The sequence below is a fragment of the Pristiophorus japonicus genome, chromosome 26 (assembly GCF_044704955.1).
Source record: "Pristiophorus japonicus isolate sPriJap1 chromosome 26, sPriJap1.hap1, whole genome shotgun sequence".
Classification (NCBI taxonomy): domain Eukaryota; kingdom Metazoa; phylum Chordata; class Chondrichthyes; family Pristiophoridae; genus Pristiophorus; species Pristiophorus japonicus.
In genome coordinates, this window is record NC_092002.1 from 9993862 (window position 1) to 10065113 (window position 71252).

General features: G+C 53.1%; 1 protein-coding gene across 1 annotated transcript; it reads right to left on the reverse strand.

The window, feature by feature from the left end:
• Window positions 1-20319: 20319 nt before the first annotated feature.
• Window positions 20320-50328, reverse strand: LOC139239171 (bromo adjacent homology domain-containing 1 protein-like). The gene is made up of 7 exons (XM_070867781.1): window positions 50272-50328; window positions 41134-41743; window positions 37431-37720; window positions 33068-33227; window positions 30774-30853; window positions 27001-27092; window positions 20320-23428 (listed from the first exon to the last, which is right to left on the reverse strand). Exons 2-7 carry the CDS (start codon window positions 41720-41722, stop codon window positions 23245-23247), a joined length of 1395 nt encoding a protein of 464 aa, XP_070723882.1. The 5' UTR covers window positions 41723-41743; window positions 50272-50328; the 3' UTR covers window positions 20320-23244.
• Window positions 50329-71252: the final 20924 nt, after the last annotated feature.

Here is a 71252-nt window from a genome sequence, read left to right on the forward strand (position 1 = left end):
CCAGCTGCAGCCTAACCAGTGTTTTATACAGGTCAAGCATAAGCTCTCGGCTCTTGTATTCTATGTCTCGGCTAATAAAGGCAAGTATCTTTAGGGGAGACCTTATTGAGGTGTGTAAGTTTATGAGGGGCCTGGATAGAGTGGATATGAAGGACCTGTGATTGTGTGTACATAAGTCTCTAATGCATCAGTCTCAAATTACAAGGTTTGAATCCACAACCTTCTGACTCAGAGGCTAACACAGGAAAGGCCGAGAACAACAACAACAACTGGTATTTATATAGCGCCTTTAATGCAGTGAAACGTCCCAGGGCGCTTCACAGGAGTATTATGTGATAAAAAGAATTTGACACCAAAGCCGCATAAGTAGAAATTAGTGCAGGTGAAAGAGGTCGGTTTTAAGGAGCGTCTTGAAGGAGGAAAGAGAGGTAGAGAGGCGGAGAGGTTTAGGGAGGGAGTTCCAGAGCTTGGGGCCCAGGCAACAGAAGGCACGGCCACCGATGGTGGAGCGATTATAATCAGGGATGCTCAAGAGGGCAGAATTAGAGGAGCGCAGACATTTCGGGGGGGGGGGTTGTGGGGCTGGAGGAGTTTACAGAGATAGGGAGGGGGGGCGAGGGCCATGGAGGGGTTTGTAAGCAAGGATGGGAATTTTGAAATCGCGAACAGGAGAATGCTTGCACGCGGAGCCTTCCGCAGTCGAATAGCTGCCTCGACTTGTGCCTCGGGTGTGGTGGCAGGCTGGTGGATCTCCGCCCGAGTAAGAGGCAGAAGAAAGAAGCGGAGGAAATTGGAAGGAAATTATTTTGTGTAACTTTGTTGAATGGAAGAATTAGGAAAATACATTTTCCTTCACCGACGTAGTTCAAACAAAAGGGGCAAACAGCAGTAATTGCGGTGTCTAATGCATTTCAAACAACCACAGCTTTATCTCCATTCTTTTCCATTTCGCTTCCGAAAGTGAGAAGAAGAATCAATGATGAAAGCTGCCGTAAATTATCACCTACTTTGTGACTGAGCTACAGGGACAGCTTTTGTCCACAGTCGCAACCTGAAGCAGTGTTGTATTAAAAATATGACAGCGAGGGACAATGTCCAAATTCTAATTTTCAAACAATCCCACACAATAATGTGGCCATCACCATTGAGCATCTCACTGAGAGAGGATAGTACGGGGGCGGGGGGGGGGGGTGGGGGGGAAGAGAGAGAGAGGGGGAGAGAGAGAGAGAGAGGGAGAGAGAGAGAGAGGGAGACAGAGAGAGAGAGGGAGAGAGAGAGACAGAGAGAGGGAGACAGAGAGAGAGAGGGAGAGAGGGAGAGAGAGAGAGACAGAGAGCGAGAAAGAGAGAGAGAGAGAGAGACAGGGAGAGGCAGAGAGAGAGAGAGGGAGAGAGACAGAGAGAGAGAGAGAGAGAGAGACAGGGAGAGACAGAGAGAGAGAGGGAGAGAGACAGAGAGAGAGAGAGAGAGAGACAGGGAGAGAGAGAGCGAGGGAGAGACAGGGGGAGAGAGACACAGAGAGAGAGAGAGACAGAGAGAGAGACAGACAGAGAGAGGCAGAGAGACAGAGAGAGAGAGAGAGACAGAGAGAGAGAGAGACAGAGAGAGAGTGAGAGACAGAGAGAGCGAGAGAGAGAGAGAGAGAGAGAGAGAGATAGAGAGAGAGAGAAAGAGAGACAGAGAGAGAGAGAGAGATGGGGAGAGAGAGAGAGCGAGAGAGAGGGGGGGAGAGAGAGAGAGAGAGAGAAAGAAAGAGAGAGAAAAAGAGAGAGAGAAAGAGAGAGAAAGAAAGAGAGAGAGAGAAAGAGAAAGAAAGGAAGGAAGAAAGAAAGAAAGGATGAAAGAAAGAAGGAATATGGATAGAAAGAGAGAGGAAAGAAAGAAATGAAGGAAAAAAGAGAAATAAAGAGACAGACAAAAAGGAAAGGAGAAAGTTATAAAGAAAGAGATGAAGAAAGAGGGAAAAAAGAAAGAAAGAGAGAAAGAACGTATATCTATATAGTGTCTTTCATTTATCCATCCAAAGCGTTTCACAGTCAATGAATTACATTTGAAGTGTAGTCGCTCTTGGTCTTTATGCAAATGTGGCACACAATTTGTACACAGCACGATCCCACAGACAGACCTGTGATAAATGACCAGTTGATCGATGATGGTGGTGTTGGCCAGGTCACTGCGAGAACTTTCCATTTTTCTTCCAATGGTGCCACGGGGTCCTTTGTGTTCACCGCAACAGGGAGACGGGACTTCGGTTTAACGTCTCATCTGAAAGACGGCACCTACGACAGTGTAGCACTCCCTCAGCGCTGTACTGGGAGTGTCGGCCCTGATTACATGCTCAGGTCTCTGGAGCGGGGCTTGAACCTTTAATTCTGTCTGTTTGTGATGTAGGAACGCAACTGTGGGAATGTAAACCAGACCAAGGTACATAAGTGCCAGGCAATGACTACCTCCAACAAGCAAGAATCTGCCACCGCCCCTTGACATTGAACAACATTACCATCACCGAATCCCCCACCATCAACATCCTGGGGGTCACCATTGACCAGATATTTAACTGGACCAGTCACATAAATACTGTGGCAACAAGAGCGGGTCAGAGGCTGGGTATTCTGTGTCGAGTGTCTCACCTCCTGACTCCCCAAAGCCTTTCCACCATCTACAAGGCACAAGTCAGGAGTGTGATGGAACACTCTCCACTTGCCTGGATGAGTTGCAGCTCCAACAACACTCGAGAAGCTCGACACCATCCAGGACAAAGCAGGCCGTTTGATCGGCACGCTACCCACCACCTTCAACACTCACTCCCTCCACCACCGGCGCACCGTGGCTGCAGTGTGCACCATCTACAAGATGCACTGCAGCAACTCGCCAAGGCTTCTTCAGTGACACCTCCCAAACCCGCGACCTCTACCCCCTAGAAGGACAAGGGCAGCGGGCGCATGGGAACACCACCACCTCCACGTTCCCCTCCCAGTCACACACCATCCTGACTTGGAAATATATCGGCCGTTCCTTCATCGTCGCTGGGTCACAATCCTGGAACTCCCTCCCTAACAGCACTGTGGGAGCACCTTCACCACACGGACTGCAGCGGTTCAAGAAGGCGGCTCACCACCACCTTCTCAAGGGGCAATTAGGGACGGGCAATAAATGCCGGTCTTGCCAGCGACGCCCACATCCCGCGAATGAATTAAAAAATACTCTCAGAGAAGATATTCTTCATTTATGGCTCCAAAGTGCCTGCTTCCCAAACCATAGCTTCTTCCAGCTCACCTTTCAGAGGATTACCTCGAGTCTCCAGCTCAGAAACAGGCCATTCGGCCCAACAGGGCAGTGCCGGTGTTTATGCACCACACCAGCCTCCTCCCACCCTCCTCACCTCACCCCATCAACACATCCTTCTAATCCTTTCTCCTCCAGGCGCATATCTAACTTCCCCTTTAAAGCTATGCTGATCGCCTCAACCACTCCCTGTGAAAAGCGCGACAAAAAGATGGAAAGAACTTGCATTTATATAGCGCCTTTCACGTCCTCGGGACGTCCCAAAGCGCTTTGCAGCCAATGGAGTATCTTTTGGAAGCGGGGTCACGGTTGCAATGTGGGAAACGCGGCAGCCAATTTGCGCACAGCAAGCTCCCACAGACAGCACTGTGAGATAACCTAGTGGTCGCGAGTTGCACATTTTGGCTAAATTCTCCTGAATTCCCGGGTGGATTTATCAGTCACTATCTGATATTCAGGACCGGCTAGCTTTGGACACCTCCAGAAGTGGAACAAATCGTGTTGACAGAGTTGCACAATGAGTCACACATTGACTACGCAATTGACACATTTGGGAGTTGTGTGTGTGTGCTGCCTGCTGATTTTACACTCATTTAATTCTTTCAGACTCACGATCTCTTGCTGTTCCTTCGAGGTGGTAAACAAGTTATAGATGAAGTGACTGCAACAGGCTCGCTCCAACCGTCTTGCCTCGCGAAACGCAATTTCCTTCCTGATTTCCGAAGACCAACACACCGGGGGCCAGCGATTTCATGTAATTGTTGCAGGTGCTTATTTTCATTTTTGTCGAAAAACTCGGGGGAAGGGTCAAGGTTCATCGTGAGTGGCATCGGCTCGACTGGAAAGAGTAGGGGAGGCGATGAGAGAAATCGGAAATGAAAGACTTTAAGGCTGGGGTTTTTCAAGGTTGTGGGACAAACTGAGGAAAAGGGGAAGTATGAGGTTCTACAATTTTGAGGACCTTGGCTAGAAAGAAAGACTTGCATTAATATGGCGCCTTTAACGACCTTCATCATCATCGTAGGCAGTCCCTCGAAATCGAGGAAGACTTGCTTCCACTCTAAAAGTGAGTTCTCAGGTGACTGAACAGTCCAATACGGGAATTACTGTCTCTGTCACAGGTGGGACAGGCAGTGGTTGAGGGAAGGGGAGGGTGGGACTGGTTTTCCGCACGCTCCTTCCGCTACCTGCGCTTGGTTTCTGCATGCTATCGGCGACGAGACTCGAGGTGCTCAGCGCCCTCCCGGATGCACTTCCTCCACTTAGGGCGGTCTTTGGCCAGGGACTCCCAGGTGTCGGTGGGGATGTTGCACTTTATCAGGGAGGCTTTGAGGGTGTCGCTGTAACGTTTCCTCAGCCCACCTGGGGTTCGCTTGCCATGTAGGAGTTCCGAGTAGAGCGCTGGCTCTGGGAGTCTCGTGTCGGGCATGCGGATAATGTGACCCGCCCAGCGGAGCTGGTCGAGTGTGTGGTCAGTGCTTCGATGCTGGGGATATCGGCCTGAGCGAGAACACTGACGTCAGTGCGTCTGTCCTCCCAGGGGATCTGCAGGATCTTGCGGAGGCAGCGCTGGTGGTATTTCTCCAGCGTTTTGAGATGTCTGCTGTATATGGTCCATGTCACTGAGCCATACAGGAGGGCGGGTATCACCACTGCCCTGTAGACCATGAGTTTGGTGCCGGGTTTGAGGTCCTGATCTTCAAACATTCTCTTCCTCAGGCGGTCGACTGGAGGCGGTGTTGGATCTCGTCATCGATGTCTACTCTTGCTGACAATAAGCTCCAGCGGTATGGAAAATGGTCCACATTGTCCAAGGCCTCACCGTGGATTTTGATAACCGAGGGCCAGTGCTGTGTGGCGGGATCAGGTTGTTAGAGGACGTTTGTCTTTCAGGTGTTTAGTGTAAGGCCCATGCTCTCGTACGCCTCAGTGAAGGTGTTGACGAGGGCCTGGAATTTGGCCTCCTTGTGTGCGCAGACACAAGTGTCGTCCTCGTACTGTAATTCAATGACGGAGGATCACCGGATGTCTCAAAGCACTTTGCAGCCAATTAAAGTACTTTTGGAGTGCAGTCACTGTTGTAACGTGGGAAATGCGGCAGCAAATTTGCGCACAGCAAGCTCCCACAAACAGCAATGTGACAATGGCCAGATCACCTGTTTTTGTTATGTTGATTGAGGGATAAATATTGGCCCCAGGACACCCGGTTTAACGACTTATCGGTAAGGCGACACCTCCGACAGTGCAGTGCACCGGGAGTGTCAGCCTAGATTTCTGTGCTCAGGTTCCTGGAGTAGGACTTGAACCCACAACCTTCTGACTCAGAGGCGAGAGTGCTGACTCACTGAGCCACAGCTACTCACTGAATAAGGGAAGTAAGAGTGTACACAGATTTTGAGGTTCTGAGATAGAGGAGTTAGAATCGCAGGTGGTTCAATCGGTTTAGATTCAACACAGCGAGGATACAGGAATGAGGAAGAACTTATAGGACTGTTCACTTGGAGTTTGAAACTATTTGAAGAAGCACAGGGAGGTGCATAGTTACTCATAATTACATCAAGTTTTCAGGCCAGAAACAGGCCATTCGGTCCAACAGGTCCGTGCCGGGGTTTATGCTCCACACAAGCTTCCTCCCACCCCTCTTCATCTCACTCCTTCACCATATCCTTCTATTCCTTTCTCCCTCATCTAACTATCCCGTAAATACATCGATACTATTCGCCTCAACCACTCCCTGTGGCAGCGATTCCACATTCTCACCACTCTCTGAGTAAAGAAGCTTCTCCTGAATTCCCGGTTAGATTTATTGGTGACTATCTTATATTGATGGCCTCTAGTTATGCTCTTCCCAACAAGTGGAAACGTATTCTCTATATCTAACCTATCGAACCCTTCATAATTTTAAAGTCCTCTCTCAGATCAACCCTCAGCCTTCTCTTTAAAGGGAAAAGAATCCCAATCTGTTAGGCCTTTCCCGATAATTATCTCCTCTCAGTTCTGGTATCATTCTTGTGAGGGGATCTCATAGAAACGTGTAAGATTCTGACGGGACGGGACAGGTTAGATGCTGGAAGAATGTTCCCGATGTTGGGGAAGTCCAGAACCAGGGCTCACAGTCTAAGGATAAGGGATAGGCCATTTAGGACTGAGATGAGGAGAAACTTCTTCAGAGAGTTGTTAACCTGTGGAATTCTCTACCGCAGAGAGTTGTTGAGGCCAGTTTGTTGGATATATTCAAGAGGGAGTTAGATACGGCCCTTACGGCTAAAGGGATCAAGGGGTATGGGGAGAAAGCAGGAAAGGGGTACTGAGGTGAATGATCAGCCATGATCTTAGTGAATGGTGATGCAGGCTCGAAGGGCTGAATGGCCTACTCCTGCACCTATTTTCTATGTTTCTATGTAATATATTTACCATTTTCTCCAGTGCCTCTACATCTTTTTTATAATATGGAGACCAGAACTGTGCACAGTGCTCCCAGTGTGGTCTAACCCAGGTATATGGAGACCAGAACTGTGCACAGTGCTCCCAGTGTGGTCTAACCCAGGTATATGGAGACCAGAACTGTGCACAGTGCTCCCAGTGTGGTCTAACCCAGGTATATGGAGACCAGAACTGTGCACAGTGCTCCCAGTGTGGTCTAACCCAGGTATATGGAGACCAGAACTGTGCACAGTGCTCCCAGTGTGGTCTAACCCAGGTATATGGAGACCAGAACTGTGCACAGTGCTCCCAGTGTGGTCTAACCCAGGTATATGGAGACCAGAACTGTGCACAGTGCTCCCAGTGTGGTCTAACCCAGGTATATGGAGACCAGAACTGTGCACAGTACTCCCAGTGTGGTCTAACCCAGGTATATGGAGACCAGAACTGTGCACAGTGCTCCCAGTGTGGTCTAACCCAGGTATATGGAGACCAGAACTGTGCACAGTGCTCCCAGTGTGGTCTAACCCAGGTATATGGAGACCAGAACTGTGCACAGTGCTCCCAGTGTGGTCTAACCCAGGTATATGGAGACCAGAACTGTGCACAGTGCTCCCAGTGTGGTCTAACCCAGGTATATGGAGACCAGAACTGTGCACAGTGCTCCCAGTGTGGTCTAACCCAGGTATATGGAGACCAGTATTGTGCACAGTACTCCCAGTGTGGTCTAACCCAGGTATATGGAGACCAGAACTGTGCACAGTGCTCCCAGTGTGGTCTAACCCAGCTATATGGAGACCAGAACTGTGCACAGTGCTCCCAGTGTGGTCTAACCCAGGTATATGGAGACCAGAAATGTGCACAGTGCTCCCAGTGTGGTCTAACCCAGGTATATGGAGACCAGAACTGTGCACAGTGCTCCCAGTGTGGTCTAACCCAGGTATATGGAGACCAGAACTGTGCACAGTGCTCCCAGTGTGGTCTAACCCAGGTATATGGAGACCAGAACTGTGCACAGTGCTCCCAGTGTGGTCTAACCCAGGTATATGGAGACCAGAACTGTGCACAGTGCTCCCAGTGTGGTCTAACCCAGGTATATGGAGACCAGAACTGTGCACAGTGCTCCCAGTGTGGTCTAACCCAGGTATATGGAGACCAGAACTGTGCACAGTGCTCCCAGTGTGGTCTAACCCAGGTATATGGAGACCAAAGCTGATTGGACTTTACCTATTTTAAATCGCCATTGACAGTTCGTAGTTTCATGGTCAATATCCCTCCCTCAACCTTCAGGAACAGGATATCTATTCATTCATCCCATTGCCATCTGTGGGATCTTACTGTGTGCAAAATGGCTGCTCTTTTTGTCAACATAGCAACAGTAATTGCACTTCTAAGATTTTTTTCAATTAATGCTCGGAATGTGGGTGTCCCTAGGAAGGTTGGCATTTATTACCCGTCGCTGGTTGCCCCGTGAGAACGTGGTGCTGGCCCAGCTGTGGCTCAGTGGGCAGCACTCTCACCTCTGAGTCAGAAGGTCGTGGGTTCAAGTCCCACTCCAGGGACTTGAGCACAAAAATCCAGGCCGACACTCCCAGTGCAGTGCTGAGGGAGTGCCGCACTGTCGGAGGTGTCGTCTTTCGGATGAGACGTTAAACCGAGGCCCCGTCTGCCCCCTCAGGTGGACGTAAAAGATCCCGTGGCACTATTTCGAAGAAGAGCAGATGTCCCGGGGCCAATATTTATCCCTCAATCAACATCACTAAAAACATGATCTGGGTCATTATCACATTGCTCTGTTTGTGGGAGCTTGCTGTGCCCAAATTGGCTGCCGCGTTTCCCACATTACAACAGTGACTACACTCCAAAATGACTTCATTGGCTGTAAAGCTCGTTGGGACGTCCGGTGGTTGTGGAAGTCGCTATATAAATGCAAGTCTTTCTTTCTTTCCTGAACCTCTGCAGTCCGGGTGGTGAAGGAACTCCCACAGTGTTGTTCGCTCGGGAGGGCCAGGATTTAATGTCCGAGTCAGGAAGCTGTACGCTTCGAGTTCAGTAAGGAGCTCAAAATCGGGATGTACATTGAGGGCGACTCCGACTCAGCATGAGATTTTCCTTGATCCTTCTGCACTTACGTTGAGCGTGCTTAATCTCAAATGTGCCCTCCCGCACTGCCATCTTTCTTTACGTTACTGACCTTTACGTTGTTTAAGGCTGATTGTGAAACCATTCCCATGGTGTGCTGAAGCACCCAATGAGGACCCATGTTGCGTGCAGGTTGTCCGGGAACACCATCAAAAAAAAAAACTTATGCCCACTTCCTTAAAGTGACAGCGCCCAGACTTTGCCGACTGCTCTCGGATCCTGGGGACGATCGTCAGACACTCTCACACTCCCGGACACGAGACAAGAGAAAAGCGCGTTGTCGGGTAAGATGTCATCTTTAGAAATTGCCCCTCTCAGGAGGCCCGTTAATACCTCCCGGGAGGCGTTAACTGGGGGCGTTAAAGGGTTTGCGTCCGGGGGGCGGGTGGCGGAAGCAGCCCGCCCGGAATTGCCCACCGGGTGGCCGATGATGTCATGACCCCTTACCGCACCCCCCGCTGACCCCCTTTGCGCCCCGCGAGTGCGGGGGGAAATCGCCCCGCCCCCCCCACCCCGGGGGAGCGAGGGTTGGCACGGGGTGATGCCACCGACAGTGTGGCGGATCGCAGAGCTGTGGTACCTGGGGGCGGGCCACCGCCCTTAAAGGGGAGGGCCACACGCCGCGACCGCCATCTTTGGTTTTTTTTGTCGTCGGCACGGCAATGGCGTCTGCTGATCCAGTCGGGCCACCAATATGCAGTTCGGCGCCCCCCCCCTCCCGCCCCCCCGCCCTGGGGTTGGCCCGATCGAAACCCTCCCCGGGTCGGGGTCTAATGGACGTCACTAGCGTGACTGCAGAGCGCGCTGCGGCCTGCCCCTTTAACTGAAGGGAAGGGACGCTGTGATGCGTCAGCGCGGCGTTGATGAACTGAACCATGCGTCCCGTGAGGGCCCCCAACAATTTCTTTGAAAAAAAAGCCAATTCCGGGAGATTTAGCTGCCCATCTCGCCGGGCCTTATATTTGTGGATTATTCAAACTGCTCGCCCCAATACCGGGCTTGGGGCAATTCCCGCCCCTTAGTTTCGTCATAGCAACCCTTCTTACTGCTATTTACACGGGATATACGGCAGAGGAACAGGCCATTCGGCTCAACCAGTCCGTGCCAGCGTTTATGCTCCACTCGAGCCTCCTCCCGTCTTTCCTCATCTAAATCTATCAGCATAACCCTCTATTCCCTTCTCCCCCATATACTTGTCCGGCCTCCCCTTAAATGCATCGATACTATTCACCTCAACCCCTCCCTGTGGCAGCGAGTTCCACATTCTCACCGCTCTCTGGGTAAAGAAGTTTCTCCTGAATTCCCCATTGGATTTCTCGGTGACGATCTTATATTGATGGCTTCTAGTTATGCTCTTCCCCACAAGTGGAAACACTCTCTCTGTATCCACTCCATCAAAACCTTTCATCAGTTTAAAGACCTCTATTAGGTCACCTCTCAGCCTTCTTTTTTCAAGAGAAAAGAGACCCAGCCTGTTGATCTTTTCCTGATTATGTATACCCTCGCATTTCTGGTATCACCCTTGTAAATCTTCTCTGCACCCTCTCCAGTGCCTCTATATCCTTTTTATCGAGCCTATTATAGGTAGCTGTCCTCTGACCTTTCCCCTCTTGTTCCCTCAGCTCCAAATCATCATCATCGTAGGCAGTCCCTCGAAATCGAGGAAGACTTGCTTCCACTCTAAAAGTGAGTTCTCAGGTGACTGAACAGTCCAATACGGGAATTACAGTCTCTGTCACAGGTGGGTCAGACAGTGGTTGAGGGAAAGGGTGGGACTGGTTTGCCGCACGCTCCTTCCGCTGCCTGCGCTTGGTTTCTGCGCGCTCTCGGCAACGAGACTCGAGGTGCTCAGCGCCCTCCCGGATGCACTTCCTCCACTTAGGGCGGTCTTTGACCAGGGACTCCCAGGTGTCGGTGGGGATGTTGCACTTTATCAGGGAGGCTTTGAGGGTGGTCCCTTGAAACGTTTCCTCTGCCCACCTGGGGCTCGCTTGCCGTGTAGGAGTTCCGAGTAGAGCGCTTGCTTTGGGAGTCTCGTGTCTGGCATGCTTCATTGTCTGCAAAGCTCTTTGGGACGTGAAGGGCGCAATATAAATGCAAGTTCTTTGTTTTTTTCTTCTTTACGGTTCTGCCTTCCAACAGTCGCTGATTCTTGCTGAGGGGGACACGAGTTCCCCATTGTTTGTGTACGGGCATCGGCAATGGGCGTATTTAACCGTGAGGGACATCACAGCCTCGGCCGATCCCGTGCTCACTGAATTCCCTCAGACATTTTCCAGCGAGGCCTCGCTTGACAACCTTGGAACGGGAACCCTAAATGATTTCGATTTTTTGCCGCTGCACCTTCGTTCAAAATGATAACTCCCCTGCTGTTCAACTGTTCCCGCAAACAGCAATGCGAAAACGACGAGATAATCTGCTTTCGTGACGTTGATTAACTCTCCCTTTTTCAAAATAGTGCCCTGGGATCTTTTATATCCACCTGAGAGAGCAGACGGGGCCTCGGTTTAACGCCTCGTCCAAAAGACGGCACCTCCGACAGTGCCCACTACAGCGTATTCCTACATTACTAATGTGACCACACTTAGGCATATTTAATTCACTGAGATGCTCTTTGAGGATCCCCTCCCTGCTCCTTGAACCTCGACCCTCTCTCCTGAACATTGTCAACACTCGCCGAGAGCATGCAGAAACCAAGCGCAGGCAGCGGAAGGAGCGTGCGGCAAACCAGTCCCACCCTCCCTTTCCCTCAACCACTGTCTGTCCCACCTGCGACAGGGACTGTAATTCCCGTATTGGACTGTTCAGCCACCTGAGAACTCACTTTTAGAGCGGAAGCAAGTCTCCCTCAATTCCGAGGGACTGCCGATGTTGATGGCACTTTGAAGTTAATCTCAATGTTGAACTCGAGAGTATTCGGAGACGATTTTGGCAATGCTAGCCTCCTCTTTTAACTCCTGCAACACAGGGAACCATCCTGGGGGATCAAACGGATGTGCAACGAGCTAAAGGTTGACAGGATCGGGGGGAGTTGCACAGCTGGGCTGTCTCAACCTCCCCTCGGGTTGAATTGTTCCAGGGGAGGAGGAGGGAATGCAGGAAGAATCCCAAACATCTTTGGCCGGGGCACTCTTCTGCTCTCAACTCTGCGAGGGTAGCTCCTGGAAAAATTCCGGCAGGAGGAATTTTGATCTCGCGAAATTAGCTGAAATTTCGCGTCGACTGATGTCAGCCACCGACCCCACTGCCGCCCCCATTGCCGACGCCTTGCCAACACGTGGTCCCCTGGATGAGGTACAGTCGCCCGCCAGTGCTTCACCGGCAAGCGTCAGTCGGCTGTTCGACTACGAGAGGCCTCACAACCGAGCCAGGCTCCGTCATTACACAATGATCCATCAGCCCAGCCGAGCCCACGAGCCATTGGCCGTGAAGCGCTTTGGGACGTCCGGTAGTCGTGAGAGGCGCAACATAAATGCACGTCTTTATTTCTTATCTGTTCATCGGGAGTCGCCTGATGGTGACCGAGGAAAGACGTGCCTTTCTATAGCGCCTTTCACGACCATCGGACTGTCCCAAAGCGCTTCACAGCCAATGAAGTACTTTTCGAAGTGCAGTCACTGTTGTAATGTACATAACCCGGCAGCCGCTACGCGCACAGCAAGCTCCCACAAACAGCAATGTGATACCAGGCGGGGCCTCGGTTTAACGTCTCATCCGAAAGAAAACTTGCATTTCTATAGCACCTGTTAACATAGGAATGTATCCCAAGGGTCTTCACAGAGGCGTATTCAGACAAAACATTTGACACCAAGCTGCAAAAGAAGATATTAGGATTTAAGAGCATCTGAAACAACAACAACAACAACAACTTATATTTATATAGCCCCTTTAACGTACTGAAACGTCCCAAGGCGCTTCACAGGAGTGTTACGCAATAAAAAGTCTGACTCCGGGCCGCATAAGTAGAAATTAGGGCAGGTGACCAAAAGATTGGTCAAAGAGGAACGTCTTGAAGGAGGAGAGAGAGGTAGAGAGGTGGAGAGGTTTAGGGAGGGAGTTCCAGAGCTTGGGGCCCAGGCAACAGAAGGCACGGCCACCGATGGTGGAGCGATTATAATCAGGGATGCTCAGGAGGGCAGAATTAGAGGAGTGCAGACATCTCGGGTGGGTTGTGGGGCTGGAGGAGATTACAGAGATAGGGAGAGGGTCGAGGGCCATGGAGGGATTTGAAAACAGGGATGAGGATTTTGAAATCGAGGCGCTGCTTAACCGGCAGCCAATGTGGGTCAGCGAGCACAGGGGGTGATGGGTGAGCGGGACTCGGTGCGAGTTAGAACCCGGGGCAGTGAGCACAGGGGGTGATGGGTGAGCGGGACTTGGTGCGAGTTAGGACACGGGGCAGCGAGCACAGGGGGTGAAGGGTGAGCGGGACTCGGTGCGAGTTAGGACACGGGGCAGCGAGCACAGGGGGTGATGGGTGAGCGGGACTCGGTGCGAGTTAGAACCCGGGGCAGTGAGCACAGGGGGTGATGGGTGAGCGGGACTTGGTGCGAGTTAGGACACGGGGCAGCGAGCACAGGGGGTGAAGGGTGAGCGGGACTCGGTGCGAGTTAGGACACGGGGCAGCGAGCACAGGGGGTGATGGGTGAGCGGGACTCGGTGCGAGTTAGGACACGGGGCAGCGAGCACAGGGGGTGAAGGGTGAGCGGGACTCGGTGCGAGTTAGGACACGGGGCAGCGAGCACAGGGGGTGATGGGTGAGCGGGACTCGGTGCGAGTTAGGACACGGGGCAGCGAGCACAGTGGGTGATGGGTGAGCGGGACGCGGTGCGAGTTAGGACACGGGGCAGCGAGCACAGAGGGTGATGGGTGAGCGGGACTCGGTGCGAGTTAGGACACGGGGACAGCGAGCACAGTGGGTGATGGGTGAGCGGGACTCGGTGCGAGTTAGGACACGGGGCAGCGAGCACAGGGGGTGATGGGTGAGCGGGACTCGGTGCGAGTTAGGACACGGGGCAGCGAGCACAGTGGGTGATGGGTGAGCGGGACTCGGTGCGAGTTAGGACACGGGGCAGCGAGCACAGGGGGTGATGGGTGAGCGGGACTCGGTGCGAGTTAGGACACGGGGCAGCGAGCACAGGGGGTGATGGGTGAGCGGGACTTGGTGCGAGTTGGAACACGGGGCAGCCGAGTTTTGTATGTCCTCAAGTTTACGTCGGGTAGAACGTGGGAGGCCGGCCAGGAGTGCGTTGGGATAGTCAAGTCTGGAGGCACGGTTGAGGGCTTCAGCAGCGGATGAGCTGAGGCAGGGACGGAGAGAGACGAAGAGAATTAGGGTGGGAGTTCCAAAAGCCTGCGGCCTAGATGGCTGAAGACACGGCCAGCAATGGTGGGGAGGGGAAGTTGGGGAGCGATGGGATGAAGGGGAGGCCAGAATTGGAGGAGCGCAGAGATCTCGGGGGGGTTTGTGGGGCTGGAGGAGATTACAGAGACAGGGAGGGGGTTTGAACACGGGGATGAGGATTTTAAAATCGAGGTGGGTGGGTGGGTGATTGCGGAAACCCGTGGTTTAAAGCGGCTCCCGCCAGCCTGCTCCTTCCAATCACGTCCCTCGGTGATAAACGAGAGGGGTCCAAATAAACTCTGCACTTAACATTACTCACTGACCAACGCCTGCCTGCATCTCGGGTCCCTCTAATGTAACACAGATGCAGTCTATAGGGAAGAAAAACAATTATTCCGAACAGCAGAAGATAATGAGTAAAGATTATAGCGTGCCGTCCATTGCCACGGCAACCACTCCAGCTTTTCTCTTGTCGCCGCTGCCTCTCCCTTCACCGCGTTCGCTGCACTTTCTGCCTCTCGGTCCAACTGCAAATGCCCAGGGCAGCGCGACGACGCGTCCCGGTGGCCCACGGGATGCCGGTGCGGCAGCGGGAAAGGCTGCCGTGGTTGGGAACGACGGGCCGAAAATTGCGGGCGTGGGTTTACTTCGGACGGGCGCCCTCCCACCCGGGGAAAAAAAAAATCACCGGAAATACCCGGCGGGGCCCCGGGAGGAGCGCGGGGCCGCTGTCGGAGGCCTCCATTCGCGGCGCAGCGCACGGGGGGAGCGCACTTCCACGTACGGACACGTGCGCTGGAATCACTTGGGCCTGGACCGCCAATCACCACCATTGATAATAGTGGGAGCTCCCTTTGTACGAGTTCACTTTACTATCAATGAGAATAACCCCTTAAAACAGCACAATAAATACAAAAAAAAAACCACCTCGCATATTTAAAATTAATTGAGAAAAGAAAATGTACTTTGAAATGATTTTGTGTTTTGATAGGGTTGCAAATAAACTTTCCTTAATGGGCAAGGCTTTTATTATCAAAATGAGTGGATACATTTCATTTTTCTATGTTTTAAAACTCTTACGCTGGTAAAGGTAAGCTACGTGCCTACTTTCACTAGGCCGAAGAGTTCAAAGGGCATTCGCTGGGCAGGAGTTGGCCAAGTAGCTCAATCCCTGCCCCGCCGATGTCCTTTTCCGTCGGATCTGTCGAAAGACCTTTGAACAGGTCGGAAAAGGGCGGTCCTCGGCGCGTGTGCATGGCGGCCTGAGAAGCCTGTTCCGTGTGCGCACGTGGTACGCGCCAGGCCCCGGCGCAATTTCCGTCCCAATATCTTGCGTTTGTGTGGCGCCGGGTTGTGAAATTCGTTACACCCCCTCCCCGCGACGGCAGTGCAAACTGGGCAGTGGGTCAACAATCACGGCGACCTCAAGGGAAAAGAAAACCGGGGCGGGCTGTTGCCAATCCCCTCCCACCCACCCCCCCTCCCCCGCTGTCCGCAGTCGGATTTCAGCCCCGCCTCGCGGCCCAGTCAGCCCCTTTCGGTTGCGGGGTGAACAATGTTCCGGGACGCCGTGGGAGAACTCCTCTCCTCTGGGCTTTTGAAACATCCCATGTACAGCAGACGCCTCAAGTCGCTGGAGAGATACCACCAACGATGTCGCCGCAAGATCCTGCCAATCCCCCGGGAGGGCAGACGCACCAACGTTAGCGTCCTCGACCAGGCCAACATCCCCAGCGTCCAAGCACTGACCACACTCGACCGGCTCCGCTGGGCGGGGCCACATTGTCCGCATGCCCCCGACACCGGACTCCCAAAGCAAGCGCTCTACTCGGAACTCCTTCACGGCAAGCGGGCCCCAGGTGGGCAGAGGAAACGTTACAAGGGACCACCCTCCAAGCCTCCCTGATAAAATGCAACATCCCCACCGACACCTGGGAGTCCCTGGGCCAAAGACCAGTCCGCCCTAAGTGAAGGAAGAGCATCCGGGAGGGCGCTGAGCACCTCGAGTCTCGTCGCCGAGAGCGTGCAGAAACCAAGCGCGGGCAGCGGAAGGAGCGTGCGGCAAACCAGACTCCCCACCCACCCTTTCCCTCAACCACTGTCTGTCCCACCTGTGACAGAGACTGTAATTCCTGTATTGGACTGTTCAGTCACCTGAGAACTCACTGTGAGAGTGGAAGCAAGTCTTCCTCGATTCCGAGGGACTGCCTATGATGATGATGATGGTATCCTCGCGTCCCAACAAAGATCCAGCTTAATTTGTAGAGCCTCCTCAAAGGCCCGCAAACGAGTGCAATTAGTGGAAACTCCCGATGGGCATTGATGGGCCAAATGGCCTCCTTCTGTGCTGTGACCATCCTGTGATCCTAGTGATATTATGCCCAGATGATGGACACCACATTGCTTCAAAAAAAAAAGAAAGACTTGCATTTCTATAGCGCCTTTCACGAACCGGACGTCTCAAAGCGCTTTACAGCCAATGAAGTACTTTTTGGAGTGTAGTCGCTGTTGTAATGCGGGAAACACGGCAGCCAACTTGCGCACAGCAAGCTCCCACAAATAACAATGTGATAATGACCGAATAATCTGTGTTTTTGTTATGTTGATTGAGGGATAAATATTGGCCCCAGGACACCGGGGATATCTCCCCCTGCTCTTCTTCTGTTCTGTTCGGTACTGTTTAACTGAACAAGGTATAACCTTGGCTCTGCTTTATTTTGGCCCAAAGTGCCTGACTCACAAAATGGCTGGCCTTTTATACCAGAGCAGCACCAAGTGCGCGCTGCTCAGTGGCCTCCGACAATGACGCCATCTGGTGGCTACAAACAGCATGTACACACGTGACATCTTCAAAATGAGTTCCTGCTAGGCGCTCTCTCAAAGTCTCTGCAGGAAGCTTGCAGAAAACTCCGGGCCAGATTGAGGGTTGATCGATTGCTTATCCTTGCATAAAATCTCCGTTTCTTGAGGGCTCTGGTCTTTTCCGACGCCGGTAATGTATCTCGCAGACCAGATCTCCTGCGAGACACGGTGCGATTGATTCTGGTTGCTCAGGGACAGGAAATTGACAAGTGCGATCATTTCAGCCGCTAACCAGTTTCCCCGTAAACGCTAAAATAGTTCATCGGTATCCTGTCCGCAGGTAAGGGATTATAAAAAGATTTACAGTAATATAGCGCCTTCATCTCAGGACGTCTCAAAGCTCTTTACAGCCAGTGAAGTAATTTTGGAATGTAGTCACTGTTGTAATGTAGGGAACGCGGCCAATTTGCGCACAGCAAGCTCCCACAAACAGCGATGTGATAATGACCAGATAATCTGTGTTTTAGTGATTGTTGATTGAGCGCTAAATATTGGCCCCCAGGATAACTCCCCTGCTCTTCTTTGAAATAGTGGCTGTGGGATCTTTTACGTCCACCTGAGAGGGCAGACAGGGCCTCGGTTTAATGCCTCATCCGAAAGACAGCCCCTCCGACAGTGCGGCGCTCCCTCAGCACTGCACTGGGAGTGTCAGCCTGGATTTACGTGCTCAAGTCTCAGGAGTGGGACTTGAACCCACAACCTTTCCGACTCAGAGACGAGAGTGCTGCCCACTGAGCCAAGGCTGATCTGGCAAATCAAGTTAAAATGATGTTCATGTTTATTAATATACCGACCATTGCGTATAGCGGATTGATCTCGTTCACACGAACACGCCTGCTATAAGCGGTGGGGACTGTAAGTGTTAAAAAGCTGTGAGGGGAAGGTGTTTGCATCACCCCCTGTGCTCGCTGACCCCGTGTCCTAACTCGCACCGAGTCCCGCTCACCCATCACCCCCGGTGCTCGCTGTCCCGTGTCCTAACTCGCACCGAGTCCCGCTCACCCATCACCCCCTGTGCTCGCTGCCCCTTGTCCTAACTCGCACCGAGTCCCGCTCACCCATCACCCCCTGTGCTCGCTGCCCCGTGTCCTAACTCGCACCGGGTCCCGCTCACCCATCACCCCCTGTGCTCGCTGTCCCGTGTCCTAACTCGCACCGAGTCCCGCTCACCCATCACCCCCTGTGCTCGCTGTCCCGTGTCCTAACTCGCACCGAGTCCCGCTCACCCATCACCCCCTGTGCTCGCTGCCCCTTGTCCTAACTCGCACCGAGTCCCGCTCACCCATCACCCCCTGTGCTCGCTGCCCCGTGTCCTAACTCGCACCGGGTCCCGCTCACCCATCACCCCCTGTGCTCGCTGTCCCGTGTCCTAACTCGCACCGAGTCCCGCTCACCCATCACCCCCTGTGCTCACTGTCCCGTGTCCTAACTCGCACCGAGTCCCACTCACCCATCACCCCCAGTGCTCGCTGACCCGTGTCCTAACTCGCACCGAGTCCCGCTCACCCATCACCCCCTGTGCGCGCTGACCGACATTGGCTCCCGGTTAAGCAACATCCTGATTTCAAAATTCTCATCCTTGTTTACAAATCCCTCCATGGCCCTCGCCCCCTCCCTATCTCTGTAATCTCCTCCAGCCCCACAACCCCCCGAGATGTCTGCGCTCCTTTGATTCAAGTGGCCGTTGTGGGGAGTAGTTGAGGCACGGATGCATTTCAGGGGAAGTTGAATAAGTGCGTGAGGGAGAAAGGAATAGAAGGAGACGGCGATTGGGCGAGCATACGAATTAGGAGCAGGAGTCGGCCATTCGGCCCCTCGAGCCTGCTCCGCCATCCAATGAGATCGTCTTTGACCTCAGTCCCACTTTCCTGCACTGTCCCTGTATCCCTCGATTCCCTCAGAGCCCAAGGATTTATTGATCTCTGATCTGAAGATGAAGTAGGATGGGAGGAGTCCTTGTGTGGAGCATAAACACCGGTTGGGCCAAGGGGCCTGTCCCTGCGCGGGACACTCTGTGCGTGCAATATTCTGATTCCCCTTAGCAGACGGGTCAACAACCAGGGGGCATAGATTTAAAGTAATTGGGGGGAGGTTTAGAGGGGATTTGAGGGGAAATTTCTTCACCTGGAGGATCTGGGGCGGAACTCGCTGCCTGAAAGGGTGGGTAGAGGCAGAAACCCTCACCACATTTAAAAGGTACTTGGATGTGCACCTGAAGTGCCGTAACCCACAGGGCTACGGAGCGAGAGCGGGAAAGCGGGATTAGGCTGGAGCGAGGATGACTTGCTTCCACGCCAAAAAGGGATGAGCTCACAGACGTTTCAATGAAGGACCTAATATTCCGGATCCCGAACTACATCCTGAAGGGTGGAAGATGCCTGTGGGTGGATTTTTTTAACGTGGGGTGACCGTTGCACACCAGCCACCACACGGGGCTCGACAGAGCGAGGTCTGGGTCCAGTGGCAAGGGTTAACCAGGACGACTGGAGACCAGCTCTGCTGCACGGACCCAGTGCGCGCCCATATCGCACAGTGTGGGCTGGGCCCGTGCTGCCCCCTGGGCCCCGGTCACTTCCCTCTACAAACTCTCGCCGCTCCTTCGCCCCTCCTGCTGTGCCTGCCCGCACTGCGATCAGCGACCTGCCTTCATAGCCGTCGCCCTCCTGCATTAGCACACACTGCTCCCTCCAATGGCCCCGGCCTGCTGATGGTCTTGCAGGCTAGGACCGTGCCGATAGCCTCTTGTCGGTCACGATGGGCCGGAATAGCCCCCTTCCGTGCTGTAAACTTCGATGCTTCAATGCTAGTCCTTCTCTGCTAGCTTTGCGTCCCTTGGATCCAGCTGTCACAACCTCTGGCAAAAGCACGGCCACGACAAGCCCCCACAGGGACACCGATCCCCTTTTCCTTAAGCTCCCTTCCACTTTGCGCATGCGTGGCTGAACCTCAGTCGCGAATAAGTGACACCGGACTCCCGCTGCATAATGACAAACTTCTTTTATTTTAAACCATCACCAAAAGCTTTTTTTAACGACCGCCTTGCGGCACTGCACACCGCAGTGTCCCCGCGACAAGGAGCTGGCCTTACCTTCCCCTTCCCTCCCCTCCCCTCCCCTCCCGTACGCTGGTGGTGCTCTATCAGGAGCCCCCCCCCCTGCGGAATTGGGGGAGGTGGGGGGGGGGGGGGCTTACAATTACTGCAGCAACTTTTGTTGCTCTCCCCCCCCCACCCCCCCCCCGCCCCCGACCCTCCCCCTCCACTCCCTGACATCCCACCGAGCCTTGCGCACCGCTGCACGGGCAACTGGTCGGCTTGAGCCCGCGATCGCGGTTCCTTTTCGCCCGCGGGCCTTCTCTCCGCTCCCGGAGGCGCCGCGAAGCAGTTCCACCTGCGTGCCGCCCAGCCCCCGCCCCCCCCCGCCCGACGTGGCCGCTCGCCAGGGTGGGGCATCATCGCAGCCGACACCAATCCTGCCCCCGCCCAGGGTCCGCGACGCGCACACTTTCCCGCGGGGTGGGAGGGGAGGAGAGTGGTCAGTGATTAGCAGTTCCTGTGGGGCGGGGAATAACCACACAACGAGAAGGTGCTGGGATATTCGACTATGTAGTGCTTCACAGCCGACACCAATCCTGCCCCCGCCCAGGGTCCGCGACGCGCACACTTTCCCGCGGGGTGGGAGGGGAGGAGAGTGGTCAGTGATTAGCAGTTCCTGTGGGGCGGGGAATAACCACACAACGAGAAGGTGCTGGGATATTCGACTATGTCGGGCTTCACAGCCGACACCAAGGGTCCATGCGCGTGGGGTGTGGATTACTGCGCAGGGAGAAGGTGCCGAGATTCCCGCCTCATTATCCTCCCTCGGTCCAAAGCCATTGAGGCTAAACGTCGCAAAACGCAACAGTCAACGAACTCAGTGCAGACTGGGCTCCGAAACATTAGCGTGGGGCCCACACTGGGTGTGGCACTGGAGCGAGCGCCCCCTTTAACCGCTTGGCATTGCCCAGTTGGACTTAGTCTATACACTGCAACACAACCTCAAAACAGTACAACATAATTGGCAAGCACATCAATTCTCCCCCTCCACCCTCCACTCCCTCGGTTCTAGTCCCCCCCCACCCCAGAGCCCTCTCCTGCAGGAAGGGGGCAGTGGGGGAGTCGGGAGATGTCTGGTGGGAGGGCGAACCGTACAGAGGAAACGCAGACTCCTCGGAACACAACAGGCCTGTCGGTGGCCAACACTGACACCTGGAGGCAACACTCTGCCACTGCAACAACCTTTATTTTTCCACGTTAAAGAATCAAAGTTTGAAGACTTGACATTGGCCTTTGCACACAGCGACCCAAGCCACAAATTGTCTGCTGGCTGCACGGATGCGAGGTGAATTACGTTTTGCCAGCCTTCCCCTCCAGCGGGGACATTCGAGTATTTGAACTTTTGTTGGGTAAGGGTATTAAGGATTCCTACCTTACTCCAGTGACTCCAAAAGTACTTCATTGGCTGTAAAGCGCTTTGAGACGTCCGGTGGTTGTGAAAGGCGCTATATAAACCCAAGTCTTTCTTTTACGGACACAAGGTGGATAGAGTGAGTTAAGAGGCATGTTCTAATGGAATAGCGGAACGGGCTGGAGGGGCTGAATGGCCTCCTCCTGTCCCCATGTTAAGACCGGCACTTAGCGAAGTAATGAAACAGCGATAAATACTCGAGCATTTTCGTTACAGCCCCACTCGCAGTGAGATGGGTTGCCTGCTGTTTGTGCCGTTAATGTGTTTGGGGGGGATTGTACTCTTCATCTGAAACCGGGCGGGATTGAGCGCGGGGAATTGGATTAAATCCTCAAAGGGGACCTGCTGAGTGTTTCGCAGTGCTTTTATTTCAGTCTGGGGGTGGGTTTGCTGGTCTGCGGTCGAGGCTGGGCTCCGCGTGAAACCGCTTTGGACGCGGCACGTGTTAGAGGCAGAGTAAAGCCCTCTCTCTCTCTCTCCCTCCCTTGACCAGACACCTCAGCCCCCAAGCTCCGAAGAGGCAGCAGCGGGACGTGACATTATCTCCCGCACCGGACAGATTTGCGGGGAAGGGCGACCTTGTGGCTGAATCGGGCGCGGGCTGTGTCCAATTCTGGGCCCCGCACTTTAGGAAGGATGTGAAGGCCCTTAGAGAGGGCGCAGGAAAAGATTGACCAGAATGGTTCCAGGGGATGAGGGACTTCAGTTCCGTGGACGGACCGGAGAAGCTGGGGTTGTTCTCCTCGGAGCAGAGAAGGTCGAGAGGAGATTTGATCGAGGTGTTCAAAATCATGAGGGGTCTGGACAGAGCGGATCGAGAGAGAAACTGTTCCCATTGGTGGAAGGTCGAGAACCAGAGGACACGGATTGAAGGCGATTGGCCGAAAGACGACACGAGGCAAAACGTTTTTACGCAGCGAGTGGTTAGGATCTGGAACGCGCTGCCTGAGAGGGTGGGGGAGGCAGACTCGATCGCGGCTTTCAAAAGGGAGTTGGATAAGTAGCTGAAGGAAAAGATTAGCAGGGCCTACGGGGAAAGGGCGGGGGGGGGGGGGGAGTGGGACTGGCTGAGGGGCTCTTGCAGAGAGCCGGCACAGGCTCGACGGGCCGAATGGCCTCCTCCTGTGCTGTGACCGTTCTCCGATTCTAGGCGTCATTAACCCAGCAGGTGGCTTTCCATTGAGCAGAGCGCTATCGATGTAATGGAGGAGGGGCACGCAGCTAAGGCCAGGTCTCGCACACAACCTCGCCGGGCAAGAGGGCTGGGTTTTTTTGCAGACCGTTAGCCTGGTCAACAGGGGACTCGGGGTACGGTGGAACGCGGTTAAAAGAAGGAACTCGGCATTTCTATAGCGCCTTTCATGACCACGGGACGTCCAGAAACAGGTCTTGCCGCCAATGAAGTATTTGCGAAGCGGGGTTGCTGTGGTAACGTGGGCGAACGCCAATTCCCCAGCATGAAACGATGGCAATTTTAACAAAATTCCTGCCAATTTCACACCCTGTCAGATTTCACTCCCGGTGAACGTGATAATTGCGGCTGGACGGGGGGGAGCGGCATTGCCCCCGGTTCCGCGGGTTCCCCACGGGTTGGTTACAATTGCCGACCCCGGGGGGGGGGGAGGTCTCTGGATGATCCCGCACCCCTCCCCCCCGGCTCCCCCCCCTACCCCGAGCCCCACCCTACAGGTTGCTGACCAGCTGACCACGCAGGAAGTCGTACAGGGTGCGGCAGAAGAAGACCAGCTCCTGGTCCGTGTGCTGCGGGACCCGGCGGTGCCGGGGGATGGGGTGTCGCGTCGGCGACGGCACGATCGCGGTCCGCTCCTCGGCTCGCTGCTCCCTGCTCCTCAGCCGGGCGTGGAACCTGCACCGTCCGGGGCGGGGGGGGGGGGCAAGGAGGGCCTGCTTTAGTTACACTTGTTTAAACATGTTGTACCTGCCCTGGGAGTGTTTGATGGGACAGTGTAGAGAGAGCTTTACTCTGTATCTAACCCCGTGCTGTACCTGCCCTGGGAGTGTTTGATGGGACATTGTAGAGGGAGCTTTACTCTGTATCTAACCCCGTGCTGTACCTGCCCCGGGAGTGTTTGATGGGACAGTGTAGAGAGAGCTTTACTCTGTATCTAACCCCGTGCTGTACCTGCCCTGGGAGTGTTTGATGGGGCAGTGTAGAGGGAGCTTTACTCTGTATCTAACCCCCTGTACCTGCCCTGGGAGTGTTTGATGGGGACAGTGTAGAGGGAGCTTTACTCTGTATCTAACCCCCTGTACCTGACCTGGGAGTGTTTGATGGGGACAGTGTAGAGGGAGCTTTACTCTGTATCTAACCCCCTGTACCTGACCTGGGAGTGTTTGATGGGACAGTGTAGAGGGAGCTTTACTCTGTATCTAACCCCGTGCTGAACCTGCCCTGGGAGTGTTTGATGGGACAGTGTAGAGGGAGCTTTACTCTGTATCTAACCCCCTGTACCTGCCCTGGGAGTGTGTGATGGAACAGTGTAGAGGGAGCTTTACTCTGTATCTAACCCCCTGTACCTGCCCTGGGAGTGTTTGATGGGACAGTGTAGAGGGAGCTTTACTCTGTATCTAACCCCGTGCTGTACCTGCCCTGGGAGTGTTTGATGGGGCAGTGTAGAGGGAGCTTTACTCTGTATCTAACCCCCTGTACCTGCCCTGGGAGTGTTTGATGGGACAGTGTAGAGGGAGCTTTACTCTGTATCTAACCCCGTGCTGTACCTGCCCTGGGAGTGTTTGATGGGGCAGTGTAGAGGGAGCTTTACTCTGTATCTAACCCCCTGTACCTGCCCTGGGAGTGTTTGATGGGACAGTGTAGAGGGAGCTTTACTCTGTATCTAACCCCCTGTACCTGCCTTGGGAGTGTTTGATGGGCCAGTGTAAGTGAAACAGCAAATTGGATCTGGAGGAACCGCGACCATTTGCACAATTCGAGAACAGACAGATTCTGCCATTTTAGTCACTTTTTGTTTTAGCAGCTGAGGTCAACGGTCAAGTCCAATTGTCCAGCAAGGTTGATGAGCAGGAGGGAACAACAACTTATATTTATTTAGCGCCTTTAATGTAGTGAAATGTCCCAAGGGGCTTCACAGGAACGATTACCAAACAAAAATTTAACACCGAGCAACATAAGGAGATATTAGGGCAGATGATCAAAAGCTTGGTCAAAGAGGTCGGTTTTAAGGAGCGTCGTGAAGGAGGAGCGAGAGGTAGAGAGGTTTAGGGAGGGAGTTCCAGAGCTTGGGGCCCAGGCAACAGAAGGCACGGCCACCGATGGTGGAGCGATTATAATCAGGGATGCTCAAGAGGGTAGGATTAGAGGAGCGCAGACATCTCGGGGGGTTGTGGGGCTGGAGGAGATTACAGAGATAGGGAGGGGCGAGGGCCATGGAGGGATTTGAACACAAGGATGAGAATGTTAAAATCGAGGCGTTGCTTAACTGGGAGCCAATGTGGGTCGGAGAGCACAGGGGGTGATGGGTGAGTGGGACTCGGTGCGAGTTAGGACACGGGGGCAGCGAGCGCAGGGGGTGATGGGTGAGCGGGACTCGGTGCGAGTTAGGACACGGGGGCAGCGAGCGCAGGGGGTGATGGGTGAGTGGGACTCGGTGCGAGTTAGGACACGGGGCAGCGAGCACAGGGGGTGATGGGTGAGCGGGACTCGGTGCGAATTAGAACACGGGGCAGCGAGCACAGGGGGTGATGGGTGAGCGGGACTCGGTGCGAGTTAGGACACGGGGCAGTGAGCACAGGGGGTGATGGGTGAGCGGGACTCGGTGCGAATTAGAACACGGGGCAGCGAGCACAGGGGGTGATGGGTGAGCGGGACTCGGTGCGAGTTAGGACACGGGGGCAGCGAGCACAGGGGGTGATGGGTGAGCGGGACTCGGTGCGAATTAGAACACGGGGCAGCGAGCACAGGGGGTGATGGGCGAGCGGGACACGGAGCGAGGAATCCCGAATAAGGAGTTTCGGTTTTAGAATGATAGAAATTTACAGCGCAGAAGGAAGCCATTTTGTCCATCACGTCCATGTCAGGTGACAAAGAACTAGGAGGATAGAGAAGATGAGCGTGTGGCTGGAGAGATGGTGCAGGAGGGAGGGCTTTAGATTCCTGAGGCATTGGGACCGCTTCTGGGGGAAGTGGGACCTGTACAAGCCAGACGGGTTGCACCTCAACAGAGCCGGGTCCAGTAACCGCGCGGGAGGGGTTTGCTAGTGCTGTTGGGGAGGGTTTAAACTAGTTTGGCAGGGGGATGGGAACCAGAGAATGGAATCAGTGGGGAGAGAAGCAAAGCTGGAATTGGGCAGCAGAAAAGTAGAAAGTGATTTTTGGAAGACAGAGGAAACAAGGGCTAGAAAATAGACCAAGGGTGTTTGGCCGTGCCAAATTATAATTTAAAATGGAGAAAAATTGCACAGTGCTGCAGTACAAAGGTACCCGGGGGTACTTGTGTATGAAACACAAAAAGTTAGTATACAGGTACAGCAAGTGATCAGCAAGGCAAATGGAATGTTGGCCTTTATTGCAAGGGGGATAGAGTATAAAAGCAGAGAAGTCCTGCTACAACTGGATAGGGTATTGGTGAAGCCACACCTGGAGTACTGCGTACAGTTTTGGTCTCCGTATTTAAAGGAAGGATATACTTGCATTGGAGGCTGTTCAGAGATTCCGGAGATGAGGGGGTTGACTTATGAGGAAAGGTTGAGTCGGTTGGGCCTCTACTCATTGGAGTTCAGAAGAATGAGAGGTGATCTTATTGAAACTTATAAGATAATGAGGGGATTCGACAAGGTGGATGCAGAGAGGATATTTCCACTGATGGGGGAAACTAAAACTAGGGGACATAGTCTCAGAATAAGGGGCCGCCCATTTAAAACTGAGATGAGGAGGAATTTCTTCTCTCACAGGGTTGTAAATCAATGGAATTCTCTGCCCCAGAGAGCTGTGGAGGTCACTGAATATATTTAAGGCCGAGATAGACAGATTTTTGAGCGATAAGGGAATAAAGGGAGCGGGCGGGGAAGTGGAGCTGAGACCAGGATTAGATTAGCCGTGGATCTTATTGAATGGCGGAGCAGGCCCGAGGGGCCGTATGGCCGACTCCTGCTCCTATTTCTTCTGTTTTTAATGGTATATGTTCTTGCAAGGAGTGTTGGGAATAAGGCAGAAGAGCTGAGAGCACAGATAGACACGGGAGGGTGATATTATAGCCGTTACTGAGACATGGCTGTACGAAGGGCAGAAAGAATCTCCATTCTGGCCGGGAATGGTGACTATCTGGTCACAGCACACCCGCTGTCCGCTGGCACAGTTCGAGGCAAGCGAGCTTTGTTTCGGGATCTCCTCAGCGATGGAGGAGATGGGGGGGGGAGGAGAAGGTACACTGGAGGTCAGACTGGAGGGCGGCTGTACCTTACCTGCAGTACTCGGAGAACGTCAGAACAAAACATTTCTCATCGATGCAGGCTACGCTGTTCACATCCTTGTGACGTGAGGCGAACAGTTCACTCTGCGGGGAAATCAAACAGCACAGGGTCACGCAGCACGGCAGGAGAGTCGAATGCACGCACCTGCGAGGGTGCTCACGGGTCTGCAGAGCTGTTGTGTTGAAGCGAGCAGGGTCCGAGGGGCCTCCTCGTAGGCCTGCTCCTGGGCACGGCCAAGGGGGGGGGCCATCAGCCGGTCCAGGCAGCGGGCGGTTCGAGGGGGTCGTTCAGCCCGACTGCCTGCCTCTCTTCCGCCCTTACATCCGGGCCAGGGTGTCCCTGGAGATGGAGCACGCGGTGTCCACCGGTACGCTCGCGGCCTTCCGCGAGAGGTGGGCACCGGAGGGACTGGAGTGCATCATCACCCCCGGCAACCACATTTTAATTTGATTTTATATGTTTTAAAGTTTAATTTGTTTTAATTGCCGGGTTTTAGTGTCCCTCTCCCCTTTTATAAGGGGCACTTGTGTATATATATCTCTTGTTTTACTGCCAAAAAAAACCCCACAAAAAAACCCAAAAAAAAGGGCATGTGAAAAGTGTTTAGAGTGTCCCGCAGATAGGGGGGGCACTTGACTTAAATGTTTAATTTTGTCTCCTGAAAAGAGTTGTGGAGCTGTTTGTGAGTGCCCCTTGCCAAAAGGGGGCATTTGATTTAGTGTTCTACTTTAAAATAGTTGTAGAGCTGTTGTGTTGAAGCGAGCAGTTCAGAGGGGCCTCCTCGTAGACCTGCTCCTGGGCACGGCCAAGGGGGCCATCAGCCAGTCCAGGCAGCGGGCGGTCGAGGGGGTCGTTCAGCCCGACTGCCTGCCTCTCTTCCGCCCTTACATCCGAGCCAGGGGTGTCCCTGGAGATGGAGCACGCGGTGTCCATCGGTACGCTCGCGGCCTTCCCCGAGAGGTGGGCGCCGGAGGGACTGGAGTGCAGCATCACCCCCGGCAACCAAATTTTAATTTGACCATAGTTTTCCAAAATTTTAATTTGTTAATTTCTCGGTTCTGGTGCCCCTTTAATTAGGGGGCGCTTGAATTAACGCTCGACCAAAATAGTTGTAGAGCTGTTGCATTGTGAGTGGCTTAGCCAATCACATGATGTTCACAAGACTCAATAAAACCCCAGCCAGTTGGGTTCGGGGGATCCACGATGGGGCAGGTGGTTGTGAGCCTGGTGGATGAACTGGTAATGTGTCGTGTGATTGTTAAACTTTTGTTAATAAACCAACTAGTTCTTAAAAGCAATTGTGTTGCTATGAATTCTTGACCATGAAGCAAATACATTACAGAGGACATTCGGCCCATTGTTTCTTTGAAAAAGTGATCCAATTATCCCCAATCCCCCCCTCGCTCTTTCCTCACAGCCCTAAATTTTTTTCCTTTTCAAGTATTTATTTAATTTCCTTTTCGAGCACCACGATTGAATCTGCTCCCACCGCCCTTTCAGGCAGCGCGTTCCAGGTCGTAACAACTCGCTCCCTGAAAATATGTTCCCTCATCTCCTCTCGAGTTCTTTTGCTAATTGTCTTAAATCGCTGTCGTCTGCTTGCCGACCCTCCTGCCAATAGAAAGGGATTCTCCGTCTTTGCTCTATCAGAAAAGAAAGACTTGCATTTATATAGCACCTTTCACGACCCCCCGGACATCTCAAAGCACTTTACAGCCAATGAAGTACTTTTGGAGTGTAGTCACTGTTGTAATGTGGGAAACGCGGCAGCCAATTTGCGCACAGCAAGCTCCCACAAACAGCAATGTGATGATGACCAGATAATCTGTTTTAGTGATGTTGATTGAGGGATAAATATTGGCCCCAGGACACCGGGGATAACTCCCCTGCTCTTCTTGGAAATAGTGGCCATGGGATCTTTTACGTCCACCCGAGAGAGGAGGGGCGGGGCCTCGGTTTAACGTCTCATCCGAAAGACGGCACCTCCGACAGTGCGGCGCTCCCTCAGCACTGCATTGTGAGTGTCGGCCTGGATTTATGTACTCAACATCCCCGGAGTGGGACTCGAACCCACAACCTCCTGACTCAGAGGCGAGGGTGCTGCCCACTGAGCCACATGTCACTGCTCGCGCAGCGGGCAAACGTCAGCATGGATGGGTTGGGCCGAGAGGTCTGTGTCCTGTGCTGTAACTTATTTCTGGTGACCTCCAAGGCTACCAGAGCAGAGCCAGACCCGCTATGCTGCAGGAAATATTCCCGGTTGACTGTCCAGACCACGGCCTGGAACCCGTACCTTTGTTACCTCTAGACTTGACTATTCCAGTGCACTCCTGGCCGGCCTCCCACATACTACCCTACGTAAACTAGAGGTGATCCGGAACTCGGCTGTCCCCGTGTCGTAACTCGCACCGAGTCCCGCTCACCCATCACCCCCTGTGCTCGCTGCCCCATGTCGTAACTCGCACCGTGTCTCGCTCACCCATCACCCCCTGTGCTCGCTGCCCCGTATCCTAACTCACACCGAGTCCCGCTCACCCATCACCCCCTGTGCTCGCTGCCCCGTGTCCTAACTCGCACCAAGTCCCGCTCACCCATCACCCGCTGTGCTCACTGACCTGTGTCCTAACTCGCACCGAGTCCCGCTCACCCATCACCCCCTGTGCTCGCTGCCCCGTATCCTAACTCACACCGAGTCTCGCTCACCCATCACCCCCTGTGCTCGCTGCCCCGTGTCCTAACTCGCACCAAGTCCCGCTCACCCATCACCCGCTGTGCTCACTGACCTGTGTCCTAACTCGCACCGAATCTCGCTCACCCATCACCCGCTGTGCTCACTGACCTGTGTCCTAACTCGCACCGAGTCTCGCTCACCCATCACCCCCTGTGCTCGCTGCCCCGTGTCCTAACTCGCACCGAGTCCCGCTCACCCATCACCCCCTGTGCTCGCTGACCTGTGTCCTAACTCGCACCAAGTCTCGCTCACCCATCACCCCCTGTGCTCGCTGCCCCGTGTCCTAACTCGCACCGAGTCCCGCTCACCCATCACCCCCTGTGCTCGCTGCCCCGTGTCCTAACTCGCACCAAGTCCCGCTCACCCATCACCCCCTGTGCTCGCTGCCCCGTGTCCTAACTCGCACCAAGTCCCGCTCACCCATCACCCCCCTGTGCTCGCTGACTGACATTGGCTCCCGGTTAAGCAGCGCCTCGAATTCAAAATTCTCATCCTTGTTTAAAAATCCCTCCATGGCCCTCGCCCCCCAGCCCCACAACCCCCGAGATGTCTGCGCTCCTCTAATTCTGCCCTCCTGAGCATCCCTGATTATAATCGCTCCACCATCGGTGGCCGTGCCTTCTGTTGCCTGGGGCCCCAAGCTCTGGAACTCCCCGCCTAAACCTCTCTGTCTCTCTACCTCTCTTTCCTCCTTCAAGACGTTCCTTAAAACCTCCCAAGCTTTTGGTCACCTGCGCTAATTTCTCCTGATGTAGCTCGGAGCCAAATTTTGTCTGCTAGCTCTTCTGTGAAGCACCTTTGGATGTTCAAGGTGCTATATAAATGAAGGTTGTTGTAAAAGGCGCCATATAAATGAAAGTTGTTGTTAAAGGCGCTATATAAATGCAAGTTGCTGTTGTTTCCCCGAGCCCACGGAGGCACCTCAGCACTCGGGGCAGGCTCTTCAGGAGACGGAGCGAAAGGGTTGGAAACGCCCGAACACAAGCAGATAAAGGCCTCCTCGTTGGCTGAGGCAGGCCAGACGCTCGCTTACCTCACAGTAGCAGCCGGGATTGTGCGTTGTCTCGGTCTGCTTGGGCCGGTAGTACCACAGGAGGCTCATGGTGAGATCGCCTGATGGGACAGAATGCCGGGGAGGGGGGGGGGGGGTGAGTTGTGCAGCAGTCCGCGTCGGTCTCTCCGCGTACCTTCAGGGACAGCAAAGCAACGGGGCGGGGGTGGGGACGGTGGCTCAGTCTGAGGCATGCCCGCTTATCGGGGCAGCGGGGGGGTGACACCATCCGCGACGTCATCCGAAAACATGGCGTCACTTCCCACAGGTACGTTGACGGCACCTAGCTCTACCTCACCCCCAACTCTCGCCACCCTTCCATCCTCTCTACATTGTCAGTACCGGGTGAGCACAAATGTTCTCCAGTTAAATAGCGGGGAGATTGTCTTCGGTCTCTGTCACAAACTCTGTTCCCCAGCCACCGACTCCAGCCCTCTCCCCGACTTCTGATTGAGGCTGAACCAGACTGTTTGCAACCCTCGGTGTCATATTTGACCCTGAAGCGAGCTACTGGCCACATATCCACAGCATAACTCAGACCGTCTATTTCCACCATCGGTGGCCGTGCCTTCAGCTGCCTGGGCCCCAAGCTCTGGAACTCCCTCCCTAAACCTCTCCGCCTCCCTACCTCTCTTTCCTCCTTCAAGATGCTCCTGAAAACAAACCTCTTTCACCTGCCCTAATTTCTTCTTATGTGGCTCGATGCCAAATGTATCTGCTTTGTCTTATAACACCACCGTGGAGCGCCTTGGGACGTTTTGCGACGTTAAAGGCGCTATATAAATGCACGTTATTGTTCTTGTATGGTCTCCTTTATGTCGGGGGCGTGAAAGATCCCACGGCCGCTGTTTCGAAAAAGAGCAGGGGGAGTTCTCCTCGGTGTCCTGGGGCCAATATTTATCCCTCAACACCAGAGTGGACAGGACGGACCTATTTCCCTCAGCAGAGATCAATAACCAGGGAGCATAGATTTAAAGTAATTGGGAGAAGGATTAGAAAGTAAAACAAAGACTTGCATTTGTATAGCGCCTTTCACGACCTCAGGACGTCCCACAGCGCTTTACAGCCAATGGAATACTTTTGGAGTGCAGTCACTGTTGTAATGTGGGAAACGCGGCAGCCAATTTGCGCACAGCAAGCTCCCACAAACAGCAATGAGATAATGACCCAGATCATCTGTTTTTAGTGATGTTGGTTGAAACACAGAAAATAGGTGCAGGAGTAGGCCATTCGGCCCTTCGATCCTGCAACACCATTCAATATGCTCATGGCTGATCATGCAACTTCAGTACCCCATTCCTGCTTTCTCTCCATACCCCTTGATCCCTTTAGCCGTAAGGGCCACATCTAACTCCCTTTTGAATATATCTAACGAACTGGCCTCAACAACTTTCTGCGGTAGAGAATTCCACAGGTTCACAATTCTCTGAGTGAAGAAGTTTCTCCTCATCTCGGTATCTTGGTCCTAAATGGCTTAAACCCTTATCCTTAGACTGTGACCCCTGGTTCAGGACTTCCCCAACATAGGGAACATTCTTCCTGCATCTAACCCGTCCAATCCCGGTCAGAATTTCGAGGGATGAATATTAGCCCAAGGACACCGGGGAGAACTCCCCTGCTCTTCTTCGAAATAGTGGCCACGGGATCTTTTACGTCCACCTGAGAGAGCAGACGGGGCCTCGGTTTAACGTCTCATCCGAGAGACGGCACCTCCGGCAGTGCGGCGCTCCCTCAGTACTACCCCTCCGACAGTGCGGCGCTCCCTCAGTACTGCCCCTCCGACAGTGCGGCGCTCCCTCAGTACTGCCCCTCCGACAGTGCGGCGCTCCCTCAGTACTAACCCTCCGACAGTGCGGCGCTCCCTCAGCACTGCCCCTCCGACAGTGCGGCGCTCCCTCAGTACTAACCCTCCGACAGTGCGGCGCTCCCTCAGTACTAACCCTCCGACAGTGCGGCGCTCCCTCAGCACTGCCCCTCCGACAGTGCGGCGCTCCCTCAGTACTGCCCCTCCGACAGTGCGGCGCTCCCTCAGCACTGCCCCTCCGACAGTGCAGCGCTCCCTCAGTACTAACCCTCCGACAGTGCGGCGCTCCCTCAGCACTGCCCCTCCGACAGTGCGGCGCTCCCTCAGCACTGCCCCTCCGACAGTGCGGCACTCCCTCAGCACTGCACTGGGAGTGTCAGCCTCCGAGTTATGCGTTCGAGTCTCTGGAGGGACTCGAACCCACAAAGCCTTCGGACTCTGCAGCTCCTCCTTTACGGGCTCGGTCACCAACCTGTGTCGGGGTTCTCCCAGAGGGCGGAGATCTTTGCGACGTGGGGTAGCGACCTCTTGTTCATCTCGGAGCGGAGGAGGACGGTGTCCCTGACGCGGATCACGACCCTGTCCCGTTTCACTGCCCGGTAGCACGTACGCACTGCCTTCTTCGACGCCCCCTGAGCCGACAGGCCAAAAGAGTCCAACAGTCAGAGCACAAACAGGAACAAAACAGGAAGAATTAAAAGAGAAAATGGCACGGGGGCAGGTCAGACCATTAGAATGGGCAGTGCAGGTCGTGGGATTGAGCCCCAGTGTCAGCCGTGGCTCAGTGGGCAGCACTCTCGCCTCTGAGTCAGAAGGTCGTGGGTTCAAGTCCCACTCCAGGGACCTGAGCACATAAATCTAGGCTGACGCTCCCAGTGCAGTGCTGAGGGAGTGCCGCACTGTCGGAGGGGCAGTACTGAGGGAGCGCCGCACTGTCGGAGGGGCAGTGCTGAGGAAGGGCCGCACTGTCGGAGGGGCTGTGCTGAGGGAGTGCCGTGCTGTCGGAGGGGCAATGCTGAGGGAGCGCCGCGCTGTCGGAGGGGCAGTGCTGAGGGAGCGCCGCGCTGTCGGAGGGGCAGTACTGAGGGAGCGCCGCGCTGTCGGAGGGGCAGTGCTGAGGGAGCGCCGCGCTGTCGGAGGGGCAGTGCTGAGGGAGTGCCGCGCTGTCGGAGGGGCAGTGCTGAGGGAGTGCCGCGCTGTCGGAGGGGCAGTGCTGAGGGAGCGCCGCGCTGTCGGAGGGGCAGTGCTGAGGGAGCGCCGCGCTGTCGGAGGGGCAGTGCTGAGGGAGCGCCGCGCTGTCGGAGGGGCAGTGCTGAGGGAGTGCCGCGCTGTCGGAGGGGCAGTGCTGAGGGAGGGCCGCTCTGTCGGAGGGGGAGTGCTGAGGGAGTGCCATGCTGTCGGAGGGGCAGTGCTGAGGGAGCGCCGCACTGTCGGAGGGGCAGTGCTGAGGGAGTGCCGCACTGTCGGAGGGGCAGTGCTGAGGGAGTGCCGCACTGTCGGAGGGGCAGTGCTGATGGAGTGCCGCACTGTCGGAGGGGCAGTGCTGAGGGAGTGCCGCACTGTCGGAGGGGCAGTGCTGAGGGAGTGCTGCACTGTCAGAGGTGCCGTCTTTCGGATGAGACATTAAACCGAGGCCCCGTCTGCTCTCTCAGATGGCCCGTAAAGGATCCCAGGGCCACTATTTCGAAGAAGAGCGGGGGAGTTCTCCCCGGTGTCCTGGTCCATTATTAATCCCTCAATCAACATAACATATCTGGTCATTATCACATTGCTGTTTCTGGGAGCTTGCTGTGCGCAAATTGGCTGCCGCGTTTCCCACATTACAACAGCGACTACACTCCGAAAGTGCTTCATTGGCTGTGAAGCGCTTTGAGGCGTCCGGTGGTCATGTCGGGCGCTATATAAATGCAAGTCTTTCTTTCACTCCAGAGATTTGAGCACAAAATCTAGGCTGACACGCCCAGTGCTGAGGGAGTGCTGCACTGTCGGAGGGGCAGTGCTGAGGGAGTGCTGCACTGTCGGAGGGGCAGTGCTGAGGGAGTGCCGCACTGTCGGAGATGCCGTCTTTCGGGTGAGACATTAAACCGAGGCCCCGTCTGCTCTCTTGGATAAGAAGGGCAATCCAACATCCGGTCTGTTCCTCCTCTTCACGTAGTTTAAACTCGTGCCCCCCTAGCTCCTCCCCAATCGACTGAACTAGAATAAGCTATCCATAGGCACGCTATCCACCCCTTTTAATTATTGTAACGACCTAAAGAAGGAGTTGGGACTAGTAGATGGCTTAGTCGAGGAGATCAGTGGACCATGCATTAACTGTAAAGCTGCTTACCTTCTATAGGATGCCATCTCTGCCCCGTCAAGAACCTTTAATTTCACGTTTTTGTTTCTTAACTTGTCCCATTACCACCCCCTTTTGATTACAGAAAATAATCAAAATGGGTAAAAAGACTTGCATTTCTATAGCGCCTTTCACGACCACCGGACGTCCCAAAGCGCTTTACAGCCAATGAAGTACTTTCGGAGTGTAGCCACTGTTGTAATGTGGGAAACGCGGCAGCCAATTTTCGCACAGCAAGCTCCCACAGACATCAATGTGATAATGACCGAATCATCTGTTTTAGTGATGTTGGTTGAGGGATAAATATTGGCCCCAGGACACCGGGGAGAACTCCCCTGCTCTTCTTCGCAATAGTGCCATGGGATCTTTTACTTCCACCTGAGAGAGCAGACGGGTCCTCAGTTTCATAGAATCATAGACATTTAAAGCACGGAAGGAGGCCATTTCGGCCCATCGTGTCCGCGCCGGCCGACCAAGAGCTACCCAGCCTAATCCCACTTTTCAGCTCTCGGTCCATAGCCCTGTGGGTTACGGCACTTCAGGTGCACATCCAAGTACTTTTTAAATGTGGTGAGGGTTTCTGCCTCTACCGCCCTTTCAGGCAGTGAGTTTCGCCCCAGACCCCCAACACCCTCTGGGTGAAGAAATTTCCCCTCAAATCCCCTCTAAACCTCCCCCAAATTACTTTCAACATCTCATCCGATATACGGCACCTCAGACAGTGCAGCACTCCCTCAGCACGGCACTGGAAAGTCAGCGTAGATTTACGTGCCCGCGTCTCTGGAGTGGGACTTGAACCCACAACCTTCTGACTCAGAGGCGAGAGAGAGCTGCAGCTGACACCAGTAATGATGGGATGTTGACTACATCTAGAGGACTAAAAGTTATAGAAGTTATGCTGCAGCTGTACAAAGCCCTGGTTAGACCCCACCTGGAGCACTCTGAGCAGTTCTGGGCTCCACAACTTAGGGAGGATATATTGGCCTTTGAGGAAGTGCAGCGTAGGTTTACCAGAATGATACCCGGACTGCAAAGGGTTAAATTACGAGGAGAGATTACGCAAACTAGGGTTGTATTCCCTGGAATTTAGACGGTTAAGGGGTGACCTGATCGAAGTTTTCAGGATATTAAGGGGAACGGATAGGGTTGATAGAGAGAAACTATGTCCGCTGGTTGGGGAGTCTAGGACTAGGGGCAGAGTCTGAAAATGAGAGCCAGACCTTTCAGGAGTGAAATTAGGAAACACTTCTACACACAAAGGGTGATAGAAGTTTGGAACTCTCTTCCGCAAACGGCAATTGTATGCTCGATCAATTGTTAATTTTAGATCTGAGATTGATAGCTTTCTGTTAGCCAAAGGTATTAAGGGATGTGGGGCAAACGCAGGTATATGGAGTTAGGTCACAGATCAGCCTTGATCTCATTGAATGGTGGAACAGGATCGAGGGGCTGAATGGCCTCCTCCTGATCCAAAGTTTGCCTTTTCCTGTAATGTATTTGCTTCATGGGCACTTTGCTTAAGAATCCATAGCAACACATTGCTATTAAGAACTAGTTGGTTTATTAGCAAAAGGTTTAACAATCGCACTACACATTACCGGTTCATCCACCAGGCTCACAACCACCTGCCCCATCGTGGATCCTCCGAACCCAACTGGCCGGGGTTTTATTGAGGCTTGTGAACATCACGCGACTGGCTAAGCCACTCCCAACTCAACAGTTCTACAAATCTGTGAGCATCCTCACTGGTGCATACATTACATGCCCCATCACACCCTTTGTCATTTAATCGCTCCTAGAAACATAGAAAATAGGAGCAGTAGTAGGCCATTCGGCCCCTCGTGCCTGCACTGCCATTCAATATGATCATGGCTGATCCTCTATCTCAACACCATATTCCCGCTTTTTCCCCATACCCCTTGATGCCTTTTGTGTCTAGCAATCTATCGATCTCCCTCTTAAATATATTCAGTGACTTGGTCTCCACAGCCTACTGTGGCAGAGAATTCCACAGGTTCACCACCCTCTGAGTGAAAACATTTCTCCTCATCTCGGTCCTAAATTTCCTACCCCGTATCCGGAGACTGTGACCCCTTGTTCTAGACTTCCCAGCCCCGGGGGGAAACATCCTCCCCGCATCCAGTCTGTCCAACCCCGTCAGAATTTTATACGTTTCAGTGAGATCCCCTCTCATTCTTCTAAACTCGAGCGAATACAGGCCCAGTCGACCCAATCTCTCCTCATACGACAGTCCTGCCTTCCCTTCTGTTCTTTCCTCCCCTCCCACCTTGCCTTGCCCGACGAAGGGGCACCGACCTGGAACGTTAATTCTGTTTCTCCCTCCCCACATGCTGCCTGACCCGCTGAGCATTTTCCCAGCGTTTTCTGGTTTTTTTTTTTAATTTCAGATGTCCAGCGGGTATTTCGCTTCCGTTTTCGAATCCGCGCGCGCGCCCGCTTCGAAATCTCCGGCGGCCACGCGGCCCGGCAAACCTACCAACACGTAGACTGTTCTGTCGCGCGACCTCCCGACGGGGCGCCACCTGCTGGCCGCCAGGTGTTGGCCGACCCGTTGCCCACCGGCGCCCCCGCTCTCCGGCTTCTTCCTCCGTCTGGCGGCCTGCGCCTTCCGCCCCGGCGCCGGCTCGGGAGGGCCGGCCGGCTCGGCTTCCGCGGCGGGCTTGCCCGCTGAGCCGTTCCGCGGCTCGGAGGGGCCCAGGGACGCGGTCGGAAATTCCAGGCCGGCGGGATCCGGGGCGGGGAGTGTTGACGGCTGAGGACGCAGATCTGCCGTGGGAGCAACCGAGCGGATTAATCCATAATTATAACGGTTCAGATGCCAGAGATCAATCAACTTGTTTCTTTTATGAAGACCAAGCAAGCTATACATCTATATACTTACCTGTAGGATATCCATCGGGGTGTGCCTTTAACTAATTCCAATCCCGGCCAGTTCAATTGAATATATTTAAGGTGGAGATGGACAGATAAGGGGGTGAAGGGATATGGGGAGCGGGGCAGGGAAGTGGAGCTGAGCCCAAGATCAGATCAGCCGTGATCTTATTGAATGGCGGAGCAGGCTCGAGGGGCCGAATGGCCGACTCCTGCTCCTGTTTCTTATGTTCTCAGCATGTAATACCAAAGAATCACCAAAGAAGTGAGCCTATTTATACACTTAGATCGAAATGTCAGATGACTTACTCTAAACAATTGATTCTTGTCACGTGATTTTTATCTGTCATATCCTACGACACCAGTAGACGCCAACGTGGCGCTGGGATGCAAGGGGTCATTTAATTCTTTATCAGACACTTTAGTCAAGTTATAAACATCACACCTTAATAGTTAGATTCTAGACATGTCGACTCTGAGCGAGCAACACGTCGGGCCAGACTTTCGCCTTTATTGTCGGCGATTTTCTCGGCGCTCGAGCTGTTTTTCCACCCGGCGAAAGTTTCCCCTTAAGTTTTGTTCCAAGGTATCGCCCACATCTGAAGACGCCCGCTGGGGACCAAGCCGCTCACGTGCGACGCCGAGAACAGCGGCCAGGGCGTAAGTTTGGCCTCAACTGCCGACGTCCAGATCGCTGAGAGACCCGCCCTGTAAAAGTTGCTTAAACTGGGCGTTAGTGGTGGGGGGGGGGGCCTGCAAAGAGAGGTAAGGTAAAGGTTCTGTAATTATATTGTTTTAATTCTAAAACGGCGATTAGGTATAAAAGTGTCTTGGGGAATGCTTTGGACATTTTTTTTAATTGAAACTTTAAAAAAAAGTTTTCCTCCCTCCCGAGGCCCAACCACAGCCTCGGACTAAACTTTAAATACTTACCGTCCATTCCGGTAGTGACCGCCCATGTTACTAACTTTCCACTTGACCGCTGGGAAAACCGCCGACAATGAGTGCGTAACGTCCATTTTACTTGCCGGGCGATTAGTTTGAATTACTTTAAACATAAAATTGGGAATTCTCGCCAGTGGTACTCACCGAACGTTCGTGGTTCTTCTCAGCGAGCAATCGGGCGTTGAGGGTCTTTAGGAAAAGTCTAGCCCCTAAACCCTTTGATGCTTCTTAACCGAACACCTCCTGCTCACTTAGCATTCCCCGGTGGAAATCCTAACGACCTAATCTAAACCACGCGTCGCATCTATCACACGCAGAATACACTGTTGTAATACAAAGATATTAATATTGACCTCTATATTGCTAAATTATTTTCCCCAATTATATTAAACACCGCCTGACACCCGCCGCGAGATACAAGGGGCAATTTTCCAAGCGTAAGATGGCGGATGTCACGCCCAAGGCTTTTTCCGATACACGTTTGCCGGCTGCCTTGGTTCCCCAGTGCCGGCAGAAACAGCGAGATACGAATTGCCAATGTCAACGGCCCGAAGCCGACCAATGTGTGAGAGAGACACTCTGTCCCGCTGTGCGAGGGTCCAGAAATAACTTCTTCTTCTTATTTGTGAATGCTCTCCCTTCTCCTAACCCAGCGGAGGAGCCAACAGCCTTCCAGTACCTCAGCCAAAGGGCCATTCTTCATGTGTGAGCTCAAGGCAGTGAGTCGCGGCGGGCTATTCGGCCACAAGAGGCGTCAAACGACTCGGGGACGCCCCACCCCCCCCCCCCCTCCACTCCCCCCGCTCCGAGTGCTTCTCTGCCACCTCCCCCAACCCCCGTCCCAGGAATGCTTACACCTGCTTGTGGTGGGATGGGGTCTGTATGGGCTCTACCCACGCCTGGCGGGGCAGATACCCACTGAGCCACCCCGGGATGGTGGGGGGGGGGGGGGGGAGAGAAAGTTGATTATTCATTCTCGGGATGTGGGCATGGCACAGTGTGGGGAGTCCCCGAGTTTCCCTGGGGGAAGGTGGCTGCCATTGAACAGCACACGGCGCAGATGGGAAGCCCTTCGGTCCATCATGCCTGTGACGGCTCAGTGCAAGAGCTGTCCCCAGTGAATCCCCGCTCTCCGTTGCCTTGCTCTACCCCATAGCCACCTTCAACATTCACTCCCCACCACCATTGGCGCACCGTGGCTTATTGAGGTGCATAAAATTAGGAGGGGCCTGGATAGAGTGGATAGGACGGACCTATTTCCCTCAGCAGTGGGGTCAAGAACCAGGGGGCATAGATTTTAAGTAATTGGGGGGAGGTTTAGAGGGGATTTGAGGAGAAATGTCTTCACCCAGAGGGTGGTGGGGGTCTGGGGTGGAACTCGCTGCCTGAAAGGGTGGTAGAGGCAGAAACCCTCACCGCATTTAAAAAGTACTCGGATGTGCACCTGAAGTGCCGTAACCCACAGGGCTACGGAGCGAGAGCTGGAAAGTGGGATTAGGCTAAGATAGCTCTTTGTCGGCCGGCGCGGACACAATGGGCCGAATGGCCTCCTTCCGTGCTGTAAATTTCTATGCCCCATCTACAAGACGCACTGCGGCAACTCGCCAAGGCTTCTTCGGCAGCACCTCCCAAACCCGCGACCTCTGCCCCCTAGAAGGACCAGGGCAGCGGGCGCATGGGACACCACCCCCTCCACGTTCCCCTCCCAGTCACACACCATCCCGACTGGGAAATACATCGGCCGTTCCTTCATCGTCGCTGGGTCACAATCCTGGAACTCCCTCCCTCACATCATCATCATCGGCAGTCCCTCGAAACGAGGATGACTTGCTTCCACGCCACAGTTCCCAGGTGTTTCAATGAATCACCTAATATTCCCGGATCCCGAACTACATCCTGAAGGGTGGGAGATGCCTGTGGGTGGATTTTTTTAACGTGGGGTGACCGTTGCACACCAGCCACCACACGGGCTTGACAGAGCGAGGTCTTGGTCCAGTGGCAAGGGTTAACCAGGGCGACTGGAGACCAGCTCTATAGCAACGGACCTAGTTTTGGATTGCAAGCACTGAGGGGCAGGCAGTCAATATCTAGCAGCGAGCACAGTGATGGGTGAGTGGGACATGGTGCAGGTTAGGATACTACAGCACTGTGGGAGCACCTTCACCACACGGACTGCAGCGGTTCAAGAAGGCGGCTCACCACCACCTTCTCGAGGGGCAACTAGGGATGGGCAATAAATGCCGGCCTTGCCTGCATCCCAGAAATTAATACAAATTAAAATCTCTGTACTTTAGTCCGCTTTTGATGGAAAGGGGCCGCACACTCAGACCCTTGAGCCAAGTTCCCAACTGTACAATCTCTACCTTCGCCGATCTCTGCAGCCGGGGCGGGTTTCTGTGCCTCGCGGCAAGGTTTTGGCGACGGAGTCTTCGCCGGTCGGTTTGCCGCCTTGGCGCAGGGTTCGGCGCCGCGGTGGGACCGATCCCGCCCCTGGCCGGCCCGCCGACGGCGCTCCCTCTTCGCGTCCGGGGCCCGGCACTGCGCCCCGCGCTTCCTGGCCGGGCACGTCCCCTCGGCGTCCATCAGCATGCGGGTCACGATCTCCGCCGTCAGGCTGGCCGAGCGCCGCTCGCGCCCCGAGCCGACGGGCAAGGCCCTCCCCGGGTCGGGTCCGGCGGCGGCGGGAAGTGGGGGCGGCGCCGCTCCGGGAGCCCCGCCCCGCGGGCAGGCCGGGTCCTCCGCCCCTCCCGGCCCGCGGAAGGCGGGGCCCCCGAGCGAGGCCTCGTACAGCATCGGGCGGCGGACAGGGGGCGCCGTGCCCGCGCTGCCCGCGGAGGGGGCGCCCTCCTGCCCCGGGACACGCCTCCGCGCCGACCTCCTCCCGACCCCCAGCTCAGCCGCGTCGTCCTCCGGTCCACGGCACCGCGCCGGTGAAATGGCGTCATGTGACATTGCGAAAGGCCGCGCGATTCCCTAAGGCACAAGATCAAAATGAGATCGTTAGTCACAATCCATCTCGCCCGCCCCACGAGCCGATTTATCGTTGGAGCGAGGAGTTCCGGCTCGGGGCTGTGACTATATTACTACACTGCTCTTCCGTCTCAAATTAATTTACGACGGGCGAGATGGAAGACTCTCCTCTGTTGGCCGTACGGTTTGCTGAAATCTGTGCTGCCAGCTGTGGCTCAGTGGGCAGCAGAAGGTCGTGGGTTCAAGTCCCACTCCAGGGACCTGATGCACAAAATCCAGGCTGACACTCCCAGTGCAGTGCTGAGGGAGTGCCGCACTGCCGGAGGTGCCGTCTTTCAGATTGAGTTAATCAGAGTCTGCTCGCTCAGGAGGACGTAAAAGATCCAATCCTATTTCGAAGAAGAGCAGGGGGAGTCCTCCCCGGTGTCCTGGGGCCAATATTTATCCCTCAATCAACGTAACACAAACCAGATTATCTGCTCATTATCACATTGCTCTGTGGGAGCTTGCTGTGCGCAAATTCACAGCCGCGTTTCCCACATTACAACAGTGACCACACTCTAAAAGTACTTCATTGGCTGTAAAGCGCGGTGGTCTTTCTCTTTACTTTTGATTTTACAAGGCCGCTATTGTATTGGGTTTGATGGAGTCTCACCCCAATACAGAGGGGGTGGAAGGAATTGCGGCGGGGAGACATTGAGGGGGCGGGGGATCGGGGATGGGTGAAGGGGAGAGGCTGGAAGGAGGAGGGACTGTGGGAAGGGTAGATGGCAGAGAGAGAGGGGGTGCGGAGGGGAGGGGGAAGAGGGTGCAGAGGGGGAGAGGGGTGTAAGGGTGCGGAGGGGAGAGTGCAGAGGGGTAGAGGATGTGGAGGGAGAGGGCGAGAGGAAGAATGCGGAGGGGGAGAGGATGCGGAGAAGTGGGTGGATGCCTGGGGAAGGTGCCTGGGTTGGCGGAGGGGGGGGCGGGTAAGGATAAGGGGGTCTTTGGTGGGGGGTTTGGGGGTGCAGTAAGGGGGTGGGCCCAGTGGGCAGGGTAGAGAGGGGTGCGTGGGGTCCTGGTTGAATGTCAGCCGTTTTTACCTAGTTTTTGCCCAGTAGTCCCCAGTATTTACCCAGTGTTTACCCAGTACGTTCCCAGTATTTACCCAGTATTTCCCCAGAATGTTCCCAGTATTTGCCCCTAGTTCCCAGTATTTCCCCAGTAGTTCCCAGTATTTTCCCAGTAGTTCCCAGTATTTACCAAGTAGTTCCCAGTATTTCCCCAGAATGTTCCCAGTATTTGCCCAGTGTTTGCCCAGTATTTACCCAGTAGTTCCCAGTATGTTCCCAGTATTTACCCAGTATTTCCCAGTATTTATCCAGTATTTACCCAGTAGTTCCCAGTATTTGCCCAGTATTTTCCCAGTAGTTCCCAGTATTTGCCCGGTAGTTCCCAGCATTTTCCCAGTATTTCCCCAGTAGTTCCCAGTATTTACCCAGTAGTTCCCAGTAGTTCCCAGTATTTGCCCAGTATTTCCCCAGTAGTTCCCAGTATTTACCCAGTAGTTCCCAGTATTTGCCAGTATTTTCCCAGTAGTTCCCAGTATTTCCCCAGAATGTTCCCAGTATGTTCCTAGTATTTGCCCAGTATTTCCCCAGTAGTTCCCAGTATTAACCCAGTAGTTCCCAGTATTTGCCCAGTAGTTCCCAGTAGTTCCCAGTATTTACCCAGTATTTACCCAGTATTTGCCCAGTAGTTTCCAGTATTTGCCCAGTATTTTCCCAGTAGTTCCCAGTATTTACCCAGTATTTGCCCAGTAGTTCCCAGTATTTCCCCAGAATGTTCCCAGTATGTTCCCAGTATTTGCCCAGTGTTTGCCCAGTATTTACCCAATATTTACCAAGTAGTTCCCAGTATTTCCCCAGAATGTTCCCAGTATGTTCCCAGTATTTGCCCAGTGTTTGCCCAGTATTTACCCAGTAGTTCCCAGTATTTCCCCAGAATGTTCCCAGTATGTTCCCAGTATTTGCCCAGTGTTTGCCCAGTATTTACCCAGTAGTTCCCAGTATTTACCCAGTATTTACCAAGTAGTTCCCAGTATTTCCCCAAAATGTTCCCAGTATTTGCCCAGTATTTACCCAGTATTTATCCAGTATTTTCCAGTAGTTCCCAGTATTTACCCAGTAGTTCCCAGTATTTACCCAGTATTTACCCAGTGTTTACCCAGTAGTTCCCAGTATTTACCCAGTATTTACCAAGTAGTTCCCAGTGTTTCCCCAAAATGTTCCCAATATGTTCCCAGTATTTACCCAGTGTTTGCCCAGTATTTACCCAGTAGTTCCCAGTATTTCCCCAGTATTTACCCAGTAGTTCCCAGTATTTACCCAGTATTTACCCAGTAGTTCCCAGTATTTACCCAGTATTTACCAAGTAGTTCCCAGTATTTCCCCAAAATGTTCCCAGTATTTATCCAGTATTTTCCAGTTGTTCCCAGTATTTGCCCAGTATTTCCCCAGTAGTTCCCAGTATTTGCCCAGTAGTTCCCAGTATTTACCCAGTATTTGCCCAGTATTTACCCAGTATTTGCCCAGTAGTTCCCAGTATTTACCCAGTAGTTCCCAGTATTTACCCAGTATGTTCCCAGTATTTCCCCAAAATGTTCCCAGTATGTTCCCCAGTATTTTCCAGTAATTCCCAGTATTTGCCCAGTAGTTCCCAGTATTTACCCAGTATTTACCCAGTATGTTCCCAGTATTTACCCAGTATTTACCCAGTATTTATCCAGTATTTTCCAGCAGTTCCCAGTATTTGCCCAGTATTTCCCCAGTAGTTCCCAGTATTTGCCCAGTATGTTCCCAGTATTTGCCCAGTATTTGCCCAGTATTTACCCAGTAGTTCCCAGTATTTACCAAGTAGTTCCCAGTATTTCCCCAAAATGTTCTCAGTATGTTCCCAGTATTTACCCAGTATTTATCCAGTATTTTCCAGTAGTTCCCAGTATTTGCCCAGTATTTCCCCTGTTGTATCCCAGTATTCTCCAGTATTTGCCCGGTAGTTCCCAGTATTTACCCAGTATTTGCCCAGTATTTACCCAGTATTTGCCCAGTAGTTCCCATTATTTGCCCAGTATTTGCTCAGTAGTTCCCAGTATTTACCCAGTATTACCCAGTATTTACCCAGTATTTGCCCAGTAGTTCCCAGTATTAAACATAGAAACAAAGAAAATAAGTTAGGGTTAGGGTTAGGGTTAGGCCCTTCGAGCCTGCACTGCCCTTCAATGAGTTCATGGTTGAACATGCAACTTTAGATGACACAAAGATTAGTGGGAAAGCGGGTTGTGTAGAGGACACAGAGAGGCTGCAAAGAGATTTAGATAGGTTAAGCGAATGGGCTAAGGTTTGGCAAATGGAATACAATGTCGGAAAGTGTGAGGTCATTCACCTTGGGATTAAAAACAGTAAAAGGGAATATTATTTGAATGGGGAGAAATTACAACATGCTGCGGTGCAGAGGGACCTGGGGGCCCTTGTGCATGAATCCCAAAAAGTTAGTTTGCAGGTGCAGCAGGTAATCAGGAAGGCGAATGGAATGTTGGCCTTCATTGCGAGAGGGATGGAGTACAAAAGCAGGGAGGTCCTGCTGCAACTGTACAGGGTATTGGTGAGGCCGCACCTGGAGTACTGCGTGCAGTTTTGGTCACCTTACTTAAGGAAGGATATACTAGATTTGGAGGGGGTACAGAGACGATTCACTAGGCTGATTCCGGAGATGAGGGGGTTACCTTATGATGATAGATTGAGTAGACTGGGTCTTTACTCGTTGGAGTTCAGAAGGATGAGGGGTGATCTTATAGAAACATTTAAAATAATGAAAGGGATAGACAAGATAGAGGCAGAGAGGTTGTTTCCACTGGTCGGGGAGACTAGAACTAGGGGGCACAGCCTCAAAATACGGGGGAGCCAATTTAAAACCGAGTGGAGAAGGAATTTCTTCTCCCAGAGGGTTGTGAATCTGTGGAATTCTCTGCTCAAGGAAGCAGTTGAGGCTAGCTCATTGAATGTATTCAAGTCACAGATAGATAGATTTTTAACCAATTAAGGGAATTAAGGGTTATGGAGAGCGGGCGGGTAAGTGGAGCTGAGTTCATGGCCAGATCAGCCATGATCTTGTTGAATGGCGGATCAGGCTCGAGGGGCTAGATGGCCTATTCCTGTTCCTAATTCTTATGTTCTTATGTAGTACCCCATTCCTGCTTTCTCGCCATACCCCTTGATCCCCCTAGTAGTAAGGACTACATCTAACTCCTTTTTGAATATATTTAGTGAATTGGCCTCAACAACTTTCTGTGGTAGAGAATTCCACAGGTTCACCACTTTCTGGGTGAAGAAGTTTCTCCTCATCTCAGTCCTAAATGGCTTACCCCTTATCCTTAGACTGTGACCCCTGGTTCTGGACTTCCACAACATTGGGAACATTCTTCCTGCATCTAACCTGTCTGAACCCGTCAGAATTTTAAACGTTTCTATGAGATCCCCTCTCATTCTTCTGAACTCCAGTGAATACAAGCCCAGTTGATCCAGTCTTTCTTGATATGACAGTCCCGCCATCCCAGGAATCATTCTGGTGAATCTTCGCTGCACTCCCTCAATAGCAAGAATGTCCTTCCTCAAGTTAGGAGACCAAAACTGTACACAATACTCCAGGTGTGGCCTCACCAAGGCCCTGTACAACTGTAGCAACACCTCCCTGCCCCTGTACTCAAATCCCCTCGCTATGAAGGCCAACATGCCATTTGCTTTCTTAACCGCCTGCTGTACCTGCATGCCAACCTTCAATGACTGATGTACCATGACACCCAGGTCTCGTTGCACCTCCCCTTTTCCTAATCTGTCACCATTCAGATAATAGTCTGTCTCTCTGTTTTTACCACCAAAGTGGATAACCTCACATTTATCCACATTATACTTCATCTGCCATGCATTTGCCCACTCACCTAACCTATCCAAGTCACTCTGCTGCCTCATAGCATCCTCCTCGCAGCTCACACTGCCACCCAACTTAGTGTCATCCGCAAGTTTGGAGATACTCATTTAATCCCCTCGTCTAAATCATTAATGTACAATGTAAACAGCTGGGGCCCCAGCACAGAACCTTGCGGTACCCCACTAGTCACTGCCTGCCATTCTGAAAAGTCCCCATTTACTCCTACTCTTTGCTTCCTGTCTGACAACCAGTTCTCAATCCACGTCAGCACACTACCCCCATCCCATGTGCTTTAACTTTGCACATTAATCTCTTGTGTGGGACCTTGTCGAAAGCCTTCTGAAAGTCCAAATACACCACATCAACTGGTTCCCCCTTGTCCACTCTACTGGAAACATCCTCAAAAAATTCCAGAAGATTTGTCAAGCATGATTTCCCTTTCACAAATCCATGCTGACTTGGACCTATCATGTCACCTCTTTCCAAATGCGCTTCTATGACATCCTTAATAATTGATTCCATCATTTTACCCACTACCGATGTCAGGCTGACCGGTCTATAATTCTCTGTTTTCTCTCTCCCTCCTTTTTTTAAAAGTGGGGTTACATTGGCTACCCTCCACTCCATAGGAACTGATCCAGAGTCTATGGAATGTTGGAAAATGCCTGTCAATGCATCCGCTATTTCCAAGGCCACCTCCTTAAGTACTCTGGGATGCAGTCCATCAGGCCCTGGGGATTTATCGGCCTTCCATCCCATCAATTTCCCCAACACAATTTCCCGACTAATAAGGATTTCCCTCAGTTCCTCCTTCTTACTAGACCCTCTGACCCCTTTTATATCCAGATGGTTGTTTGTGTCCTCCTTAGTGAATACCGGACTAAAATACTTGTTCAATTGGTCTGCCATTTCTTTGTTCCCCATTATGACTTCCCCTGATTCTGACTGCAGGGGACCTATGTTTGTCTTTACTAACCTTTTTCTCTTTACATATCTATCGAAGCTTTTGCAGTCCATTTTAATGTTCCCTGCAAGCTTCCTCTCGTACTCTATTTTCCCTGCCCTAATCAAACCCTTTGTCCTCCTCTGCTGAGTTCTAAATTTCTCCCAGTCCCCGGGTTCGCTGCTATTTCTAGCCAATTTGTATGCCACTTCCTTGGCTTTAATACCATCCCTGATTTTCCTTGATAACCACGGTTGAGCCACCTTCCCTTTTTTATTTTTTCGCCAGACAGGGATGTACAAGTTGTTACCCTTCTTTAAGTTCTGGACCATGGTCTTTGAATTAACTGTTTCATTCTCCATCCTAATGTAGAATTCCACCATATTATGGTCACTCTTCCCCAAGGGGCCTTGCACAACGAGATTGCTAATTAATCCTCTCTCATTACACAACACCCAATCTAAGATGGCCTCCCCCCTAGTTGGTTCCTCGACATATTGGTCTAGAAAACCATCCCTTATGCACTCCAGGAAATCCTCCTCCACCGTATTGCTTCCAGTTTGGTTAGCCCAATCTATATGCATATTAAAGTCACCCATGATAACTGCTGCACCTTTATTGCATGCACCCCTAATTTCCTGTTTGATGCCCTCCCCAACATCACTACTACTGTTTGGAGGTCTGTACACAACTCCCACTAACGCTTTTTACCCTTTGGTGTTCTGCAGCTCTACCCATATAGATTCCACATCATCCAAGCTAATGTCCTTCCTAACTATTGCACTAATTTCCTCTTTAACCAGCAATGCTACCCCCACCTCCTTTTCCTTTTATTCTATCCTTCCTGAATGTTGAACACCCCTGGATGTTGAGTTCCCAGCCCTGATCATCCTGGAGCCACGTCTCTGTAATCCCAATCACATCGTATCTGTTAATATCTATTTGCAGTTAATTCATCCACCTTATTACGGATACTCCTTGCATTAAGACACAAAGCCTTCAGGCTTGTTTTTTTAAACACCCTTTGTCCTTTTAGAATTATGATGTAGTGTGGCCCTTTTTGTTTCTTGCCTTTGTTTACTCAGCCTTCCACTATTGCTTTTTACCTTTCTACCATCTGTTTCTGACTCCATATTACTTCGCCCTGTCTCGCTGCATAGGTTCCCATCCCCTTGCCATATTAGTTTAAACACTCCTGAACTGCATTAGCAAACATTACCCCCAGGACATCAGTTCCAGTCCTGCCCAAGTGCAGGACCCACTTCCCCCAGAACTGGTTTCAATGTCCCAGAAATTTGAATCCCTCCCTCTTGCACCACTGCTCAAGCCACATATTTATTCTAACTATCCTGCTCCCTCTACTCTGATAAAGCACATGGCACTGGTAGCAATCCAAAGATTACTACCTTTGAGGTCCTACTTTTTAATTTAACTCCTAGCTCCCTAAATTCAGCTTGTAGTACCAAGATTTGAACTCGGATCACTGGATTTAGAGTCTAGAGTGCTCACCATTACACCACTGAACCAACGATTAATACCCAGTATTTGCCCAGTAGTTCCCCGTATTTACCCAGTATTTACCCAGTAGTTCCCAGTATTTGCACAGTATTTCCCAGTAGTTCCCAGTATTTGCCCAGTATTTCCCAGTAGTTCCCAGTATTTACCCAGTATTTGCCCAGTATTTCCCAGTAGTTCGCAGTATTTGCCCAGTAGTTCACAGGTATATTCCCAGTATTTACCCAGTAGTTCCCAGTATTTACCCAGTATTTACCCAGCATTTGCCCAGTAGTTCCCTAGTATTTACCCAGTATTTCCCAATAGTTCCGAGTATGTACCCAGTATTTATCCAGTATGTTCCCAGTATTTACCCAGTAGATCCCCAGTAGTTCCCCAGTATTTACCCAGTATGTTCCCAGTATTTACCCAGTATTTCCCAATAGTTCCCAGTAATTACCCAGTATTTACCCAGCATTTGCCCAGTAGTTCCCCAGTATTTACCCAGTATGTTCCCAGTATTTACCCAGTATTTCCCAATAGTTCCCAGTAATTACCCAGTATTTACCCAGCATTTGCCCAGTAGTTCCCCAGTATTTACCCAGTATGTTCCCAGTATTTACCCAGTATTTCCCAGTAGTTCGCAGTATTTGCCCAGTAGTTCGCAGGTATATTCCCAGTATTTACCCAGTAGTTCCCAGTTTTTACCCAGTATTTACCCAGCATTTGCCCAGTAGTTCCCTAGTATTTACCCAGTATTTCCCAATAGTTCCGAGTATTTACCCAGTATTTACCCAGTATGTTCCCAGTATTTACCCAGTAGATCCCCAGTAGTTCCCCAGTATTACCCAGTATTTACCCAGTATTTACCCAGTATTTCCCAATAGTTCCGAGTATTTACCCAGTATTTACCCAGCATTTGTCCAGTAGTTCCCCAGTATTTACCCAGTATGTTCCCAGTATTTCCCAATAGTTCCCAGTAATTACCCAGTATTTACCCAGTATTTCCCAATAGTTCCGAGTATTTACCCAATATTTACCCAGTATTTTCCCGATATTTCCCCAGTATTTCCCAGGTACGGGAAAAGGTATGTTCCCAGTATTTACCCAGTATTTGCCCAATATTTACCCAGGTATGTTCCCAGGTATGTTCCCGGGATTTCCCGCCAGCGCCCGATTGGATACATCGCGCCGCCAGGGACCGTCTCCCTTTTGCTGCGCCGCCCGGGAGCGTGAACACCGACTGTGGGGGAGTCAGGGACCGTCCCCCCTGTACACACTGCCTGGGATCCTCCCCACGCCGTGCGCTTTGGCAATTCCCCCTTCTGCCGGGGCTCAGCCAGTTGCCAGAATGCCCTCCTTATTCCCATCTCCCTTTTTGCACTTACAACCTGGGAATTCGGAGACGGTCCCTATTTCACACATCTCGATTTAATCGAGTTTCTGAGACTCAGTGACCTTTTTGCACAGCCTGGGAAATTGCACTTTAAAAAAATTGTGTCCGGGAGCTCAGGGATTATCTCATTTTACCCAGTACCTGGGAACTTAGGAACTATCTCAGTTTTACTCTGGGGTTTAGGAACTGTTAGAATTTCACACACAGGGAGTTTAAGTCTAGTCTCCCTTTATTAACTGGACAGCAGATGTCAAACCAGTTGCATTTATTTTATTTGTGCATCTCAGATGGAACTCAAAAAAAAACCACATTGGGCAGAAAAGGGGATAATATATATTTGGGAAATTCCGTACAGACTGTATCCTGATTCAAGATTTCTGAATATATGTCCTGAAATTACGCAGGTTTATCCAAAGAAAGAACTTGCATTTATATAGCGCCTTTCTCGAGCTCAGGACGTCCCAAAGCGCTTTACAGCCGATGAAGTACTTTTTGGAGTGTAGTCACTGTTGTAATGTGGGAAACGCGGCAGCCAATTTGCGCACAGCAAGCTCCCACAAACAGCAATGCGATAATGACCCAAATAATCTGATTTTAGTGATGTTGGTTGAGGGATAAATATTGGCCCCAGGACACCGGGGATAACTCCCTTGCTCTTCTTCAATATAATGCAATTTTTTATGTCCAGCTGAGAGGGCAGACGGGGCCTCGGTTTAACGTCTCACCCGAGAGACGTCACTTCCGACAGTGTGGCACTTCCTCGGTATTCTTTCAACCAGCCGTGGCTCAGTGGGCAGCACTCGCGCCTCTGAGTCAGAAGGTTGTGGGTTCATGTCCCACTCCAGGGACTTGAGCACAAAAATCTCCCTCTGTCTCCCGATCGCTCCTCTCTCTCCCGATCGCTCCTCCTCTCTCTCTTCCCCCGATCCCCCTCCGCCTCGCCTCTGATTGTTCTCCCACTCTCTGCCCCCCTCCTCATCCAGGACCTATTTGAGGTCAGGGGCCCGAAGTTGAATCCCGCTTCGCTGGTGAGCTGCAGGAGGGCGCTCTGCAGCCCTCGCGGGTAGATGAAGCCAGGGGCACAGGCCCTGGTTGGCGGAGGGGTCGATCGCTGTGCCTAGCTCCCAGCAGGAGCGAATCCATTCCTCGGCCCGGATTATCGCAAATTCTTCATTTTGTCCCATTTAATAAGCAGATGCAGCTATATCAATGGCCTGTGGGGGGCAGCATTGCACCTCCAGGAGCTGCTGCTGGTGCTGTAACCATAGCAACCGCATTGTCAGTTCGAGTCCAGCATTTCAGAAAGAAAGAATTGCCTTTATATAGCGCCTTTCACGACCACTGGTCAAGCGCTTTACAGCCAAATGAAGTGCTTTTTGTCGTTGTTGTCATGTAGGGAACGCGGCAGCCAACTTGCGCACAGCAAGCTCCCACAAACAGCAATATACAGCGGGAGCAGCGAGCAGCGGCCCGGCCCGGAAATCGGCACGGTCCCGGCCTGCAAGACCGTCAGCGGGCCGGGGCCATTGGAGGGAGCAGCCCGTACTGCTGCAGGAGGGCGACGGCTGCGAAGCCAGGTCGCTGATTGCAGTGCAGGAGGGGGCGAAGGAGCGGCGAGAGTCCGTAGAGGGAAGTGACCGGGGGCCCAGGAGAGGCGTCAATCTGGGGCCCAGAAGAGGCGAGGGCCCAGGGGGCAGCACGGGCCCAGCCCACACTGTGCGATATGTGTGCGCGCACTAGGTCCGTGCAGCAGAGCTGGTCTCCAGTCGTCCTGGTTAACCCTTGCCATTGGACCGAGACCTGGCTCTGTCAAGCCCCGTGTGGTGGCTGGTGTGCAACGGTCACCCCACGTTAAAAAAATCCACCCACAGGCATCTTCCACCCTTCAGGATGTAGTTCGGGATCGGGAATATTAGGTCCTTCATTGAAACACCTGGGAACCCATCCCCTTTTGGCATGGAAGCTTCGAGGGGTCGCCTATGATGATGATGAATGACCTGGGATCTTTTATGTCCAGCTGAAAGAGCAGACGGGGCCTCGGTTTAATGTCTCCTCCGAAAGACGGCACCTCCTCTCGCGAACGTGCACCTCAAAGAGACCGAGCTTCATCACGGAAGAATATTGGTCTGTCCTGTTCGTTTTACTCAGTACTTTGTTTTTGTCCCTTTAAAGGTTTTCTCTCTCTCTCTCTCTCTCTCTCCAGGCGCCCCTCGCTCCTGCTGGGCCGTAGTTTCACCAAGATCCAGCCGGCCTCCAGCAGTCTCGGCCAAGAAGCCGCTTTGCCCGCCAGGAGCCGGCGCGGTGGTTATTCGCCCATGGAGGCCGTCACAGCAGAGGCCCAATCCTGTCTTCACCCGACATCTGGACTTTCTAGCGGGGAGGATTCCGGGGGAGGGCCTGTGGATCCTGCTCAGAGAATGGGTAGCCCTGGGTCATTGCTTTTCTTTGAGTTCAGTGGGTCATCATCATCATCATCATAGGCAGTCCCTCGGAATCGAGGAAGACTTGCTTCCACTCTTAACATGAGTCCTTAGGTGGCTGAACAGTCCAATACGAGAACCACAATCCCTGTCACAGGTGGGACAGACAATGGTTGAGGGAAGGGGAGGGTGGGACTGGTTTGCCGCACGCTCCTTCCGCTGCCTGCGCTTGGTTTCTGCATGCTCTCGGCGACGAGACTCGAGGTGCTCAGCGCCCTCCCGGATGCACTTCCTCCACTTAGGGCGGTCTTTGGCCAGGGACTCCCAGGTGTCGGTGGGGATGTTGCACTTTATCAAGGAGGCTTTGAAGGTGTCCTTGTAACGTTTCCTCTGCCCACCTTTGGCTCGTTTGCCGTGGAGGAGTTCCGAGTAGAGCGCTTGCTTTGGGAGTCTCGTGTCTGGCATGCGAACAATGTGGCCTGCCCAGCGGAGCTGATCGAGTGTGGTCAGTGCTTCGATGCTGGGGATGCTGGCCTGGATGAGGACGCTAACGTTGGTGCGTCTGTCCTCCCAGAGCAATAAGGAAGACAAATGGCATGTTGGTCTTTATTGCAAGGGGGTTGGAGCACAAGAGTAAGGAAGTCTTGCTGCAATTATACAGGGCTTTGGTGAGACCACACCTAGAGTACTGCGCACAATTTGGGTCTCCTTATCTAAGGAAGGGTATACTTGCCTTTGAGACAGTGCAACGAAGGTTCACTAGATTGTTTCCTGGGATGAGAGGGTTGTCCTATGAGGAGAGATTGAGTCGAATGGGCCTATACTCTCTGGAGTTTAGAAGAATGAGAGGTGATCTTATTGAAACATACAAGATTCTGAGGGGGCTCGACAGGATAGATGCTGGGAGGATGTTTCCCCCCGGGCTGGGGAGTCTAGAACCAGGGGTCACACAGTCTCAGGATAAGGGTTTGGCCATTTAGGACTGAGATGAGGAGGAATTTCTTCACTCAGAGGGTTGTGAATCTTTGGAATTCTCTGCCCCAGAGGGCTGTGGAGGTTCAGTCTCTGAATAGATGGCCTTGGTGAGGCCACACCTGGAATATTGTATACAGTTTTGGTCTCCTAACTTGAGGAAGGACATTCTTGCTATTGAGGGAGTGCAGCGAAGGTTCACCAGACTGATTCCCGGGATGGCGGGACTGACATATCAAGAAAGACTGGATCAACTGGGCTTGTATTCACTGGATAAGGGGTAAGCCATTTAGGTCCGAGATGAGGAGAAACTTCTTCACCCAGAGAGTGGTGAACCTGTGGAATTCTCTACCACAGAAAGTTGTTGAGGCCAATTCACTAAATATATTCAAAAAGGAGTTAGATGTAGTCCTTACTACTCGGGGGATCAAGGGGTATGGCGAGAAAGCAGGAATGGGGTACTGAAGTTGCATGTTCAGCCATGAACTCATTGAATGGCGGTGCAGGCTCGAAGGGCCGAATGGCCTACTCCTGCACCTATTTTCTATGTTTCTATGCTTCTATATTCAAGGCAGAGATCGATAGATTTTTAGACTCTCGGGAAATCGAGGGATATGGGGATCGGGCGGGAAAGTGGAGTTGAGGTGGAAGATCAGCCGTGATCTCATTGAATGGCGGAGCGGGCTCGAGGGGCCGAATGGCCGACTCCTCATTCTTATGTTCATATGTACTAACTGGAGTGCCCATCCCCCCCTCCCTCCGTTGCCCGGGTAACAGCCTCCCAAATCGAGCCACCAGGAGAGAGAGCCTGTTGTGTTTAGCCTGCCAAATCCTAGGTCAGTTTACTTGTGGTTGCTGCGAAGAGAGGTATTTTCAATTTTCGACAGGCAGCGAGTTCGCAACACATTCTCCCCAGAGGCGATGTTTGCAATTCTGTCTGAGGGATATAGCGCGGAAAAATCCATCAGTGAGCGGAGGAGGCGAACAAGAGAAAAAAGTACCTTAAATCACCTTCATCTCCATCGCTACCTCCCACTGTAAACACACGGTCAGGCCTCTGATATATGTTTATGTTTACTCACAGTCTCAATCGCAGGGAGGATGAAAATAACTAACGCAATTCTTACAAGAATCCCTGTCCCCGAGGCAGAAACTGAAAGTATTTTCGTATAGCGGTATCTCTATATCTGAAATTTGAATTGTCAAGACCAACAACAACTGGGATGGGGGGGATTGTCCTATGAGGAGAGATTGAGTGGACCAGGCCGATATTCTCTGGCGTTTAGAAGAATGAGAGGTGATCTCACTGAAACTTACAAAATTCTTACAGGGATTGACAGGGTAGATGCAGGGAGGATGTTTAGGGTTAGGGTTAGGGTTAGGGTTAGGGTTAGGGCTGGGGAGTCTAGAACCAGGGGTCACACAGTCTCAGGGTAAAGGGGTCGGCCATTTAGGACTGAGCTGAGGAGAAACTTCTTCACTCAGAGGGTGGTGAATCTTTGGAATTCTCTGCCCCAGAGGGCTGTGGAGGCTCAGTCGTTGAGTATATTCAAGACAGAGATCGATGGCTTTTTTGGATTTTAAGGGAATCGAGGGATCTGGGGATCGGGCGGGAGAGTGGAGTTGAGGTAGAAGATCAGCCATGATCTCATTGAATGGTGGAGCAGGCTCGAGGGGCCGAATGGCCGACTCCTGCTCCTAATTCTTGTGCTCTTAGAAACATAGAAATTTACAGCGCAGAAGGAGGCCACTTCGAACCATCGTGTCCGCGCCGGCCGACAAAGAGCCACACGGCCCTCGGGCTTATATTAATTGGACTGGCACGGACTTGAGAGGCGACAACATATTCAAGGACCTTGGAGGGGCGTGAGATGGGTCGTAGACCGATGGGGTCAAGGGTGGGGTTTTTATTTGAGGAGGGTGGTGATGATGGCAGTTTTGGACAGATAGGGGACAGTGCCCGAGGAGAGGGAACCTACAATGTCGGCTTGCCCGGGGTGGGTGCCAGGAGGGTGAAGTTGGGTGGTCAGACGTTTAGTCGGAATAGAGTCTCATGAACCGGGTGCGATTGGACAGGGCGGGAGCAGGGGGAGTTGGGAGAGAAAATAGAGAGAGAGAGAGAGAGAGAGACAGGAGTTCAGAGCTGGGAGGGTCGGTTGCAGGAAGGTGGGGCCGAGCTTTCAGAGAGCAACGGGGGTGTGGGGGAGTTTGGGGGTCTTCGGGCTGGATTTCCGTTTGGCTTGAGTCTCTGTTACTGCCCCATTTGTTGCTGGTTTAGCGGGGCCGCAGAGCAGTACCGCCCAGGAGGCTCGCGTCGGTGTGCAATGCCCCCCCCCCCCACCCCACAACCCCGGTATCGTCCTGATCGCAAAATATTGGCCCCCCCATAGCGACCCGTAGCCAACCCTGCCTGAGAAAGCGGGCGGCCCGAGCTGTTACAGAGGCGGTGAGTGAAGGAGTGATTCCGCGAGGTAAGCGTGACTGTGGGGGGGGGTTTCCCGGTTTTAATTTTGCGATTTATCTTTAGGTGGGGTGAGCGATAGATTAGGAATGTTTTTTTTGTGTGCCGATTTTTTTGTTGTGACGGGGAGGCCACTCTTCGGGCGTTCCGAGGCCGGCTATTTAGCTGGGGGATTTTCCGTTGCTCACCCAGCCTAACGCCCCGAGAGAGGTGTGGAACGTCTCCCTTAGCGCTCCGCAACGAAGGTTCACCAGACTGATTCCTGGGATGGCAGGACTGCCGTATGAGGAGAGATTGGGTCGACTGGGCCTGTATTCACTCGAGTTTAGAAGAATGAGAGGGGATCTCATTGAAACGTATAAAATTCTGACGGGGTTGGACAGACTGGATGCAGGGAGGATGTTTCCCCCGGAGCTGGGAAGTCTAGAGCAAGGGGTCACAGTCTCGGGATACGGGGTAGGAAATTTAGGACCGAGATGAGGAGAAATGTTTTCACTCAGAGGGTGGTGAACCTGTGGAATTCTCGACCACAGAAGGCTGTGGAGACCAAGTCACTGAATATATTTAAGAGGGATAGAGATAGATTTCTAGACACAAAAGGCATCAAAGGGTATGGGGAAAAAGCGGGAATAAGGTGTTGAGATAGAGGATCAGCCATGATCTTATTGAATGACGGTGCAGGCTTGAAGGGCCAAATGGCCTACTGTTGCTCCTATTTTCTATGTTTCTATGTTTCCACTCTCGGGGCCAAGCAATTGAATTTGTTGGCTGCAGTCACAAGCCATTTCCCGGCGCAAAATTTACCGCCCCACCGCCATTGGCTAAACAGCCTCCAACTGAAAATCCAGTCCATCACGTTTAATGCTCCGCCTCCTAAAGGCTGCAGAGGTTTAATGATGGTTCTGGAGTTGGGAGACACTCGCTACCTTCTCAATGGCCTGGGAGCAGCCCACAGAGCACCATGGGCCGCCGACATGCTCTGGGAGTTCAGACACGGAGCCATGAATAGGCCAAAGGCCTGGGAATGGGCTCGAGGCTTGCCCTCGCCGGCTCTGGGCAGATTGGGCCGGCGGTGTGAGCTCAGGACGAGCCCCGCACCAGAAAAAGCCTCGGGAAAGCGACTCCGCAAGGCGCTCGGGTTCCTCTTTGCTTTTGCAACCGACGCACATTGAGGCTGGTGGTGTGACGGAGGTGGACATTGAGAGGCGAAACTAGTTCACATTAAGGAATCAGGACAGTGCGACCTTTATCGTCTGATGCCCCCTCCCCCCGCCCCTGTCTTTGGATCAGTCTGAGGAGACAATAAGGAGTCTGAGAGCTGAGAAACCCAGGAGCCCAGTAGTGGTCAATAGTGACCATGAATGGCCAATAGAGACTAATAGTAGACAATTGTGGCGATAGAAATCGTGAACTGGAAGAATCGTGAACTTGAGACCAATAAGTCTCTTCAGACTGGTGTTGGAATTGAAGATTAATTCCCTGGTACAATAGCTAAAGCGGCTCAAACAGTGTGAGCATAAATAAATGATAAGGGCAGCTCCAATCATCTGAAGGCCAAGAATGGCCTGTCTGACTCCAACCATGGGAGGATGCGAAGAGGAATGGTTTCAGCCAAGAGTTGAGACAAAGAACTCGACGTATCATTGGTTAAATGGTCCTGCCAATATCCTACACCAGGCCTACCCCTAAAGAGAGAACAAAAGAAAGACTCAGAGGGCGGACGGTGAAGATAAGAACTGTCCGTGCCACCAGCTGCCTCTCCGTTCGGGACTAGTACCAGCTCCTTGTCATGGTCGTATATTGACTATGTCTATCCTGATTGTGTGTTGTGTGTGACTATATTGTAACTACTGCTCCCGTAATAAAACCCCAAAGGCCCTTTGGGTATCTGTGTGTGTGAGACCTGCGATCCTAATCTTACAGTGGCCGGTGCCAACACCATAGAAACATAGAAAATAGGTGCAGGAGCAGGCCATTCGGCCCTTCGAGCCTGCACCGCCATTCAATGAGTTCATGGCTGAACATGCAACTTCAGTACCCCATTCCTGCTTTCTCGCCATACCCCTTGATTCCCCCTAGTAGTAAGGACTACATCTAACTCTTTTTTGAATATATTTAGTGAATTGGCCTCAACAACTTTCTGTGGTAGAGAATTCCACAGGTTCACCACTCTCTGGGTGAAGAAGTTTCTCCTCATCTCGGTCCTAAATGGCTTACCCCTTATCCTTAGACTGTGACCCCTGGTTCTGGACTTCCCCAACATCGGGAACATTCTTCCTGCATCTAACCTGTCTAAACCCGTCAGAATTTTAAACGTTTCTATGAGGTCCCCTCTCATTCTTCTGAACTCCAGTGAATACAAGCCCAGTTGATCCAGTCTTTCTTGATAGGTCAGTCCCGCCATCCCGGGAATCAGTCTGGTGAACCTTCGCTGCACTCCCTCAATACCACCTTTACATTCAGTGCCACAGCGCCGCTGCTTCGAGAACATTCTGGAACCCTCACCTCCTGAGGCGTTTCTCAGCTGTGTGGACCAGTTCGAGAAGGCAACCAATACAATGGCATCAATCATTTCAATGAGTACGGTAACGGGGCGGTAAGTACAAGATGGTGGCTGTTGCCCACAATCCTTTGGAGAACAGGTGACCGCGTGTTGAAACTCGTTGATCTTCTGTTTCCCCCTCGCGGCAGTTCTGGAAATACCCACAATGCCTTGCGGCATCCACATGACCATGGCATTATCCACCCTCAGCCAATCGGTGGCGCTGCAGCCCATAAATGGACAAGTTTCCATTTTGTTCGACCCAGATTCTTTGCAGCAGTTTTTCAGCAGCGACAACAAAACGGCTGTAAATCGGTTCAGGATTACCGTTGGCTTCATTTACGATAAAGCGTTGCAGTTGACGTTAGACTTGTTTATCCTCCCCCCCCCCGCACCCCCCCCCCCCCCGCTAGCTTTCTCCTCTCTTGGCCAGCCAGCGTTGACTCCAATTGGGCTCCAATTGCTAGGCGAGCCTCGCCATCTTTCAGGCTGACCCACCGTGGGGTGAAGCATCACGGCCAAGCTCGATCCTGCCCTCCTCCCTCTCCCGACGTCCACAACACGTGCACTTACCAGCGAGGCGGTGAGGCGGTGAGGCTCCCGTTGCGGACTACGAGCTCCCCGTAGAGAGAGAGGTCTTGCGGGAAGGAGGGCAGGAGGAGTAGGTTTGAGTGTGTGTGTGTATTGGCACTTGCGGCCGAGCCTGGTCTCCAGACATGTTGCATCCCCCTTGCCACTGGACCAAGGCCTTGCTCTGTCAAGCCCGTGTGGCGGCTGGTGTGCAACGGCCACCCCACCTTAAAAAAATCCACGCACAGGCATCTTCCCACCATTTAAAACGAGTTCATCAGTTCACCATTTCCAGTGGTGGAATCAAGTCACCCTTGACCCCGAGGGACTGCCTGCGATGATGATGGCGGAGTGGGGGTCTTTGAATAGAGTCGGGATCCTCCTTAACCCTCGGGAAGTTGAAGCCAATGGTAGCAGCCCCATTGATTGGGCTCGAATGGCGCCAGGGAAGAGGGACTTCAGTCACGTGGAGAGAATGGAGAAGCTGGGATTGTTCTCCTTGGAGCAGAGAAGGTTAAGGAGGAGATTTAACTGAGGTGTTCAAAATCCTGAACGTTTTGGGTCGAGTAAGTAAAGGGAAACGGTTTCCAGTGGCAGGAACCAGAGGACACAGATGTAAGATAATTGGATCAAAAGTCCTAGGGCTGGGCAGGGCGGGGGAGGGGGGAGCTGTGGAGGCTGGGTCATTGAATATATTTAAGGCGGAGATAGACAGATTTTTGAGCGATACGGGAGTCAAGGGTTATGGGGAGCGGGCGGGGAAGTGGAGCTGAGTCCAGGATCAGATCAGCCACGATCTTATTGAATGGCGGAGCAGGCTCGGGGGGGGGGAGGGGTCCATGTGGCCTACTCCTGCTCCTAGTTCTTATGAGGAGAATTTCTTTCACTCAGCCAGATATGGTGTGGAACGCACTGCCAGAAAGGGAAGCAGATTGACTAGTAACTGCACTCATAAACATCCTTGGATCCCCCAGCTGCCATCCCATACCACCGGCGGGGGCCGGCAACCCCCTAGCGTGTACTGGCTAATCGGAGCACGTTGATGATATCCTGGTTCGAGGGTATCTCGGGTTAGGGCGGTGGTGGCAGTGGTGTTAGTACCGGTCTGAGCATGTCCATCACGGGTTAATGGTGTTCCCTTCTTTGCCTGTTGAGGGGGCCTGGCCTTCCCGCGCCCCCCCCCCCACCCCTCCCCCACCCGACTCCAACAATCTTTGGCCAAAGGTCCAAGTTTACCGCAACTGACATTTCCCGTTAGAATTTCCGTACCCGATTCCTTTTCTGCGGACAACCCCTACTGAAGCGGCCTCCCTTATTGCAGTTGAAACATATTGGCTCGCTCTTTCAGAGAGCCGGCGCGGGCACGATGGGCCGAATGGCCTCGCTCTGTGCCGTGTGATAGAATTTACAGCACAAGAAAAGGGGGCCCAACTGGTCCACGCTGGCCAGGGTTTATGCTCCACTCCCGGGTCTCGCGCCCCCGCGCCCCCCCGCCTACCTAAATTCACCTCCCCCCTGACTAGAAGCAGGCAGGACCGAGGAGTGGGTGGAGAGCAGAAGCGTACCGATCGGCAGGCCCTGAGCAACTTCTATGTAAGGAAAGGCAGCTAATGGGGTTTCCTCCTGAGCGCGCGTTTGACCTTTTCCCCGGGAGAAAGAAAATAAAACAAACAGCCAAAGGACGTAACAGCAATTCGTGTAAAAAAATTCAAAGCAAAGTGGGCTGCCAAGCCTCCAGCACTATCTTGCTCGGTCGTCATGGCAACCCAGCACTCCAAGAGGCCTCTGCGCTTTCTGGACAAAACGAACGCCTCTCTCGGTTACGTGAGCGCACTGTGGGCCCACGGTTTGTGCCCCGACCCCTCGCCTCCGTCAACCGCGACAAATCGGCCACAAGAACAAATGAGAGTGAGAGAGAGAGAGAGCGATGAGAAAGGGGCTTTAAATGGCGGAGCGGGTGGATTTGAACAGAGGTGTTGGGGAATAAATAAGGAACAACTGTCCCCCACCCTCACGGGGGGGGGGGGGTCGGTAAGCAAGAGGACGTTGATTTTGAGATAAGTGGCTCAAGAACCAGAGGGGGAGGGGGAGGGGGAGGGGGAGGGGAGCCCCAGGTTTATTCTAAGTCCTCATCCGCCGCCCCCCCCCCCTCACGCTCTCTCTTTTTCCCCAGAGGGTACGGGCTCTCACCGAGGGTGTGGGTTCCACAGGCACCCTCCATTGCACCCCGCCGGGCACCCTCTATTGCCCCCCCCCTCCTGGGCACCCTCCATTGCTCCCCCCCCGGGCACCCTCTATTCCACCCCCCCCCCCAGGCACCCTCTATTGCCCCCCTCCCTGGGCACCCTCTATTGCCCCCCCCCGGGCACCCTCTATTGCCTCCCCCCCCCCCGGGCACCCTCCATTGCTCCCCCCCCCCCGGGCACCCTCCATTGCCCCCCCCAGCCACCCTCTATTGCCCTCCCTCCCCCCAAGGAACCCTCTATTGCCCCCACCCCGGGCACTCTCTATTGCCACCCCTCGCCCCCCCCCGGGCACTCGCTATGGGCCCCCCCTCTCCCCGGGCACTCTCTATGGGCCCCCCAGACACTCTCTATGCCCCCACCCGGCACCCTCTATTTTCCCCCCCCCCAACCCCCGGGCACTCTCTATGGCCCCCCCTCTCCCCGGGCACTCTCTATGGACCCCCCGGGCACCCTCTATTCCCCCCCGGGCACTCTCTATGGACCCCCCGGGCACCCTCTATTCCCCCCCGGGCACTCTCTATGGACCCCCCGGGCACCCTCTATTCCCCCCCGGGCACTCTCTATGGACCCCCCGGGCACCCTCTATTCCCCCCCGGGCACTCTCTATGGACCCCCCGGCACCCTCTATTCCCCCCCGGGCACTCCCTATGGCCCCCTCTCTCCCCGGGCACCCTCTATTCCCCCCCCCCAACCCCCGGGCACTCTCTATGGCCCCCCCCCTCTCCCCGGGCACTCTCTATGGACCCCCAGGCACCCTCTATTCCACCCCCCCACCCCTCGGGCACAGTCTATGGCTCTCCCCCGCCCTGGGCACTCTCTATGCCCCCTGGGCACCTTTGGGTGTTCGAAGGGTCAAAAGGTCAATGGAAACCACAGAAATATTTAAAATAAACTGGACCAAAAAATAATCTGGAACAATATCGAGGTGGTGAGGAGAATTCTTTTTCACCAACAATTTGAGTGGGAAATTTGTGCTGAGAGCACTAACTCATGCACTCAAACCTTGACATAAGACAGACTTGCATTTCTATAGCGCCTTTCACAACCCCAGGAAATCCCACAGTGTTTTACAGCCAGTGATGTAGATTGTGAAGTGTAGTCACTGTTGTAATGTCGGAAACGCAGCAGCCAATTAGTGATGTTGGTTGAGGGATAAATATTGGCCCCTGATCACCGGGGATAACTCCCCTGCTCTTCTTCGGAATAGTGCCACGGGATCTTTTATGTCCACCTGAGAGAGCAGACGGGGCCTCGGTTTAACGTATCATCCGAAAGACGGCACCTCCGACAGTGCAGCGCTCCCTCAGCACTGCACTGGGAGTGTCAGCCTGGATTTTTGTGCTCAGGTCCCTGGAGTGTGCTGTATTGGCTAGTGAGATTACATTCTGTTATTCCGAGGTTATTGTTGTGTAACATGTTTTGTTAAAGTAAGGTTGATGATTGATGCAATCACTGCATCACAATCAAAAATGTATATATAGAAAGACATTTATTTATAAAATGTGCAGAAAACTGTCCAGGATCAAGTACAGACACACACACACACACACACAAAGACACTCACGCCCAGACACGTAGACACACACACACAAAGACAGAGACACATAGACACACACACACAGAGACACACAGACACATAGACACACACACACAGAGACGCACACACACACACACACACAAAGACACTCACGTTCAGACACATAGACACACACACAGACAGACACACTAACACACACACAGACACTCACGCTCAGACACACAGTCAGAGACAAATACAGACACTTGTAGACATACGCAGACACACACCCAGCACCCCCCCCCCCCCCACACACACACACACATACACATCGAAAGATAGACACACACACATATAAACACAGATGCTGACACATAGACAGACCCCTCCCACGCACACACAGAAACACACACAGATACACACACACAGAAAGACACACATACACACAGAAAGATAGACAGGCACACACATATAGTCACAGATGCTAACACACAGACAGACCCACACACACACAGAAACACAGGCGGACCCAGACACACAAAGCCACACAGAGACACATATACACAGACACACACACTCTTAGACACACAGACATACACACACACAGAGCCACACACAGACAGACCCACACAGACAGACAGACACACACACGCACACTCAGCCACACATGCAAACAAACACACTCCCCTAAACATGCACATAGACACACATCTCCTGTGTACATGTGAGAGACCTGAATAATTTGTTCACCCAGCGTGAATGTAGCTGAGGTCCCAGGAGCGAGCAAGGTCTGTGTATCCGGACCAACGTTTGAATGCAGGACCCTGGCTCACAGGGCTCGGGGCAGCTCAGAGACTGCTCGGTCCCATTCCCACCATCGTCCTGGACTGACTTCTCCCCGAAAATGGTGTTCTTTCGAGCTCATTCTGCGATCGGACGCTCCCAGTGAGGAGTGGCAGGGATTCGACCAGACGTGGCTCATTGAGTCTGATCACACAGCGCTCCCTGCGTGGCTCAGCCTCTGGTTTCTGGACGTTTTGCCACACTGTTAAGGCCTAGAATTCCAGAGAAATCTTTTGTCCCAAGACAGAAAAAGGTACATTGAAAATCCACAGGCCTTTTGGGCTCATTCATAGAGCAAGTCGAGCGGGGGGTGCGTCACTGTGGAGTGTGGGGGGTCTGGTGTGTGGAATCAGTTGGGACCGGGACACATCTTGACCCCGAAAGACTTGCATTTATATAGCGCCTTTCATGACCTCAGGACATCTCAAAGCACTTGACAACCAATGAAGTAATTTTGACATGTAGTCACTGTTGTAATGTAGGAAATGTGGCAGCCAATTTGCGCACAGCAAGCTCCCACAAACAGTAATGTGATAATGACCAGATAACCTGTTTTTAGTGCTGTTGGTTGAGGGATAAATATTGGCCCAGGACACCGGGGATAACTCCCCCTGCTCTTCTTCAAAATAGTGGCCGTGGGATCTGTTACGTCCATCTGAGACGGCAGACGGGGCCTCGGTTTAACGTCTCATCTGAAAGGCAGCACCTCCGACAGTGCAGCGTTCCCTCAGCACTGCACTGGGAGTGTCAGCCTGGATGGAAGGAGGCTCGAGTGGAGCATAAACGGCAAATGGCCTGTTTCTGTGTTGTGTATTCTATGTAATTTTATGTCAAGTAGCTAGAGAATGGGACATTTCCAGATCAGCATGGGGGTAGATACAGAGTAAAGCTCCCTCTACACTGTCCCATCAATCACTCCCAGGGCAGGTACAGCAAGGGGTTAGATACAGGGTAAAGCTCCCTCTACACTGTCCCATCAAACACTCCCAGGGCAGGTACAGCACTGGGTTAGATACAGAGTAAAGCTCCCTCTACACTCTCCCATCAAACACTCCCAGGGCAGGTACAGCACGGGGTTAGATACAGAGTAAAGCTCCCTCTACACTGTCCCATCAAACACTCCCAGGGCAGGTACAGCACAGGGTTAGATACAGAGTAAAGCTCCCTCTACACTGTCCCATCAAACATTCCCAGGGCAGGTACAGCACTGGGTTAGATACAGAGTAAAGCTCCCTCTACACTGTCCCATCAAACACTCCCAGGGCAGGTACAGCACGGGGTTAGATACAGAGTAAAGCTCCCTCTACACTGTCCCATCAAACACTCCCAGGGCAGGTACAGCACGGGGTTAGATACAGAGTAAAGCTCCCTCTACACTGTCCCATCAAACACTCCCAGGGCAGGTACAGCACTGGGTTAGATACAGAGTAAAGCTCCCTCTACACTGTCCCATCAAACACTCCCAGGGCAGGTACAGCACGGGGTTAGATACAGAGTAAAGCTCCCTCTACACTGTCCCATCAAACACTCCCAGGGCAGGTACAGCACGGGGTTAGATACAGAGTAAAGCTCCCTCTACACTGTCCCATCAAACACTCCCAGGGCAGGTACAGCACGGGGTTAGATACAGAGTAAAGCTCCCTCTACACTGTCCCATCAAACACTCCCAGGGCAGGTACAGGGGGTTAGATACAGAGTAAAGCTCCCTCTACACTGTCCCATCAAACACTCCCAGGGGTAGGTGTGGTACCTATATCGAAAAGTCTTCCAACCAATTACAGTGCCCGGAATCTCTTTAATCCAGGATGAGAATTATTTTGATCATTCTCTCTCAAACCTTTTTCCTTTGCAGAACATTATTTCGGCCCCGGAAAAAATAAAATAAAATGAACTCCCACAGGCCGTCGGATCATAAATAATTCATTTATTTATTCATTATTTCCTTCAAGAACATCGGGAAAAAAAAAAAGAGAGATTTTTGCTTGGAGGTAATATGTAGATAACACATCTCACAGGGCACACGCGGTGAAGTTCACAATACCTAACAGGTGGCGCTTGAGCGAGAAGCGGGCGGTGACTGAGATGCGAGGATGTTACGCGGTGGAATATTCTGACACACGGCGAAACGCAGCTCACAGTTTGATGGAGAATTGTGTGTGTGGGGGGGGTGGGGAGGGGGATTTTGGGGGAGCGGAATTATTGCAGAGATCCAAAGCTCGGCGAGAGACAGACGCTCCGCTTCGGAAGAAAGTTTTTTAAAAAGCGTGATGGAATAATGGTTACTGACTGGGGAATGGAATCATGGGATCGGCAGTTGCACCCACCCCGAGGAGGGGGTATTTTTTTGAAAGCCGAGCCTCACCTGATCATCGACGTGTCCGTTACTGCGTCGTACTGAAAGACGCCATCCAGTTAAAGAACGTTTCCGCGGGCCTGGGGAGAAAATGGCTGCTGTCGTCATGGACAAGGCCCCCGCTCCCCCCAGCCAACAACAACCTGCGTTTATACAGCAGCTTTAACCTGGTGAAATGTCCCAAGGCGCTTCACAGGAGTATTGTGCAATAAAGATTTGACACCGAGCTGCGTAAGTGGACGTTAGGCTGGGTGACCAAAAGCTTTGGTCAAAGAGGTCGGTTTTAAGGAGCGTCTTGAAGGAGGAGAGGTAGAGAGGCGGAGAGGTTTAGGCAGGGAGTTCCAGAGCTTGGGGCCCAGGCAACAGAAGGCACGGCCACCGATGGTGGAGCGATTACAATCAGGGATGCTCAGGAGGGCAGAATTGGAGGAGCGCAGACATCTCGGGGGGTTGTGGGCCTGGAGGGGATTACAGAGATAGGGAGGGGGCGAGGGCCATGGAGGGATCGGAAAATAAGGATGACAATTTTGAAATCGAGTTGCTTAACCGGGAGCCAATGTAGGGCAGCGAGCACAGGGGACGATGGGTGAACGGGACTTGGTGCGAGTTAGGACACGGGGCAGCGAGCACAGGGGGCGATGGGTGAGCGGGACTCGGTGCGAGTTAGGACACGGGGCAGCGAGCACAGGGGACAATGGGTGAACGGGACTTGGTGCGAGTTAGGACACGGGGCAGCGAGCACAGGGGGCGATGGGTGAGCGGGACTCGGTGCGAGTTAGGACACGGGGCAGCGAGCACAGGGGACAATGGGTGAACGGGATTTGGTGAGAGTTAGGACACGGGGCAGCGAGCACAGGAGGTGATGGGTGAACAGGACTCGGTGCGAGTTAGGACACGGGGCAGCGAGCACAGGGGACGATGGGTGAACGGGACTTGGTGAGAGTTAGGACACGGGGCAGCGAGCACAGGAGGTGATGGGTGAACAGGACTTGGTGCGAGTTAGGACACGGGGCAGCGAACACAGTGAACGATGGGTGAACGGGACTTGGTGCGAGTTAGGACACGGGGCAGCGAGCACAGGGGGCGATGGGTGAGCGGGACTCGGTGCGAGTTAGGACACGGGGCAGCGAGCACAGGGGACAATGGGTGAACGGGACTTGGTGAGAGTTAGGACACGGGGCAGCGAGCACAGGAGGTGATGGGTGAACGGGACTTGGTGCGAGTTAGGACACGGGGCAGCTAGCACAGGGGACGATGGGTGAGCGGGACTTGGTGCAAGTTAGCACACAGGCAGCCGAGTTTTGGATACCCTCTAGTTTACGCAGGGTAGAATGTGGGAGGCCGGCCATGAGTGCGTTGGAATAGTCAAGTCCGGAGGTAACAAAGGCCTGGATGAGGGTTCATCCTTGCACAAGGAAAAGGAGGGGCCTCCCTGCCCGCGTGGAGTTCTGGTGTTGGGGGCGGTGGAGGTATGGGGGAAGGTTATCTCGGGCCCAATGACACGTGTAGAACTTTGGCCCAAAGCGCAGTCGGTTAACCGGGTCACGCAGAAAGCAGGTGATGAGCTGCTGGTATCTGGTGCTCTGGGGCATGGCACAGGGCTTAGTTGGGGAGGAGGAGGAAGAGAGGCTGTGTGCAACAGAAAACTGCTCCCTGCCGTTACGTCGAGGCTGTGTTTAGGTTGCCGGTGCCTTCTCAATCACCAACACGCAGCTTGCATTTATATAGCGCCTTTAAGGCAGTGAAATGTCCCGGGGCGCTTCACCGGAGACAAAATTTGACACCGAGCCACGAAAGGAGATATCAGGACAGGTGACCAAAAAAGCTTGGTCAGAGAGGTAGGTTTTAAGGAGAGAGAGGCGGAGAGGTTTGGGTGGGGGGGGGAGTTCCAGAGCTGGGGGCCCAGGCAACAGAAGGCACGGCCACCGATGGAGCGATGGAAGTGGGGGCATGGACAAGAGGCCAGAATTGGAGGAGCGAAGTCAATCTTGCGAGAGAACCGAGGGTTTGTGGCTGCCCGTGAATGAATAAAAAAATATCCTTCAGTTATAACACTCTCTCCAGTGTCTCCTCTCTCGTCCCTGTTCCTATCAGCAAATATGTGTCCTAATTATTGTAACCAGGCCCATGTACTTTCAGTTTTCCATGTCCATTCACGACCGCTCCGGACCCGAGCTGGTCACTTCCATTTGCACTTTTCCTCTCCCCCACTTTATCTTTTCTCTCTATCTCTCCTCGTCTGCTCTCTCCTGCCGTCATCCCTCCCTCCGTTCCACCATCAGCGGCCGTGCCTTCTGCTGCCGGGGCCCCAAGCTCTGGAATTCCCTCCCTCTGCGCCTCTCTCTCTCCTCCTTTAACGCACCCCTGAAAACCGGCCTCGTTGACCGTGCTTTTTGGTCACCGGCTGGAATTGCTCCTGTGGCTCGGTGTCAAAATTCTGTTGGGATAATCGCTCCTGTGACGTTTTACTACGTTGACGCCGCTGTGTCGGGAACGATCGCGGTAACGTTCCTGGACGAGTAGCTCAGAGGCCTGGACCAATGATCCGGAGACATGAGTACAAACCCTACCACGGCAGCCGGGGAATTTAAATTCAGTTCATTAAATAAATCTGAAATAAAGGCGAGTGTTAGTAATGGTGGCCATGACATGATCAGGTTGTCGTCAAAACCCATTCTGATTTACGAATGTCCCCTCGGGAAGAAAATCTGCCATCTTTACCTGGTCCGGGGCGTGTAGGTGACTCCAGACCCACAGCAATGTGGTTGACTCGGAACTGCTCCTCCGAAATGGCCCAGCGAAGACACGCAAGGGGCAATTAGCCTTGGGCAACAAATGCCGGCCTTGCCAGCGACACTCACATCCCGCGAACAAATAAAAATGAAACCAGCTCAACATTGTAGGCCCGGGGGGGGGGGTGGGGAATAGCTCCTCTTCTTCGGTCCTGTTCAAAACTGCATTCGGGGCTTTTCCCAAACTTGTCCGGAGACACGTGATGGCCTGCCGTCACTGGATGATGCCGCAAGGAGAGATCGAGGACTGATTCTGCGGCGTTTTTTGAATTTCCGTAGGAGACGACCGCCCTTTGCACGGGCGGCTACCTCCCTCTCCGCTCACAGAGCTCGGGGGGTGGGGGGTGGGGGGGGGCGCTGATGTCAGGAAGCATTTCTTCACACAAAGGCCGGTAGATATCTGCAACTCTCTCTTTCTCCCGGAAACGCAAGTGAGGGTGGGGTGGGGGCTGGGAGTGGAGTGGTGTCAATTGAAAATGTCAAAACAGACAGGTTTTTGTTAGGTGAGTGTACCGAGGGACGGGGAAGCAAGGCGGGTAGATGAGATTAAGATGTACTCAGCCATGATTTAATGGGATGGCGGGGCAGGCTCGAGGGGCTGAGCGGCCTCTTCCTGCTCCCATGTTCCTCTCAGTAATTGTCTTTGCTGCTTTTCTGAAGCCACCAACTCTTGCTGGGGGGGGGGGGGGGGGGTGGGGTCGGTTCCACGGGTAATGGCCGCACTCCCGGTACCTTGCCCAACCATGTCCGAACCCGAGCCGTATTGGTGGGGCCATCGACCGTGAGCTGCATCACGGCTGAGCACCCTCCCCGCCCCCCCCCTTTCCTGTTCTCACTCCAGCGGCTAAGAAGCGGGAACCCGGGCTGCGTTTGGCCCTCGCTCAACCGAGAAACCGTCGAAGCCTGTGGCGTAGGCCCAACTCTTGCCCCCAGCCCCAGGGCAGGTGACTCAGCACAGACCAAGGGAGGAACCTTCGTGGTCGACGCACCTTCCTGGCAGAAGGATTGCGTCACTCTCCCAATACGGTTCATTTGTCGGGACAGCGCCGTTATTGTTTGCGAGCGAAATCAGGTCTCCTCCCCCCCCCCCATTCACCCCCCCTCCTCCTCAACAAAAAGATCCCCAAAGCGCTCCCCTTAAATGAGGCACAAAGTCCATCTCCTACTGGTTTATCCCAGCAATCAACAAAACATGAAAAGTTGACGAGCTACAGGGATCAAAAAAGTCCCAGAGTGCCACAGCAGGTAAAGGCGTGACTAGAAGTGAGGCTGGGGATGCACGCGGTGCCAGAAGGCCCCAGGCCCCAGATCCCAGCGCTGGTCTGTGTGAGGAGTTAGCCGATTGTAGTGGCCGGGCCTCCACAATAGGCCTCTGTTTCCCCTCCGCCCCCCCCCCCCCCCCACCCCCCCACCGCCTGAGCTTGGCAGAAACGGAGGATTTGGCCGAGGGGCATTCCTGATAGTTAGGTCTCCCCACTACCACACTCGCCGTCACCTTTTATCGACTTGAGGCGTCCCACATTTCGTAGTGTGCCTTATAACCGTGACAGCGTGTAACCGTGACGACGGGAAGCCCCACCCACCGGTCGCGACCTCCGCCAACCGTGAGGTAAAACAAAATGGCCGCCACGAAGGCCCTCCTCCCATTGGATGCAGAGAGGATGCGTCCACTGATAAGGGAGACTAGAACGGGCGGTGTAATCTTAGAACAAGGGGCCTCCTATTTAAAACTGAGATGAGGAGGAATTTCTTCTCTCGAGAGGGTTGCAAATCTGTGGAATTCGCTGCCTCAGAGAAGCCGGGACATTGAGTAAATTTAAGACAGAGCTATAGACAGTTTCTTTTAGCCAATAAGGGAATAAGGCGGGGAAGTGGAGCTGAGTCCATGATCGGATCAGCCATGGTCGTATTAAATGGCGGAGCAGGCTCGAGGGGCCGTATGACCTACTCCTGCTCCTATTTCTTATGTTCTTCTGCGGGAATGGTGGGCCATCGTGTC

Bases quoted from the DNA above. Each gene is read 5' to 3' on its own strand.
- LOC139239171 (XM_070867781.1), bottom strand. From the start codon at position 41,722: ATGTCACATGACGCCATTTCACCGGCGCGGTGCCGTGGACCGGAGGAC. The intron at 37,721-41,133 runs GTAGAGATTGTA...CTCCCACGGCAG, and splicing joins GGCTGCAGAGATCGGCGAAG to ATCTGCGTCCTCAGCCGTCA. The intron at 30,854-33,067 runs GTTGGTGACCGA...CTGTCCCATCAG, and splicing joins CTGGGAGAACCCCGACACAG to GCGATCTCACCATGAGCCTC.